The sequence below is a fragment of the Pistacia vera genome, unplaced genomic scaffold (genome assembly GCF_008641045.1).
Source record: "Pistacia vera cultivar Batoury unplaced genomic scaffold, PisVer_v2 Contig1002, whole genome shotgun sequence".
In the NCBI taxonomy this organism is placed as follows: Eukaryota; Viridiplantae; Streptophyta; class Magnoliopsida; order Sapindales; family Anacardiaceae; genus Pistacia; species Pistacia vera.
This window is the reverse complement of record NW_022195031.1, coordinates 46,897-118,985: the sequence shown is the minus strand read 5'-3', so window position 1 is coordinate 118,985 and position 72,089 is coordinate 46,897. Positions and strand designations below refer to the sequence as shown.

General features: G+C 35.9%; 3 long non-coding RNA genes and 1 pseudogene across 5 annotated transcripts; all 4 read left to right on the top strand.

Moving 5' to 3' along the window:
- The first annotated feature begins 12,466 nt into the window (after positions 1-12,466).
- LOC116134258 lies at positions 12,467-64,615 on the top strand (annotated as a pseudogene).
- Positions 39,370-40,907, top strand: LOC116137422. Its single transcript, XR_004129189.1, has 3 exons — positions 39,370-39,393; positions 39,828-39,936; positions 40,422-40,907. It is a non-coding gene; the product is annotated as an uncharacterized LOC116137422 (long non-coding RNA).
- LOC116137480 lies at positions 44,519-49,411 on the top strand. 3 transcript variants are annotated; one of them, XR_004129206.1, is made up of 6 exons: positions 44,519-44,664; positions 44,752-44,817; positions 46,580-46,758; positions 47,087-47,135; positions 47,439-47,506; positions 48,760-49,411. It is a non-coding gene; the product is annotated as an uncharacterized LOC116137480 (long non-coding RNA). The 3 variants fall into 3 exon arrangements; XR_004129195.1 differs by lacking the exon at positions 48,760-49,411 and adding an exon at positions 47,978-48,157; XR_004129201.1 differs by lacking the exons at positions 44,752-44,817; positions 48,760-49,411 and adding an exon at positions 47,978-48,157.
- LOC116137600 lies at positions 59,136-61,367 on the top strand. The gene is made up of 4 exons (XR_004129211.1): positions 59,136-59,433; positions 59,550-59,627; positions 60,985-61,068; positions 61,284-61,367. It is a non-coding gene; the product is annotated as an uncharacterized LOC116137600 (long non-coding RNA).
- Positions 64,616-72,089: the final 7,474 nt, after the last annotated feature.

The window sequence follows — 72,089 nt, the reverse complement described above, 5'->3', positions numbered from 1 at the left end:
GTAGCGACACATAATGTTCTTGAAGACGAAGTCCTTGAGCTTTTTGGTGGTGATTGTAGCTAATGGCTCTACTTCAACCCACTTGGTGATGTAGTCTACCGCGACCACCGCATATTTAACTCCCTCTTTACCAACTGGCATGGGACCAATAAGATCGATTCCCCACATGGAGAACGGCCAGGGGCTGGTCATGGTTATTAGTTGGTGGTAGAGATGGTAATGGGCCCAACATTTTCGGGTACCCGGCCCGGCCCGGCCCGACCCGAAAGGGACGGGCTTTACCCGAGGTTGGCGGGCTTGGGCTTGGGCCTGGGCTTGATTTTAAGGCCCGACCTCGGGTACGGGCCGGGTATGGGTATATCTTTAGGCTCGGCCCGGCTCGGCCCGGCCCGGCCCGTCCCAAAATTTTAGTATTAATTTTACTAATTTACCTTTATACTATATATTTAATTACAATATTATTCTACACATACATATATATCCTTTTTTCCCAAACCCTAACCTCAATTTTCATCCCATATTGAAGGTTTAACATGTTAAAATTGCCTTTAAATGAGTTAGATGGGTTTGGTTCAACTTATAAAAGTGAATTTTACCGTAACATATTATGTACAGTTGAAAAGTTAGTATAATCAAATATTATGGAGTTTTAATTGCTCACTTATTGCTTAAATTATTTGCGGAAATAGCTTCAATTAATATTTAAAAACTATTTCTAAAATTAAAAATATAAAAAAAAATTGAAATTTATTAATATTTAAAAATAAATATTATTAAAAAAGGCGGGCTTGGGCCGGGCCTACGGTTATAAAAAACCCGTCGGGCCGGGCTTGGGCTTTGCCTATCATACCGGTAGCGGGCTCGGGCCGGGCTTGGGCCTGTGTCATGAGGTCGGGCTTGGGCCTGGGCCAAGGGGTACCCGGTCCCGGCCCGGCCCATTGCCATCACTAGTTGGTGGGAAGGAGCTTGCGGTATGTTCGTGAACCGCTGGCACTTGTCACTTTTTGACAAAGTTGTAGGTGTCTTCTTGGATCATGGGCCAATAATACCCTTGACGAATAACTTTGTTGGCGAGAGATCGTGCGGCTGTGTGATTACCGTAGATCCCTTCATGTATCTCCCTCATGATGTAGTCTGCTTCTTCGCTGGTTACACATCGGAGGAGAGGGGCACTAAACCCTCGCCTGTACAGCTGGTCTCCGATGAGTGTATAATGAGTAACTTTTGTTCGTAGGGTCCTTGCCTCGACCTTGTCGTTGGGCAAGGTCCCATCTCAGAGATACTGAATGATGGGGGTCATCCAAGAAACTGATTCTGTAGTATTCACAGCCTATTCGGTTGAGCTTACACTAGGGGCCTCTATGAACAGAACAGGAATGCTTTCCGGATCGTTTGAGTCTAGCGACGAGGCTATCTTTGTCAAGGTATTTGCCACAAAATTGTTCTCTCTAGGGATCTGTGTGATCGTAAAGTGCTTGAACGACTTGAGTGCGACCTTAGCTTTCTTCAGATAGCTGATCATATTTTCTTCCTTGGCCTGGTACTCCCCCAAAATCTGGTTGAGAACCAGCATGGAGTCGCTATAGATGCTGATCGCGGTAGAGCCCATTTCTACGGCCAACCGCAACCCAGTGAGCAGAGCTTCATATTCAGCCTCATTATTGGTCGTTTTGAACCCAAACCGGAGGATGCCATGAATATGAGCCTCTTCAGGACTCAGAAGGAGAAGTCCTGCCCCAGCCCTCTTTCTGTTCGATGATCTATCGATGTAAAGGCTCCAGATCAATAGATTTTGGGTAGTTTTCTGAATGGCTTCGCTAGGCTGTTGCTCTGACTCATTCGTCAGATGATATGAGAATTATGATATGAAGTAGGCAACGGCCTGCCTTTTGATGGTTGTTTTCGGTTTGTACTTCAGATCGAACTGACTTAATTGCATGGTCTATTTAAGCAATTTACCCAATACCTCTGATTTCTGAAGGACCTGCCTGAGCTGGTAATTGGTCATTACATGGATCGTATGGGCGTGGAAGTAAGGTTGCAACTTTCGAGAAGCGATCAGTAGGGCATAAGCAAATCGCTCCATTTCTGGATACCGCATCTCGGCATCCAACAGACACTTGCTCTCGTAATACACTGGCCATTGGACCCTGTTCTCTTCCCAAACTAAAGCTGCACTAATCACGAACTGAGAGACGGATAGATAAAGGAAGAGGATCTCTTGCGGGAGAGGTTTAGACAGAAGAGGTGGCTTTCCGAGGTGCTCTTTAATGCTCTAGAATGCATGTTCGCATTCGGGAGTCCATTCAAACTTCTTGTTGGCCCTTAGCACATTGAAGAATGGCAAGCAACGGTCTGTTGCTCTCAATATGAAGCGACTTAGCACCGTAATTTGCCCTTTGAGGCTCATAACCTGCTTCTTGGAGGTTGGGCTTTCCATATCGAGGAGAGCTTTGATTTTCTGGGGGTTGATCTTTATTCCCCTCTGGTTAACCATGTATCTCAGGAATTTTCCCGAAGACACTCCAAATGAGCATTTGAGAAGGTTTAGCTTCATTCTGTATTTTCGGAGGATATCAAACATCTCAGCGAGATGTGCTATGTGATCTGAAGCGACATGCGACTTGACCAGCATGTCATCTACATAGACCTCCATTGACTTCCTGATCTGCTCGAAGAACATTCGATTAACCAGCCGTTGGTAAGTTGCACCAGCGTTCTTGAGGCCGAAGGGCATAACCTTGTAGCAATACAACCCCTGATCTGTAACAAATAAGGTATGTTCTTCGTCCAGCGCATACATCAGAATTTGATTGTATCCCGAGTACGCGTCCATAAAACTCAACAACTCGTGCCTGGAGATGGCATCCACGAGCTGGTCAATCCTAGGCAGGAGAAAACTATCTTTCGGGCATGCTTTGTTGAGGTCGGTGAAGTCAACACAGGTCCGCCATTTACTGTTGGGCTTCTTTACTAGAACCGAGTTGGCAACCTAGCTCGGATAGAGCGCTTCTCGGATGGATCCATTCCGAATGAGATTATCTACCTCAAGTTTCAAGGCAATATATTACTCTGGATCTATCGCTTTTCTCTTCTGGCGAACCGGCTTGGCTTCACTGTCAATGTTTAAGGCATGGCAAATAACATTCGGGCTGATCCTGACCATATCCGCATGCAACCATACGAACACATTGATATTCTCTCTGAGGAAGTCGGTCAGTTCGGTGGCGAGCTGGAGTTGAGATTGCTTCCAATCCTCAACACTCTGTTTGGCTTGCTCTGGTTAATTGGCACCTTAGATAGATCCTCAATTGGCCCACTGGAAGGGCATTCCTGAATACGAGGATCCATATTATCTTAGGCCAAGCTAGGCTGCGGTTCGATCCAGCTGATCTCCATTGCCTGTCGGGGAATACCACATGAGATTCCCTTCCCTTTGCACGCCATCTACACTGCCCTTACATAACAGTCGTGAGATGCGCATTGAGATCTGCTTACTTCCCCTATCCCCGTCGGGATGGGGAACTTCATCTTGAGATGATATATCGAAGTGACCGCCTTGAAGTTTCTCAGTAGAGGTCGCCCTAGGATTCCATTAAAAGCGGATGGGCAATCCATTACTAAGAATTCAATTATTTTGGTCACCTCGTCAGAGTCACCCAGCGTGACTGGAAGCGAGATCGTTCCTTTGGGGATCAGGTGGTCCCTTGTAAAACCATATAGGGGGATCGAGGCAGGCTTCAGGTCGGCCTCGTCCAAATTCATTCTCTCAAAAGCTGTCTGGAATAGGATGTTCATAACACTTCTGTTGTCCACCAACATTCTATGGACATCGAAGCACCTTATTTGGGCCATGATCACGAGAGTGTCATCGTGGGGATGATGCAATCGGACTGCGTCCTTTTCGAAAAAGGTGATTTTCTCCTCCTTGCGAACCTTTGGTGGTCGTCGCGTTGTGTTTATCACATTGATGGGGTCGTGATGAGCCGCGTGAGCATATCTTTCCTGGGTACCTCGCGAATATCCCGCAAGATGCGACCCTCCAAAGATTACTCCGACGCTGCAGATACCTTTGCGATCACTACGCTTCTTTCCTGGTTCTTCTTAATTTTTCTCCCTTGCGGGAGCAAAGTTATCAACGTACTCTTTGTAATGCCCCTGCTTGATAAGGTTTTCGATTGCCTGTTTGAGAGCTCGACACTCATCGGTGTGATACCTATTGTCCCATTGATAACGATAATATTTTTTGTTGTTTCTGGATGAGGAGGGACATTTCATGGGCTCGGGCTCTTCGAGTAGCCTGGCCTCTTCTGACTTGTCAAGAATGGCCGAGACAGATGCATTTAAAGGGGTATACTGACTCCTATCGCGATCACAACGAGGAACCGGAGCATAAGACTTCTTGGGCTCGAATCGCGGTTTCTTTCCTTTTCGTTGATCGTCATTAGCCCATTTGCGATCAACCCTTCTATTTTCCCCCCAACCAGGTGTACTACTTGAAGTGCCGGGGTCGTGGCGGTGGAGCACCGCCACGGAGTTTTCAATACGAAGGTATTTCTCCGCAAGACTATAGAAGCGGGTGACGGAAACATCATCCTTAGCCTGTAGTTCTTTCCATAGATCAGTTTATGGGCGAACTCCCGCTATGATGAGAGTCCGAACAGACTCTTCGGGAGTGTGAGCTACCTTGTGAAGCTCTTTGTGGAATCGGTCGATGTAAGACTGGAGGGATTCATCCCTCTCTTACCTTATGTTGCTGAGGTAGCTCAAAGGCATTAAGAACTTCCTGTTTGCTTGGAAGTGTCTTAGGAACGTTGTGCTCATCTGAGGCCACAAGCTGATCGATCCCACTAGGAGCGACCTGAACCATCATTTGGCATGAGAGGTTAGAGTTACTGTCAAACAACGACACTTCGCCAAGTCTGAAACCTAGTAAAGCTCCATCAGGTCGTTGAATTCATACAAGTAATCCTGCAGATCAGAATTTCCATCGAACTCCTGCACATCGGGCATTTTGAATCTGGACAGGAGAGGGGTGGCTAACACAGCCGGAGAAAAAGGGAATGCTATTGCGACCTGCCCTTGCTCATTTTGCTGAGCTTTTAGCTGATCTAGAGCTCATTGTAGCTCCTCAATCTGAGGCAGCAGAGCTCTTTGGGGATTGTTTTCCCCATGCCGGTTCGACCCTTGCATTGCAGTTGAGGAAAGTCTGGAGGTCGGATTCCTCTTAGCCTCGACGGGCAGTTCCGACCGCTTTTGACACACGCTGGCTAGAGCCGTGTGATGGTAATGAATAGTGCGAGGAATTTTCATGACCTCCGCGGTGGTACGAATCACCCCGCAGAGTGTGGGAACCTCCCGCACAATGACGACCGAGATTGTCATTCTGGCGGTGATAAGAATCACCCCGCGCAACACTTTTGTGGGAGTGCTCTGCGATGTGGCATGGGACAGCTAGGGATGTGATCTATCACCGAGCCTTAAGCCATGGGTATTCTACCTGGGACGTGGTTGGTGTTTGCCAGCCTTTTGAAACCCTTAGGCCCGTTGTTCGCCACTTGCTTACCCTTCCTTTGATGCGCCGCAGTGCGCGCAACATGGGCTATCTCTTTTTTTCGCTCCTTCATGTGACCTACAAGCGTTTTAGGCGGTGGCATCGCCTCATTTGATTCGGGTGGAGTAGCCCGATTTTGGTTGACCGTTTGGAGAGTATTGTTGAACCTCTCCAAGTAGCTCATGACAGCTGGGTCAAGCTGCGAGCTTGAAAGAATATCCTCCACGACATTTTGTGGAATTGAGGGGACCTTGGGAGAAGTGTCCTCTTGTACTTGGGGATCTCCTCATCACCATGATTGGTTCGCTTAGATTCGAATCGGCGAGCCATTTGTTATTGTAGGACTAATTAGTCAGAAATTCTCCTAATGAAGGACGAATACTAAATCAGACCCTCCTTCTAGCGCCAAACTGTTGATGCGTGATTTTAACACCAACTAAACGCACGTGTGAAATGTTGAGCTGGCCTAGAAGACACACGCGAATGGGGGTAGTGAAAATGAGTAATAGGTAGAGAAACAAAGTTTTAAAGTGGTTCGGATGCTTAAGCAAGCAACTCCTACGTCCACTGATATTGTATTAATATAGAGGGTTAGGTCGCGTTCAGCGAGCTGACTTGCGAGTGATTACAGAAGAGAGAATAAGCTATTACAGAGTAATAATGAGACAATCCCACAAACGGGAGAGGAGCTCTCTATTTATAGTGGGATGAATTAGAGTAATGATTACAGAATCCGTAAAAAGGGGGTAGATAACGTGCAAATCCTTCTTTAGGTCCCGTTGCTTACCCACTCGAGTGATTTCCTCGTTTAGTACAAGGGTTGGACACGTGGACGGCCTCCAGCCTCTCGTCAGTCTGGCGCACACCCACTACACTAGCAAGAGCATGCTGCTCACGCCAGCATGCGACATGGCTGAGTCTAAACGGCTGTAGGATCTGCCTATACTTTGATCATTTACATTGACCGGGCTCTGCGTCAGCCCTACTTTCTCAGGCATAACAGGCATTAAAGCCATGATGGATTGAGACCATTCCGGAAGAAAATAGAGTCCATGTAGATATGCAAAAACTACGCAATTTGTTTTGAGAAGGGGAAATATTAGGTCCTTGGACTTGCAAGGACGGGGTACCTTTCTTCAAAGACCGCATTTATTTATTTTCATCTTCCTCATTGATGATTGAAATTATACAAGGATTCCATTTTGCCACTCATGAAGGGTTACATAAAACCCTTTGACGCATTTGATCATAATTTTACTGGCAAGGAATGAAGAAGCAAGTATTAAAGGCCATCAAAGCTTGTGATATATGTCAAAGAAATAAATGGGAACAAGAAGCACCACCTAGACTACTCCAATTGCTACCCATTCCTAAGATCATAAAGACTGAGATATCAATGGATTTCATTATTGGACTTTTGCCCTTGAAAGAAAAGACCGCTATTATGTGGTAGTGGACCGCCTATAAAAAATGGTGCACGTCGTCGCAATGTCACAACCCATTACTACCAATAGTACCGGTCAAATTTATTATGAGAATGTTCTTAAGCTGTATGGAGTACCAAAGTCAATCATGAGCGACCGCCATCCCTTGTTCACAAGCGCATTTTGGAAAGAGTTATTTTGGCTGCGAGGCACTGAGATTCACTTTTCTTCCTCTTACCATCCACAGACAGACGGACAAATTGAGGAAACTAATTGTATTCTTGAAAGGCATTCACAATTTTTTATCGGGGACAACCTAAAACAATGGACGCTATGGTTACCATTGGCGAAGTGATAGGATCCTACATGGGGAGGGAAAATGGTGGGCATGTGGGTTATAAAAGGCTTAGGCACCCTCCTTGGTAAATTAGTTTTCTAATGGGGAGTTATACCCAAGCCTACAAAAGGCCCCCAGCCTAGCCCAATTCTTATCAAAGGCCCAATGTCCAGCCAATTCATATTAATTTGAGAGTAGGTTCTATCAAATGTTATCAGAGCATGATCTTGCGCCTACATGGCAGGCTGACTTGTGGCAAGCTCACCTCGTGCCAAGGCTGTTACTCCGAGAAAGGGCACGAAGGCCCGAGGGAAAGGGGATCTGTGTAGTCATCGAGGGGTAAAGAGGCCAACAGGGGTAGGCTGACCTTAAGCCCATGTTACTACCCCGAGAAAAGGCATGAAGGTCAGAAGGAAAAGGGATTCGCGTAGTCACCCAAGGGGTAAAGAGGCCGACAAGGGTACAGAGGCCGATGGGGGTAAAGAAGCCGACATGAACATCAGTTGTGAAAGTTGACAGAGGCAGCCCATTGGTATGGGCTTGGACTGCTAGGTCTCGTATAGGGCTGCAAACGAACCGAACAGTTCGCGAACAACTCGATGTTTGTTCGATAATATTTGCGAACAGTTCGAATAATATGTTCGATTGAGTTCGAACAGGGGTTGTTCGTTCGATTATATTTGCGAACATTATACGTTCGACTGATCCATCCGATCGATTGTTCGTTTGTTTATATTCGAAAAACACAGTATGCATTATTATAATTTATATTTTTTTTTTCATTTTTATATTATGTTTGGTTTAGTTTGGATGAATTTTTTTTTAATGGTAATCAATAATAATAAAATGTTATGATACTTTTGTTTTTCTTATATATATAATATGTTTGGATTTTTTTTTTTTCCAAATGTCATCAATAATTAAATATATAAGTATATAACATTTTAATTAAAAAGTAATAAATTATTATGATACATAGCATGATAAATTCAATAACATAATAGACTGTATAATCAAGTGATATATAATATAGTAAATCCAATAACATAATAACTTCATATTTTTCTAAACGTAATCAATAATTAAATATTTTAAGATAGTATTTCAATTAATAAATAATAAATATAGTATGGTAAATTGATAAACATAACATATTGTATAATCAAGTGATGTATAACATTACAAATTTAATAATATAATAGCTTAGTTAAATATAGTATGGTAAATTGATGAACATAATATATTGTATAATTAAGTGATATATAACATGACAAATTTAATAATATAATAGCTTAATTAAATATAATATGACAAATTTATGAATATAACATATTGTATAATCAAATGATGTAAAGCATAACAAATTTAATAACATTGTAGCTTAATTAAACCTAAATTAATCACACATTTGTATTGATCATATATTATGATAAACCCTCATACCACTATGAATTTATAGGTGTTGATACAAAATATATATGTAGATAGTAATGATAATATATATATTATAACCTATAATTTTGATAATTTAATAACATATTTAACCTATGAGTAATATATGTATGATAATAATTTTATATATAGACAGTTACACATTATATATATGACAAATTAATCACACATATGTATTGATCATATATTATAATAGACTTTTATTCAACTATGAATTTATGGGTGTTGATACAAAATATATATGCAAACATTTAAAATATTTATGATAATTTATGTAATGATAATATATATATGATAACCTATAATTTTGGTAATGTCATAACATATTTAACCTATGATTAATATATGTATGATAATAATTTTGTATATACACAATTACATATTATATATAACAAATTAATCACACATATGTATTGATCATATATTATAATAGACCCTTATTCCACTATGAATTTATGGATGTTAATACAAAATATATATATAAACATTTAAGGGTGCGTTTGGCTAAGTATTTTTATTCATATTTTGGACCGGATTCTACATATAGCGTTTGTTTTATTATTTACATAATACTATCCTGATAATTAAATCCTAACAAATTTTTTTTTTTACCATTACAGTTTGCTTTTTCACTTTTCTTCACTGCTTCACCATTTCACTTTCTCATTCTCAGTATCCTACACCAGCTTCGTGCTTCACTTCTCAGTTTGCATTACTGTTTTCAGTGCTTCACTTTCTCAGTATCCGTCACCACCATTTCAGTTTTTGATCATCCATTACCAGGTTTAGTGCTTCACTTCCCAGTTTGAATTACCACCATTTCACTTTCTAGTATCTAGTGGTAGCTTCAGTGCTTCACTTCTCACCGTGAACCCGTAAATCCCTCTGTCACAAACCCACTGTGAACCCACCTCAGATCCCTAACTGTGAACCCGGAAATAGATCTGTTTCAAACAAACCCACCGTGACCCGATCTGTCACACACAAACCCACCATGACTCGATCTGTCACACACAAACCCACAGGGACCTGATCTGTCGCAACCCAACCCACCGTGACCCGATCTTTCGCAACCCAACCCATCGTGACCTGATCTTTCGCAAACCAATCCACCGTCACCAGATCTTTTGCAACCCAACCCACCGTCACCCTATCTATCGTAAACCAACCCACCGTGACCGGATCTATCCAAAACCAACCCACCGTGACCCGATCTATCGCAAACCAATCCACCGTCACCCTATCTATCGCAAACCAACCCACCGTGACCCGATCTATCCAAAACCAACCCACCGTGACGCGATCCTTCACAACCGAACCCACCGTCACCCAATCTTTCGCAACCCAACCCACCGTGACCCGATCTTTCACAAACCCACACCCCCATCTGGATCAAACCCACCTCAGATGTTGTTTTGCATTTTTTATTTGTTTGGCAGGAATTGATTGTGAATGGGTTTATGTTTGATTTGTGTAGAAGGGGATGCTGTTTTGTGTTAATGGATTGTGAATGGGTTTTTGTTTGATCTGTGTAGAAGAGGATGTTGTTTTGCGTTAATGGATTGTTGAATGGGTTTTTGTTTTATTTGGCATTTGGCACACGCATGTGAATGGGTTTTGCCTTTATTTGGCATTTGGCACATGCATGTGAATGGGTTTTTGTTTAATTTGGCATTTGGCACACGCATGATTGTAATTGGTTGTTTGTTTTGTTTGGCACGGGAGTGATTTTTTTTTTTTATTCGTTTTTGTTTTATTTGGCATAGGCATGAATCCTTTTCAATGCGTTTTTGTTTTGTTTGGCATACAAATGAATTGTTTTAATAAGTTTTTTGTTTTGTTTGACAGGTTTTTAATCTCCTGTACACACACCCTTTAATTGTGTTTGATGTTTATCTATCTCAGAGAAGGGAAAGAGACCCGCGAAGTATCCAAATCTAGTTTGTAAGTTTCCGTTACCTATTTGTTTTCAAGTCACCGAGACGCTATTTTTTTCATTTTTTTTATTGGAAATAATTTGTGTTAATACTGTTTTTTTCTTTTAATTAATCCTTTTTAATTTGGACTTTAATAATGCGTTTTGTAATTGGTTGACTCAAATATTTTATTTGGGTTTCACTTATTGATATATTTGTTGTGTAGATTTGACATCGTTTTTTAATCATAATTAGAAATTACGCTCATATGCACAGATGTCAGCATAATTTTCTCGACGTTGCAGGATTGATTATTACTTACAACAGAGCCGAAAGTTTCGACGTTTTTCTAGACTTGGAGTTCGTCATACACCCTGTTGGTCGACATTGTCTGTATCTATATCTGTATCTGTATCTTCCCCTGCATTGACGTCTTCAAGCAGTGTCGGATCGAACGAGGTATAATTTTATATGTGTTTAGTTGATTACGTTAACATGTGAGTATTATATTTTGTAATGTCATTGGTGATTTGTATGGTGCCCCAATGTTGGTTGTCCCTCACCGTACTGTCCTTAGATGGGTGATTCTGTGGCCTGGTCCGCTGAGATGACCCACAAATTTCTGGTCCTGTTATCTGAGCGGGCCAAAACTTCACACAGTGCTGCAATAAAAACAGCTGATTACAAAGAAATGTTGGACGACATATCATCACTGGCTGGCAGGAGACTCAACGTGACCCAATTAACCTCTAAGTTCTTTCGTCTGCAAAAACTTTATCAAGCATGGCAGAAATTGCTGCAACACATGGGGTTCGGGTGGGATCAGGAGTCACAAAGTCCAACGTGTCCCATTGAGGTTTAGCAAGAATATGTCAAGGTAAATTTTCATATTTTTTAACTATTATTATTCAACGCTACTGTAAATGTACGCATTTTTTTCGGACTGCTAAATATTAATATATTATTCTTTTAACTTACCAGCAAAACCCACTGGCGCAACAATTTTACCACAAGGGACTTCCTCATAAGGAGCTTTATGAAATAATATTTGAGAAGCAAACTGCCATTGGAAGATATGCGTACACATCTACATCCCAACCGGTGGAGACCTCCAGTTATTCCAATCCCGACGCGGTTCCCATGGATGATAGCGACTTTGAACTTGATCCTGATCGTTTGACAGGGGAAAAATGGCCAAACACATCTGGCCATGGAAGAGCGAGAAATAGAAGGCATGGAAGGAGGCCGGGACATTCAATTACGGATGCCATTTTTAGCTTGACGGACGAGCTTGTGAAGAAGCGGACAATGGGATCGAGGGCTTCCAATCGCAGTGCAGATGAGAGGGAAGAAGAGAACACCACTGCTCCATCTGATCCTTTCTCCATGAGCAATTGTATTGACATCATGACGGCCATGCAAGTACCGACACAGTTTTATCTGTCGGCTGTCACGTACTTATATGAAAATCCAGGGTGGCGGGAGATATTTGTGAAACTCCCACCGGAGGAAAAGGCTAAATAGATTCATAACAAATTTTCCAATAATTAGTAGATGACACTATATTTCATAATTGTTTGGCAACAATTTTGTATGCGTCAGTGGGTAGTTGTCATTACAATTACAATTTATAACGCTACTGTATGAACTTATTTATGTGATATTGTAATGTGTAAACACTATTTTCAATTGTCATTACAATTAAATATTGACTGTTATATTTTGCTAAGTAGTACAACAACTGTTAATTGTTGATAAATGTTTTGCAAATGTGTAGGTTTAAATGGTGTCGTCTAGCCATATAGGAAGAAGACGACGTGCTACAGATGAGAGGGACGAAGAAGAAATACTGACAGATATAGCCGTTGCACTCTGCGGTGTTACCGCGTTAGAAGCAAGTGGGCGTGAACCACGACATACATCTGTATTAATTGGTCATCAGTACATGTTGGAAGTACTCAATGGTCATCCTGACAGGATCTATGACAAGTGCCGCATAGAGAAAGACTATTTTACATTGTTATGTGAATTTTTGTCCGATTAAGGCAAATTGCAACCAACCAGGAGGAGGAGTTTGGAAGAACAAGTTATGATATTTCTAACAATCGTTGGAAAAAATGAGACAATCAGAATTATGATGGAGGATTTCCAACATTCGGGTGAGACGATCTCTAGACATGTTAACGCAGTTTGTGACGCTATATCTGAGTTGAAGACAAAGTTTATTAGACCACCTGACTTCAATAATGTTCCATGGGAAATATCAGCCAACAGAAAATATTACCCTTTCTTTAAGGTACTGGTTCATTATGTTTGCTATTAGTAGATAGTTAAGTTCATTGTGTTATTAATTTGTTTAGTAGATTAATATTAGTAAAATGCCCCATTTTCATGATAGAACTGTATTGGAGCCATGGATGGCACACATGTATACGCTTCGGTTCCACATGAATTTGCCAATAGGTACCGGAATCGCAAAGGATCGATGTCACAGAATGTAATGGTTGTATGCGACTTTAACATAATGTTCACTTATGTCGTTACTGGAAGGGAAGGATCTGCGCATGATTCAAGAGTTTTAAATTCAATTATTGATGATCCTAATTCTGGATTCTCATATCCTCCACCAGGTAAAAGTATTTTCTTGACGTATTATAGCATATTACCTCCACTGTTGTGGCCCTGTAATTCAAATAAAATGTCTGATATTATTACAGGGAAATACTATTTGGTTGATGCAGGTTATCCAAATAGAGATGGGTTCCTCGCCCCTTATAGGCAAGTGGCTTACCATATTTCTGATCACCGTCGTAACCAAAGGGGGCCACTAGATTTGTTTAACTACAGACATGCTTCACTCTGCAATGTTATCAAGAGAACCTTTGGTATTTTGAAAAGACGGTTCCGTATTCTAAATGGAATGAACAATTACCCGTTGGACAAACAAGGGAAGATTGCTATGGCATGTTGTGTACTTCATAATTTTATTAGAATGTACAATATGGACAACCGTATCTTCGAACAAACTAATAATAGTACGGGTAATGAGCAAGTAAATTGTGATCGTCAAAATGGGACAGACTATGGTCGAAACAGAGAAGGACCGAGTCAACTGCAACAAGGTATTATAGACAACATGACGACTGTACGAGATAACATAACGAATGCACTGTGGGTGGCACAGTGGACCATGTCGTAGTTGTTAATGGAGTATACGTGTAATAATGATTGTAAGGGTTGATAATTAGTACTTTTGTCATATATGTATTAATGTGATGTTTTTAAACAGTTGGATTAGTACTTGAAATTAATATGGGTTTTTGTTTTTTAATATCTACGGGTGACAAAATTACCAATAAAATATTTAGTATTATTAAAATGTAATTTGATAAGTTATATATATATAATAATACATTATTTTAACAAAATGCAACAAAATATTATATCAATAAATCATTTATAAAAAAATATATTAATAAAATATTCAACACAAATATCAAGGTCAAAATACTCTACCAAACACATATCATGCAAATCCTATTCTCGTAATCATAACCATATCCAACTATCCAATACTATCCCCAAAATCCTATCCAAAATAATAAATCAAACGCACCCTAAAATATTTATGATAATTTATGTAATGATAATAAATATATGATAACCTATAATTTTGGTAATTTCATAACATATTAAACATATTTAATTTATAATTAATATATGTATGATAATAATTTTGTACACACACACGTATATATATATTTCCCTTACCAGCCAGCCCAAAATTTTAAACAAAAATCCAAAGTCCAAACCCACATTTTCCCTTACCCAACCCAAAGTCCAAATCCCCGAATGAGTTAGTCGAACGAACGAACTGACCTTTTGTTAATCGAACAAACACGAACAGTCATCCTGTGTTTGTTTGAGTTCGAACATGAACTCGAACAATCAAACATGCTAATCGAACGAATTTCGAACGGGACTATTCATTCGTGTTCGGTTCGATTGTAGGCCTACACCTAGTAAACCAAATGCTTTCGCTCAGTTACCATGTATGGCCACGTAATTGTGAGCATGATCACCTGCTGCATTGCGCGTGGCGCACTCTTCGTTGGACCGACGTGGACTGTTGATCACCACGTGATTTTTTCTCCTTGTAATGCATCGGCAAATTATATTTTTTAACTGTGATTAAAAATTGATCACGTGTTGTTAAATTAGCATAATTAATCTTTAATCAACATATTATCACCAGAAAACACTACGGACACTGAAAAAGTTGCACCGAATTTCTGTAACAGCCTACGTGTAACGCGCATCTCAATTTTTTAATAGTTTTTTTCTAGTGAACGACCGTCCATCACATTTGGACGACTGTTCACTCACATGGACGCCCGTCCATGTAAAAGGGACGGGCGTCCCCATTTAAAGGACGCTCATCCCTTATTAAAATATAATTTAAAAATTTGTAAGACCTTAGGGATGGCCGTCCATCCATTATGGATGGCTGTCCATTAATTTTGGACGGGCGCCCACAAATAATGGACGCCGTCCTTCACCCAAATATGAAAAAAAAAAAATTTCTTTGTAGACGCCCGTCCACTAATTGTGGACGGCCGTCCCTTACTTTAGGACGGGCGTCCGTAATTTTTGGACGCCCGTCCATGCATTTGGCTTTTACAAATCTAAATAAAAAAGATGGATGGACGGCCGTCCTTTTATTGTGGACGGGCGTCCGTAAGTAATGGACGCCTGTCCAAAAGTAATTCGTAAAAAAAAAAAAAAAAAATTAACACTGGACGGTCGTCCCTAACTTGTGGACGGGCGTCCATACCCATCCATTCATTATGGACGGCCGTCCATAAGGGTTGGACGGCCATCCCTTATGTAAAGGACGGTCGTCCATACTTAATAGTAATGGACGCCCGTCCATAATGTTATTAAAATTAAAAAAAAAATTATCGCGTTTTAGGTTAAAAAATTTGGGGAAGTTTCAAAAATTAAAACACCCAGGCAGCCATTACCATCTTCTTCGTCTTCCATCTGCGTTACTGCGTCTTCTTCATCTTCGCGCTGTTGTTCTTCTGGACTCCTGTTCTGCGCTTGTTCTTCCTCTTGGTAACTAAACACTTTCCTTTTTCAAATATTTTTTTCAATTTTTTTTTTTGGTTGGATGAATGTGTTGAATGGAGTTAAGTTGATGAAATAAAATCCAATCAATTTGGTGGGACCGGTTTGTGTGATTGATGAATAGAAGTGTTCTGCCATTGATAAAGATAAATGTAGTTTATTTTACAAGCTGGTTTGTGTGAACTACCGTGAAAGGAAAATTGATTTTAGGCATATTTTAGGAAAATTGGTTGTGGAATTCTGGAATTTGTGTTTTGTTCTTCATTGATCTGTTCATGATGAGATTCCCTTTTCTTTTTTCTCCTACGCACCCACACACACACACATATGCCCCTTTAAGTCCAAAGTCCAGCCAGTATCCTTTTCCCCAATGCATGAAACTTAATGGTCTTGCCCTGTGAAACTTTGGAAGAGTTGATTGAAAATGCATGAAACTTAATGGTCTTGCCCTGTGAAACTTTGGAAGAGTTGATTGAAAATGCATGAAACTTAATGATCTTGCCCTGTGAAACTTTGGAAGAGTTGATTGAAAGCAATGAACTTACTGTGCAGCCCATTCACCCATCTCCCTACGTCAGTGCATTATCATTTATCAAATAGAAAAGGCAATTAGGTTCTCTGCTCAGCTAAAACGCTTGAGGGATACTCAGAATGATGAAAGCTTTACACCTTCTTTGTTTACTTATGATGTCTTTCAGTTGTAAAACTCTCCTGATTTATTTATGATTTTTTACAATCTTGTGTAAATTGAATCCAAATTCACGCATCTCTAGTCCACATCTAACAGGAACTTTTCTTTCATAGTATCTATCAAAAGTCAAGACAGTTACTTTTTACTTTACTATTCTTGTGAGAAGTTGAAGTTTGCCTTGTTAGACCATAATGACACCTTCTGTATGAGCAGATTGTTCACTTTATAGGCTTGCACTCTGGTTTTACAAATAATATGGATAGACTTCTAACAAGTTATTGTATTAATTAACTAGAGATTAAGATTTTATTAATGAAATTGTTGTTTTGTCTATAATCTTAAGCTAGAGTCTGACGAAATATGAATAAAAGAAAGACAAACCATACAGCATTCATTTCATTTACTAGTAAGGAATAAAAGAACATGGCACATACAAAGGGCCCTTCATATGTTTACACAAGATGTGGACAGTTTTGCTTAGTGATAATTGTTAGCTTTAAACTTCTGCAGGTTGTGTTAAACTGGTGTATTGGCTGAATTACTACCAATATTGATATACATATTTGAAGAGTATTTGTTTGATTGTTCTATGTTGGTTATTGTGTTTATATGAAATTGTTATTTGTGTTGGTTGTGGAATTCTGGAATTTTTGCTGAGCATTGAAAGAGAAATTACATTTTCTAATTAAGTTGTGCCTTTTTGTTACAAATATGACAACAAATGTAGTCTAAATGCAAAACAAGTGCCTGAAGAATGAACCATTCTCTTATTGTTTGAGAAATTAGTTGGGTATTCTATTTTTTGCTTGATGATTAGCTCATTAGTTTCTGGTTTAATTTTGGACATTTGTTAACATTACCAGAGTTTTACAGTGCCATGTAGGAATTGATGATGAGCTCAAATGTATATGTTAAGGTAATTGGTCTGTGTTTTGGCCGATTATGATGACAATTTTATGTATACAGTTTTAGAAGAAAGCAGAAAATGGTGAGGGCAAAAAAATAAACCATTCCTCAGGAAGGCACATCCTCATCTGCACTTCAATTTCGAGACTGGAGACATAAAAAACAATACGAGGAAGTGTCGAAAAGAGATATTTGCCTTGAAGAAGTTTGAATTTAGGACTTCTAACAAGTTTAGGTTTAGGTGATGAAATCAATGGTTGGATTAATCATTTGAAATGGGACCGTTTGGTCAGTATGAGATATGATGGTATAGGCATTTATATATGAGTTTTTTGGTAGTTTGGAAGTTGCAGAGACAGACAGTGATGAGTTTCAGGCGTACAAATGTTTTTAAATTAAAGAATCAGAACTTTGTAGTGACACCCCAAGATTTAGCAACCTGGATAGGATTTGATGTAAGGTTTGGAAAACGTACCTAGAAACTGGGATTCCAGACAAGCTTGGATGATGTTCCGGAATAGGGCTTACCATACACATAGGTGTAAATCTACAAGTTACAGAATCCTGCTATAAGAGTATTTCACAGATACTGACTTTCACATTTAATGGTAGGAAAGAGACAAATGGAAATGTGACGTTAAGGATTTATTGTTATGGAAGCGCAGTAGCATGGAGGCAAGTTAATTCAGCAAAGTATTGATTAGAAGTTGGGAGAGATCACCGCAGAAAAGAGAGAAATATATGGGGGATGCTGGTTAGTTAATATGTGAGAAGTTGAATATTGAGATCACCCCTGATGATGCAACAAATAAGATTACATTTTCTACAACTAATGTGTTGGGGATGTGACATTTAATAGAATGGGTTTGATTAAAAGAAGTGGGCAGGACAATGGTATCTGATTAGGGATGAAATAGAGGAGATGCAAGGTTCAAGAAAGTGTCAGTATTCCAGAAGGGGTTACTGAAGGACAAGTCTATGTGCGCAAAAGAGAAGAAACGAAATGAACCTGGACCATCGAGAATGTAGAAGATATGGCTTCTCATACTTTACAGAAATAGAAAGCAGATTTGACGGATGAAAAGTTTAAGAGGAGGTTTTTACATAGTGAGAGGCAAATGCAAGAACTGCAAAGTGATTTCAACATGTTTGCATCAAGAATTGAAGAAACAGTTGACAAACATTGGGAGCCGCATGCAGAGATTTTCAGCATGATGAAGAACTTCTCAACAGCCTCTCATCCTCTAGTCAACCTCCACCCCCTGCACCATGATGAAGAATTTTTCCCTTTGTTTATAAATAGATTGATTTGAGGATGTTGTTAATAAATTGTAGTTTGTTTATAATAAATATTCTTGTTTATAAATAGATTTGTCTTTTGTTTATACATATGTCAACAACTTTTTCAATGTATTGTATATGTAATACTAGACATACCCAAAGACATAAAATTAATCTCAAAAGAAATGCATATCCAAAATGCCATGTACAACCGGAGTCTCAATGTGATGATAATATATACGAAAACATTTAATAAGTACATTAACGTCATTATCATGAATTCACTATCCACACAATCAATGAGAAAATACAAAAAATAAAACAACTTATAAGCATACAACTCAAATGCATTCGGTAGAAATTACCAAAGCATGAAAAATTTTTACCAAATACAATCTATATGCTTCAACCTGGCAAAAATATCAAACATCTCCAAAGAGACATGTTCATCATTTACAAACTCCTGTCCAGTGTAGAAAAAATACTTTGTCCTGCGAGATTTGGAACCGGACCAGTGGACATCTGTCATTGTTTAACAACCACAATTTAGCACGCGTATAGAAAACTAAGGCAATTACAAAACAAGATATATAACACATTCCTGTGTAGTAACAACATATTTGACAACACTTGAGTTTCCGCATCGGCACAGAAGTACATGAAAGAAACTGTTCTGTTGTCGCGTGTACGATGATCCTTTTCCTAAAAAGTATCATAACACATTAATAATCAAGTCGATATTATTCTAAACTTCAAATAAGTAATAATGTTTCAAAAAAATACGAAATAATGTATAAGTCATACCAATTCTTTGTTTTTGTAATTTTTTTTAACCCTACGTACAATTTCTTAATCTTCGACTGCTTTCTTCTACAGGAGACGACCTTTGCTACGAGCTGCCTATGGACTAATGATTAGGGTATTCCCCTCTTTAGGAGACTGTCCCCATCTTGACTAGTCAACCAGTTCTAGAAGAGATGTTCACTGTGTGTACCAAGCCTCCTCACTTTCCTTTTGCTCCAACTGTTTCCTCAGTCAATCATAAACTCCGTCATCATATTATAATCTTCCTCATTTGATGCAGATCCCTACTCAGCATTAAATTAGACAACTTTTCAAAACGTTGTCCTTCAATGTTGGTGCTCCACCTATTATAACTGACTTAATTTTCGTATGACATTTGTTCACATTTCCTCCAACGCCGTAAAATGTACTTTTTGAAATGTGAAACCCTTTTATGAATCAACACCATAATGGCATGTCTGCATAAAATCCACCTGAACTCAAACAAATGACAAGTACAAAGAAATCACACGACTTTCTTCAAAGTATACTCATGAGGAACACCGCGCATATTATCTCAAACCAAACATCTTCCAAACTTGAAACTCCTGCATGAATCACATTTTTCAGAAAAGATAACTCACAATAAATCTTACCCGCAATCTCATCTTGAACTCTTTAAACTTTGCAGTTGTTTATGCACTTGAAATTGTTTCTTCAATGGGTAATTAGTTATGCATGGATCCAAAATTTGAAAGATCTAAATCAGCCTCCTTTCTTTTTTCACTTTAGCTGCAATGCATTATCATATGTTCACAAATGTTTCAAAGTGGTTTTGGATTGACATATCATCAAAAAATGCATGCATACTTTCACTACGTTGGGTAGTAGACATACCTGCCCAGAAAGTATCTTTAAGAAATGCAGGCACCCATCGTACTCTTTCTTTGTACAATCCACATAACCATGCATTATCGTGAAGGTTGTGCACATCAACAAATTGGTTCCACCGCTCTTCGAACTCTTCACGCGTAAAGGAATCATACACAACATTTTGCAACTTAAACTTGATAGTTTCATATTCCTTATACCCCCTTAACTTTTCAGGCAGTTTCTTCATTATATGCCACAAACACCACCTATGTCTTGTACCAGGGAAAACAATCTCAATTGCATTTTGCATGGCCTTATCTTGATCAGTGATTATTCCATTAGGAGCGACATCCATGCATTCAAGCCAAGAACGAAATAGCCATACAAATGTCTTAATGTCCTCATGAGAAATTAACCCACAACCTAACAACGTCGAATGTCCATGATGATCAAGCCCCACAAAAGCAGCAAATGGTATGTCATACTTGTTCGTCAGATATGTTGTGTCAAGGTGATAACATCACCAAATTCTTTATATGCGGCCCTACATCTAGCATCAACCCATAACACATTCTGTAATCGACTCTCTTCATCTACATCAATCATGTACCAGAAATTTGAATTCTCCTTTTGCATTTTCTTAAAATACTCAATTGCTCTGGAAGCATCTCCAACTCCAAGTCGTAACTTTCTCACTTTTTCAATGTAGTTCCTACAATATTTTTCTAGAAACGTCAAATTCTCTACACCTCCTGCCTCAACTGAACATGACTGAAAATTTTTACACGGTCTAATCCCAACCACATCATTAACTTCAAGTCGTATTTTCACATAAGGTTGTATCGTTCAGTTAACCTTGAAATATCTTCTTTTTGTCAGACTTGTAAGATCATGGTTATGTTCAAGTACAACTGATTTAATTTCCCATTTGCATTCACCATTCAAAGCTGCACTAATCCGACTCTTACAATTTGTTTTAGCAACAGGTTGTTTTTTCAAGGTATTTCTAGATTTACATCTTTCCTTTCCAGAACAAGAACATGCCACTGTCACATATCTCATCTCTCCATCTTCGCCTTTGTTTGACGTACATATCATTGCTTCAAATCCTATTTTGTTACCATACCGTTTGTAATACTTCACCAGACTATCAACTGAATCAAACACCATTCCAATATGAGGCTCTACCTCTTCCTCTACACATCCCATATCTTCTAATTCATCATGTTCATTTTCCTGATTTAATAGTTTTATAATACATAAAATTAGAATGTACTAATACAACACATCAAAATAAATAATACTATACAATAAATTTAAAATCATTTTAACGAAGAAGTACATTTCGAGTACAATTTACCTCAACATCATTGAAATGAGGCAAACTGGACTCTTCCATATTCTGTAATTTAATGCAAATCCAATACTAGTGTTCACGAAATCTGATTCATAACTATTCTGTAATTTAATGCAAATCCAATACTAGTGTTCACGAAATCTGATTCATAACAATCACCAACAAATTTTCTCCATCAGTTTTTTTCTATTGTAACATATATTCAATCCAAAATATAATACAAAACTAAATAAATGGATAAGTTATATAAAAACTTCCACTGTAAAAAACTAAATAAATGCATAAATTATATAAAAATCGTTTATTAACCTGCACAAATCTTTATAATCTCCCTTTCCATTGTAAAAAATGGATCTCCCTTTCCACTGTAAAAAATGGCTATGGTTTGATGAAAATATTATAGCTTTCGTTCTTCACATAGTAGCTGGAAAATGAGGAAAAGGTTTGTTGCAGGAAGAAATGGCTGAGGAATGCAGACGCAACACTGAGGCGAAGAACAGACGGCAACAATGAAGCAAAAAGGGACGACGAATTTTGGCGCTGGTTTTCTTTCGCTCGAAGAATTTTAGCGCTTGTCGTTGGAGAAGCGTATTGGAGAAGCTAATGTACACAAAAAAATATTTATTAAAAAAACGCGATAATTTTTTTTTTAAATTTTAATAGCATTGTGGACGGCCGTCCATAATGGTTGGACGGTCGTCCTTTACATAAGGGAAGGCCATCCAACCCTTATAGACGGTTGTCCATAATGAATGGACAGACGTCCATTAGGTATGGACCCCCGTCCACAATGAAGGGACGACCATCCACAATTTAGGGACGGCCGTCCAGTGTTAAATTTTTTTTTTTTTTTTTACGAATTACTTTTGGACGGGCGTCCATTACTTACAGACGGCCGTCCACAATTTGTGGACGGCCGTCCATCATTTTTATTTAGATTTGTAAAAGCCAAATGCATGGACGAGCGTCCATTAATTATGGATGCCCGTCCACAGTGAAAGGACAGCCGTCCATAATTTTTGTATAGCCGTCCAAAGAGTTTCTTTTTTATTTGTAAAAGCAAAATAATGGACGGGCGCCCATTTCTTACGGACGCTCGTCTAGAAGTAAGGGACGGCCGTCCACAATTGGTGGACGGGCGTCCCCAAAGAATTTTTTTTTTTTTTCATATTTGGGTGAAGGACGAGCGTCCATTATTTGTGGGGGCTCGTCCAAAATTAATGGACGGTCGTCCATAATGGATGGACGGTCATCCCTAAGGTTTTACAAAATTTTTAATTGTATTTTAATCAGGGATGGGCGTCCTTTAAATGGGGACGTCTGTCCATGTGAGTTAACGGCCGTCCAAATGTGATGGACGACCGTTCACTAGAAAAAAATTGTAAAAAAATTGAGACGCGCGTTACACGTAGGCCGATACAGAAATTCGGTGCAACTTTTTCGATGTCCGTAGTGTTATTGATTTACAGTTTGTACCTTAAATAATTTCGCTCGCTAGGTTTCACATCACCAACTTAATACACCAACAACCATCTCTCACATATTTTCTCTCACAATCCTTACGTAACAGCTCACAATTGATCGGTTTACAACAGATCCTGCTTGTGTTCTACTAATTAATTGCGAGCTGACCAATTATGAGCTGCCACGTTAAGGTTTTGAGAGAAAGTTTATAAGAAAAGGTTGTTAATGTAGTATTACTCATAATTTTAACACATTCAAAAGCTATTAAAATTTGGCCCTCTCAAGTTTGTCATAATTACAGGTGGGTGATTGTTAGGGCCAAAAATCGTCCTTGGCCCAAATAGGAAAACGGGCCTGACAATGAAGAAGAAGCCAAGCCCAATCCTGATGCGACCCAATCTGAATGAGGCACACTTGGTACAAGATACAGCCGGCCCAAACCACCTAGGCACGAGCCTCTTAATCCCAGTCCATCTCCTAGGTCCATGGGCGAATGCAGAGCCCACAGCCCCCTCAGAATATTTTCCTATTCCTAAACAATCTCCTATTCGAGGTCACCTTCCCGTTCAGAACACTTTCCTACTCGAAATCATTTTCTTGATCGGGATTAGCTTCCTATTCGAACACTAGAAAGACAGCTTACCGCCGCCCTAATTCCTCTAGGGTTGTATCAGAATCACACTAGGACTCCTACTTTTACCAGGATTGGGAGATCAGACAGTCACTATATAAGTAGAGGCCAACCCTCTCACAAAGGACACATTACATTACACCTTCACACCCAAAGCTCTGACTTGAGAGCTTCACATCACCGCCGTAATCATAGTCCCCGACTAGACTTCCGGTAACCTCTCTACTCCCTAGCCCTCAATATACTAGCCTCTTTCAGCCTTGCTGACTTGAGCGTCAGAGTGCCTATGGCAAACACCACCTCGGTGTTTCCCGTTCTTTTCATGCGTTTGTTTCTCTACGTGTGCAGGTGCAGCGGATCGCTAGTGACCTCAATCTCACGGGATCAGACCCCCCTTCCGTAGAGGTAGATTTTTACGTCTACAGTGATAAAGAATGTCTAAATAGACACTTCCCCTCTTAAGCAAAATAAGTTATTATATATATATATATTATATATATATATATAGAGAGAGAGAGAGAGAGAGAGAGAGAATCATTTAAGAAACCCTAAATTCTTTAATATTTAAAATAAAATTTTCAAAGTAATATTTTTTATTTTGTTAGCTTTTTAATATTTTCATTTTCGATTTTGATGGTTTCTGTATTTTTTACTAAAATTTGTTTTTTTTTTTTAAATATGAAATTTATTATAAAAAAAAAAAATTTGTCTTTAAGAGGGAAAGTGTCTATTTAGACATCTTTATCATCCTCCGCCTGTATTTGTGAAAAACCTAAAGGGGTCAAATCTTAATAATTTCTTAACGCCAGTTAAAATTATGGATGTTTTTGTGACTTTCTGAAATCTGTGGGTGCATTTTATTTGAACGAGACCTGATGGATGAATTAAAAATTCCCTTAAAATAAATAAGAAAATTTGCAAGAATAATATTCATAATCACCATTATTGTATATATTACATTCATTTATTTCAACCGAAAATAAAAGACAGAATCTTGACAAAAATAGATTCTTGTCAATGTAGTTAATTTCTTCTTGCATGCTTCAACATAGATTCTTTTCTGTTGACGCTTGATTTTGGACGCCAACGACTCGCATGTGAGAAGCGCTAAGCGGACTTAGGAATCACACGTGATGGATCCATGAGATTTGAATATGGAGCTGAGATTATATATTTTACAAAAAATATAAGTAAAAGATTGGCAAGAGGGCGTTTTTATAGTGGTTCGGATGCTCAACAAGCGACTCCTACATCCACTGTTATTTTATTGATCTCTGACTATTTCTATCATTTTGCCCGTAAAGCATACAAAGATGAAGAAATACAGCGTTTACAGAGAGAGAATGAAATGAAGCTCAAATCTCAGCCCAACCTCCAGCCCCCCTTCTTCGTGAAGAGAAATGCCCATTTATTCACTCAAACACTCAATGTAATGAGTGTTTTGCAAGTTGCCTTGACACATGGAAGACTCTCGTCTATTCATTTCTTGAAAGGAGATATGGTTGGTGAGAATATCTTTGGAGATATGAGCTTCGCAGCTGGTACAAGAAGATATTAAATGAGCTGACATAGGCGTGACTTTTTAGGCATAACATTTTCTTTGCTTGAACATTTAACATGCTTAGTTCCAATACTTTGCTTCATCTCTATTCGTTCTGATAATAGTTAAACACACAATGAGTAATATCATTTTACAACAAATTCTCTGTTTGTTCTCATTTCGCTTTTTACAAAGAATTAATAACTTCTACTTCCAAACATTCTTGTCATTAGGGGTTGATTGTTTTAACAAATACTTGAAGATTAAAGCAACAGCCAATTAATTCAGGTATCATTTGTGCTTCATGTCTTTTTTGATATTTTCCAAATATTAATTCAAAATATATGTTTCCATAGGAATTAATTATAGTATTTTACCCGTAGCTTTCTACATTTTTATTTATTTATTTATTTATTGTCTCTCTTGAAACCTTTATAGGATTATATTTGATTTATCAGATTTTGGAAGGAATGGATATTAGCTTGAAACTAATATCAGATAACATTGTTTTGAATTAATGCGTGGAAATGATATGTGAAATATTAATAAAAGGGTTTGGAATTTAGATACTAGTAACAGAAGAAAAGAAATTTGTCAAATATTTTGCCATAATCCTAGAATTCAGTGTAAAATCTAAAGAATATTTATGTTTTTATCCATTTGTCTTTTAACTCTGAAATCTTAATATTTTTAAAATTATTTGTAATTCATGTTTATCTAAACGGTAAGAAGTATGTACAAGATATCTAACATTTGTTTTGATTAAAAATAAAACAGAGAAGCTGAAAACATCAGATTCCTTTTAACCTCAAGTTTAAACATTCCTTTCTTTTCTTGATTACGAAGCATACTCCATTTGATACCTTTCTTCATCTATTCTTCATTGAATTCTTTTTCTTTTTGTTATTTTTATTTGGTTTTACTTATATTTCCAAATACTGATATCTTTCAACAATAACTTGTGTCTCACTTCTTCCAAAAGAGTAACTTTGTTGCAATCAATCCATTTTTCATAAATATATTTGAAGATTGAAGCTGTAAATCCATTAGTTTAGGTACAATTCCTTTAATTTCTTTCGATCATTCATTTCTTTTTACTTTGAACGTCCATCATATTACATTTTAAAGAGTTGTATTGATCATTTGTCCTTGATCAAATTTCTTTTAATTTGTTATATGCAATTATCATGTTGTTTGCTCTAATTTCACTTCTTAAAAAGAATTTATAACATTTACTTATTTAACTATTTCTTCTTATCTTTAGCAAGTGTCTTGGCGTGTCTATCTTTTACAATATTTGAAGACCAAAGCTGCAGGCAGTTAATTCAGGTACGACATCTTTGTTATTACCTCTAGATAACACTATTGTAAAGAGTTGCATAATATGATCCTTGTTATTATTATTATTTTTTTTAATGTTATTTATAAGCTTCTCATATATAAATATATTATTTGAATTTTATTGTTTGGTTAACTTAATCTCCATATAGTATTTTGTGTCACTTCTTGTTTCGTAACTATTATGCATGTTTAAGTATTAATATTATCCATGAATAATGGTTATTTAGTTTTCAAGTTGAATGACATTTTCCCTCCTTAAGTATCATGAATGAACATTAATAACCCTGGTTTGAGACCCATTTTTTAAATTTCTAAACATTAAACGTTCAAAGGGTATATATATTGTCTCTAAATAAATCTTCTCTATATAGTTTAACCTAAAAACCCCTATTTTCTCTCACATTCGTACTCAACCAAAAATGTAAGAAAAGGACAATTATTTAAAAAAAAAAAAAAAAAAAAAAAAAAGAGACAGAGAGAAAAGTCTCATTGTCAGTAGCCAAACGCTGCCTTCACTACTTGGCCAGTCGACTCGACAGCATCTAACCAGGCAGAGTCAGAGCCTATGCCAGTGGTGTTTTACCTAACTGATTGGTTGCTATCTAGCACCACAACAAATCATCTGCACCTTTAAGTTCATCTATCTTATCAAAATTCAAATTTTTTTTTTTTTGAATTTTTTCATTGAATGTTTGTTTAGATTTTTTATATAAATGTTTAACCTTACTTGGAAACGTAAAATTGTAAGTTCAAATATGATTTATTGGATTTGAATATTTATTCATTGAAAGATTTAAGAAATTTATTAAGTTGGTAAGTGATGAGAAGGGTAAAATGGACTTTTAATTTTAAAATTATACGGAACCTTAACACACTATAGGGGTTTTTTTAATACTTTTGAAATGAAGTGGATGAGTGGGATATTAACCAGTCTCATAGGGAGTAAAAAGATACACCAATTAACGGAAATATGTCAACTAACAGCTATAAGGGGAGGTCAAGGATGATTTCTCATACCTTTGGGGTGTGAGTGACTGAAACTGAAACCTCAAATGAGGTGTAACTGACTGAAACTGAAACCTTAAATGAGGTGTGAGTGACTGAAACTGAAACCTCAAAGGAGGTGAGGAATAATAGTCCAAAAATTTGAAAGCCAGTGATTTAGGAGGGGCATTATTGTCATTGCAATGTCTTTAACGATGTTAGATGCCAAACATCATATTAACAGAGAGTGGAACATTGATAGTTTCCCTTGGGATACTAATTGTCAATTCGTCATACGTAAGGGGAGAAAATGTATTATGGCCATTATAGTACTTAATTAGTGTCGAGGTTAATTAACGATATTTTAAAAGGTTAACATTATAGAAGGAAGAAACATATATATAATAAAAAACTTTATGTTTACATAGGAACATTATAAAAGGTTCATATGGTTTCATATGGTTCATTTCCTCTTCTCTTTCTTCCTCCTTTATTCTCTTCTTTCCTTTCTCATTATTTAAAAAAAAAAAAAAAACCTCATTGTATCTTTCAACACAAAATCTTTTCTCATTAACGTCAAAATCTATCGAGTAAAAAATATTTAAGAAACCCTTTTTAGTGGAATAAATTGAAAAATGACTACAAATTAAGGATTCTTTGGCTTGTACTAATTAACTTTCTAATACTTTTGCTCAATGTTTTGAAACTTGACTTGGGGTGTCACTCAACCAAGGGGTCGGGTCTTGGGTTGATCGGTCCGACCGGTGATCCAATGAGTTTGAAATCTTACAAACACACCCTGATAAATACATATCAGTCCATGTAGGTTTGAAATCCAGCAAACAAACCCCTATGATCTTACCACACAATTAGGGTCTTAATATTTCTGACCAAATTTCGACTGATTCTGGCTGCCAAAATTCATTCAACACCACCACCTGAAGCACTAACCTCCATTGTACAAAACCCTTCAAATCTCGGTACTTGGTAGCCCTCTGTTCGCCGGTCATGACTCACGTATACTACCATGATTGGGTTGATTTTTTTGGTCAAACTCTAGCCAATTCTAGTAGCCAAAATTCATTCCAGCACCACTACGTGAACCATTGGCCTTTACTCCACAAAACCCCTCTAACCCTAGCACTTGGTAGCCCCTTGTTCATCGGCCATGATTAACATATACCATCGTGATTGGGTTGATTTTTCCAGCCAAATTCCAGCTGATTTTGGGGTCCAAAATTTAATCCTGCACTACCTCTTGAACCAACGGCCTCCACTCTATAAAACCCCTTTAACTTGACATTCGGTAGCCCCTCATTCGTTAACGATTTTAGGAACAGTTGAAAGTGGTAACTCGGCCCAGAAAGGGGCCTTATGTCCTAGTCTGACCGGTTAAACTGGTCAGGCCGATCCAAGTTTCAGAACACTGCTTTTGCTTGTAATGTTATGTTTTTGTTATGGACATAATTATGCTTATCATTGACTCACAAAACTCCCCTAATTAGATCTATATTAGGCTCTTTAGTCCTCCACATCTTTCTTCAATGGGTCTAGCCTCTCAATAGCATTTGTCATGGAAGGTTCTACCTTAACAAGCCTAATCTCCAAAGTTCTTACTATGTCACAAGACTTTCTCTTGATTGTGTTTCTTCTTCCTTGGATTTAGGGCGAACTCTCGTTCCCTATTCTCTTCGCCCACATTGCTTTCATTTGACACAATTTCTTCCTTCTCAAGTTCTTGAACGCACTCTGATACAATTGCTACAACCCTCATAAAAGCTTGTGACCTTAATGCTCAACTCAAGAGAGATTGGTTTCAGTATGCCTTAAAACACATATGCATACTTGGGAAAGTAAACACAAAAATAAAGATTAAGATAAACTTTCTTTTGTATTACTAATCTAAAAAGAATACTAATACTTGGTCCTAAATACTGAATGATAAAGTCCTTATTTATACTACTTTACTTACACAATCAATAACTAAGATATGTACAAAGTATTATTTCAATCAAACATTTATATTGGTCTAGTGACATACATTGCATGATTTTTCTACCATTCCATGGTATATTCCTTATCCCATCTCCGACCATTTCCAAAAATATGTGGTAGGTGGAAGATAAGGATGAGGATAAAATAGTTAGAATGATGCTCCAATAAGATTTAGCAAAAACACCACAACTTAAAATTTTAATTTATAACAAAATCACCCCCACCGTCCGAAGCCACTACTCACCATCGCCATCCGCCATCGGAAGTCACTGAAAGTCGCCAAAAATTGTTGGGAGTCGCCAAGAGTCACCGAGAGGCTCAGCTATGGCTGTTTCAAGTCATATTGATGGCCAAAAATGGTCATATCAAAATAGATCTAACTGAAATGGCCAGAATAGATTTGACCATTTTTTACCAGATCTACTGCGATATAATTGTTTTCGCCAACAATATGGTAAAAAACGACCATATTGGAGCCTCCCGACAACTCTTAGAGACTTTTGATGACTTTCGGTGGCAATCGACGGTGGTTGGCCAGTTGCTGGCAGTGGTGGTCTGTAATTTATTTTGAATTTAAGGGTAATTTTGTCCAAAAAATTAATCAAACATGGGTAAAATTGTAAAAGCTAGATTAGTGTAAATTGATTTTAAAACAGGGGCATTACTATTCAAAAATTATATTAATAAGAAATAAAATTGTAGCAAAAATAAGATGACCAAGTAATCTTAAAATACCTAAGAAATTAGAGGTTACCAGATTATCTCTAATATTACCAATAGTAACTACTATTGGTGTAAGATTATCGAAATCTTATATTACTTGACAACCAAACATAATAATTAAGTAATATAAGATGACATAATCTTAATAATCCTATATAACCGCCGACCAAATATCCTCTTATTATCTTGCAAGATTGTAAAATGTTTGTAAAGCAATCAGCCATGGGGACAAACACAAGGCTCAAGAATTTGTTAGAATCAAGTAATCAAATATATGGAAGAGAGAGAACAAAAATAAAAAAAAATACGCACTGGTCCAGTACATTAACATATTGCCCATGAGATATTAAATAATTATGAAATGTCCTCTGTATATATAATCACTTTTCCACACACCCAACCCTAATTACATTTTCCGCTGATTCTTTCCGCATCATCATCATCTTCTTCTTCTTTTCTCTCTTTTTCCCCACTTTCTTTTATTTTTTCTTCCCTTTCCTCTTTCCTCTTTTCACTTTCTCTTTATTTTTACGAGTAGTGTTGAGTGTTTTGTTGGCTAGTAGTGTTGGGTGTTTGATGTTGTAGTGGCGAGTGTTTGTGGTGGTTGTCGTTGGGGCTGCAATGGTGGTGTTGGTGGTGGCGGTAGCAACTAGTTGCAATGGTAAACTGAGATGGAGTTTTGGGGTTGAGAATGTGTTGGTGGTGACGTTGTCCTTCCTCTCCAATCTCTAGTCACCAAAGACGCAGTCTAGGGATTTTTCCCCCAAAAAATCCTCGTAGTCCGAGGACGAGAATTCCCTGTCATCCTTATGGGCAAGGACAATGCTGGAATCCCTGTAGAGGGTGGGGACCGTATCTCTGGTCCACCCTATGCCCATCTAGCAAAGCTGTTAGGGCTGAAGAAGAGTGGTGGAATTCATTGGAGTGGGACAATCCCAATGCAAAAAAGGCCCTACAGCCTTACATCAAATATTGGTGGTGAATGAAGCTGTGGAAGAAAGGTAATTAATTCATAATGTTGAGTGTGTTTGGTGGTTATTTATTGTTTGTGATCTGATCCATATTTTATATTCATTCCACTATCACTATTTGGTTCCGTTGACGCCACTCAGCAAAAGTTTATTAATTAAAGCTTATTGCTCGTTTATTTAATATTAAATAATGTGTTTTCCTACTATGAGTAATATTTCTTTTATATTAATGCTTTTAATTAGAATGATCAATTATCCATACAATAAGAATAATTATTTGTTCTTTTTCATTTTTAATTTCTTTTTCATAACTTTTTTATTTCTTTTTTGCTTTTTCAAAATTTCAAAGTTATTATATTCTTTTTTAGCATTTTATTTTTCAATTTTCTCATAATTTTTATCGTTATTTCAAGTTTTCAGATTTTTTTATTTTAATTTTTCAGATTTTTCTTTTCTTTTTCAATTTTTTTACATGCTTGTTCAAGTGTTTTATTTTTTCACTCTTGTTTAAAGGAAGTAAAAATGATGGTTTCAATAAAATAATAGTTTGACTTGACGTATGCCCCACAACACTGCCAGGTCATGGACAAATAAATTTCAGTGCTCGTTTCTCTTCACAAGAGTGGCGGTGAGATTAGAGTCCCGACCTTCAATTTCATCTTTTTGTTTCTGGTAAAGCTCTTCTTTTTCTTTTTATTTCAATTTAATTATGACTCTTTTATATTTATTTATCTTTAAATCTTTCAACATTGAGTGGTTTTAATCACATTCTTGTACCAACATTCTCAACCCTTTTGAATCTTTTTTGAACTGGGATTCCTTACTTTTTGCTACTTTATAATGATTAAAAAGAAAATGATGAAATGAAATAGTATTCTGGATTGTGGTTAATTTGTTTGGAAGGATTTGATTCTCCCTTGGATGATGAAATGGGTTTTGAGAAATGTTTTGGTTAAATGAATTTCTTGTTCGCTTTTGTGTAGTTAGAATTTGAATTTGATCACCATTGTTGTTAATCATGCTTCCTTTATTCTTTAGCAATTTTTGAATTTGATGCTATCAATTCATTCTCTGTTTCTTGATTCTATTGTTTGATAGAATTTACATCTTAGAAATCTGTTTTATGGTAGAAACAATGATTTTGAGTGGACCTTTTTGCCTTTAGGGTATACATAATGGAAAGTAAGTTACGATTATTGAGTGTGTGCTTTGACAGCAATGCGTTCAGTCACATGGGTTCAGATCAGGTCAGGCTTTAATGTTGTGGAAGCACCTCTATGGGAACATGTGGGCACATTGTATTGACGAGATGGAAGGTCCTATCATTTGGTGGATAGAGTCTGTCATAGATTTACTACATATATGCGGCATTTTAATTTATTATGGGGAGATTGTATCGGGTTCCTTCTTGTATGTCTGTTGGGTTCTAAGAATTGTATATTGTGTGGGCTTCAACAAGGATTTCAAGAAAATGTTGAATGAACATGCTGAATTCAAGGCATTATCTTTGAAAGACATTTACACAGCATCTGACGGAACTAAGAAGGTAGAAAAATCTGTTTTGTTTGCTTCATTTTTTTAGTTACTGTCTCTTATAATTGTCTATGTACCAAATATTTGACATGGATGTTACATATTTAGATTAGAACGTTGCATTACATTGAGAATCTTCTCATTGATTTTGAAACAGTCGTCATTCCATGTGATAGAGGTAGAACGACTGTCTGTGTTTCAAGTCAGGTGGGTTGTGCCATGAATTGTCAGTTCTGCTACCTTGGCAGGCAAGTATAATATTTTGCATAGCTTCACATTGTGTTATTCATGGTTTTGTTCTCTAATATAAGGTTCATACCATATAATGTCTTTTTTTTTACAGGACGGGTTTGAAGTGACACCTGACCACAGCTGAGATAGTAGAGCAGGCTGTATTTTCACGGCGCCTGCTGTCAAGTGAAGTTGGTTTCATTTCAAATGTTGTGTTTGTGGTAAGTGCACATTTGTTTTATAGGGCTACGTAAGTTCACATATGGAAACAAACTTTCAGTTTAGTGAGGTTTTTTCAGCAGAGTGATATTTTGTTCCAAGACCTGCGCTGTACTGTCAGTATACGCTATTAATATTCTCAATATGGTTTCACAAGGTTTTTTTTCTTCTTTTTATATCAGAAACAAAAAGTTGTGTATTATTTTTCGTGTACAGATGTCCAAACTTTGATTGGCAATACCCTGTATATATTTGAATTGTATAGAAACAATAATCTATTTTAGCCCCAATGTTTTGTAAAGGACCCCCTACCTTCTCTGATGTGGTGATTTTCTCCTCAAACTGTTGTGTAGGGAATAGAATCAATTTTGTATTTATGACATAGATTTAGTTTACAATGATCAAAGGAGTTATTATTCTTTTGGCATGGTTTTCTAAAAGGAGTATAAACTAGGGTTGCTTCTTGAGACCCTTCAAGAGGAACTTCGTTTCAAACATAATTACAGAGTTTTGTTTGAATATATTTTGCTTGCAGGAATCAACGACAGGTTAGATAAATCTTTTTTTATCCGTACATTGATAATGGAAACAACAGTCATGTTGCTATCCTGAATTTTGCTAGTTTATGTATGTGATCCCAAAATTAGGGCAAAACTATTATAATGTGCAACTTTGTCTGCCTGCGTCAAGTTATTTAGCTCATCAGTGATTTATTGGAGGGGGGGCTTTTGCAATAGAAATGTTGAATGCTTGTGTGATTGTCTTATCAGACAGATGTGTATAACTCCTTAGGAGTGTTGACTTTCACCATTTACAGGTCAAGTAAGACCGGTTGTAAGGGGAAGGGGAACTGCTCAGTCTTCCAACAATCCTACTGGAGCATATCCAGCGCTATTCTCTCCAGTTTTTTGCCCCTCTTTTACTGCTAATCCCTATCTAGTCGCTCACCCAGTTCAGCATACAACAAAACCACAGACTGATTCTTCTATTTCAGAATCAATTCAAGCTGCTCCCTCTCCCTCTCCTGCACCACCGGTCCAGAAAGCTCCTTTCCCACCCAAAACATAGATTTTCTGTCCCCTATCCCAAACTGCTGTGGCTTGGACTGTTCATCCTCTTTCACCTTTGGCCAAGGAATTTATACCTTCTCATGTGGTGCAAGGTATGTCTTCTTCTTCGAATCTATTTTAAGTGACTTTAATCCAGGTTGAATGAGAGCTCTAAATCTGCGTATGTCATCCATTTTTTTTTTTTATAGGTATATTTGTAATATTTTTTGCTGGACTTTACTTAAATAAATTTTCATAATAATTATCAAATTCCAAAAGTTAGATATGTAACGAGTCCTACAAGTTGAGACAAGTGATCTTACCTGGTGGTGAAGCCATGTGTTGGCTTGGCGTTGCTATGGCCACCCTGGCCTCCCAACAAAAAAATTCAAATTTCACATAGAAATTTATTTTTTCTAACCTTGAATATTCATTTTAACTTTTAGGCCACCCCATTCATTGAACCTGACACTTCAACCTCCATTAGTGAAGCTTTTTAAATTAATTTTTATAAACTTTATTTACTTGAACATTGGAGGGATCACATCAACAAGTAACCCTATAGGCTTCTATTGACGTTTGTTTGCTCATTTTATAAGTTGTCTTAAGTTTCTGTTGGATAAACCATTTCCAAGCCCATCAATCTTCTAAACTAGATGAAAGAAAATAATTATCAATCAAACTTGAAGTTAAAAAAAAAGGTTGTTGAAAAATGAAAAGAAAACTTGACATATTACAATATTATAGTAGCATTATTGTTCAAAAAATCTATGCCTTTGGTATATATTGCTTCAATAAGACTATAAAAAAAACTATGTATTGATAAACTATACATTTTCGAAACAGAGTAATGCTACAGCTACCGACGATAGTGCACCGAATTTGTGCACCGAATGACGTGGCAAAATCCTGACCGTTTATTAATATTAAGTTAAAATTCATCAACGGTCAGGATTTTGTCATGTCATTCGGTGCACAAATTCGGTGCACTACCGTCGGTGGCTGTATTATTTTCCTTCGAAACAAATCTTTTAAATACTTATCTCAATTCTAAAATTAATGGAGGCCTTGCAGTAGCTATCCATAGTATTTCCTTTTGTATGAGCCCTTTAATATTAGCAGGCCAATCTTGCACCAATTTAAGCCCAAAATGCATGACGAAATTCGAGTCATGCTGAGCCCGACTTAGCCCAATATATAAAACCTTACAACTTCATTCTGAAATCCCAAAAAAAACGCAACAATGGTGAAACCTTCAACCACTGAAACTCCTTCTTCTTCTTCTTCATCCCATTCGGTGTCTCCTCTTCAAACATTTTTAGTCCACTTGATTTGTGGAATAGGCTTAGGCGTCGGATTCTAGGTGGCCCACAACGTCTATTCCATCAATCTCGTCTCTCGTCCTTCGGACGCTCTCCGTCTGATCTGGCTACTGTACATTTGTTTTCTTTCTCTTTTTGTCATCAAATTCAAATTTATAATCTTGGTTATTCATTAATTTTGTTTCAACACTGTAATTTAGGTTATCGAGAGCCCAATTGTTTTTCTTCTTTACAGCTATTTTTGGAAAAATCGTGACAGAGCCTCGGTAATTCACATTATTTTTTGTTAGTCCATAAAATAAATTTGCTCGTTTTTGGGATTTTTTTTATGTGAAAAATGCTACAATTTATTTGTGCACTATCTAATGTGTAGCGAAGAGTACAAGGAAAAAAAAATTAAATTTATTTTATGAGCGCAAATACTGTGCAATAAAAGAGCAATGCTTGTTTATGCTTTTATATACTCCCTTTTTTTTTTTTTTTTTTTTTTTTTTTTTTCTACACAACTTTTAATTTTTTTTAAAAGAATCTCAGCCCTTGGATCAAGAATCCAAGAGCTTAGCCGCACAAGTAAAGTTACCGCCGTAAGAAACTACTCCCTCCGTTTTTTTTTAATAGTTATTTTAAGGGTTTTTAATTTTTTCAAAATAAAAGTCGTTCATGTCTTGTCTTTTCAAAAAAAGTATATAGATGAAAGAGAAATAAGTAATAAATGAAATGCAATAAGACAAAAATGTTAATTATTTAAATAAGCGGGAAAGTTTCCCACTTGCAAAGTCTTCACCCACCTGTAAAATCAGGGGAAAAAGTTGGTGGGAGAGAGAAATTTTTTTTTTATTAAAACTTGTGCTCAAACTTAAAACGGTTATTTAAAAAAAACGGAGGGACTATTAAGGTTACCAGCAAACATTAGCAAGCATTTCATTTTACAAGTTGCTTAAAAGTTGCAAATTACAGTCTCATGAATATACCAGGCCATATTAAGTTGTTAACCTATAGTTTCTTTAATTGGAATTATGCACTTATATAAAAAAGAATCCAATGGTCAATATCATCCCAGTAACATTACAAGGCACGTACTCTAGCAAACTGTATTTCAGTAACATTACCACAAACTTCCATGTGTATATATACTCCCTCCGTTTTTTTTTAATAGTCGTTTTAAGTTTGGGCACGGGTTTTAATAAAAAAAATTTCTCTCTTCCACCAACTTTTTCCCTTGATTTTGCAGATGGGAGAGACTTTGCAAGTGGGAAACTTTCCCGCTTATTTAAATAATTAACATTTTTGTCTTATTGCATTTCATTTATTCTGCATTTCTCCTTCATCTGTATACTTTTTATGAAAAGACAAGACAGGAACAACTTTTATTTTGAAAAAATTAAAAACCCTTAAAATGACTATTAAAAAAAAACGGAGGGAGTAGTTTCTTACGGCGGTAACTTTACTTGTGCGGCTAAGCTCTTGGATTCTTGATCCAAGGGCTGAGATTCTTTTAAAAAAAATTAAAAGTTGTGTAGAAAAGCCGGCTATTTAACAGAGCTATGTGGTCTAGCAACTCTATTTCTTACTAATAAGATGTTCCATGTAACAAGTGTATGTCATATGTTATCTGAAAAATATTATTACAGTAACTTCACTGTGATTTTGATTTAGCATTAGAGCTATTTATGGAACATTTTATACTTGTAATATTTACAAGACATATTTCACTGTAAATTTGGCAATAATGTTACAAGTATGATGTTTCATGCAATTTGTGATGATTTACATAAAATATCCATCCCATCCACTCACTGATATTGTTGAAGACCTAAGTTTGTTTTATATCGGTTTTTTATGTGATTTTTTATTTCTTTCCTTTATATTTTTTTAACAGTATTTCAAAGCTGTGGTACGAGGCCTACTGGGGCTCCCTGTTGGTTAGTCTGATATTTGTGTTTCACCTTTTTGTTCTGTTGTTGTTCTTTTTTTTTTAACTTTTCTAAATACTTTTTCACTGGTTTTATTTAGTATAGTTTCTATTGTTGATTTTGTATCTATACAGATACAAATGTTTAGCATGGTTGTATGTTTTCTTCCATTTAGTTTGAAGATAAAGCAGAACTTATGTTGCAACATACTATGAGTGATGTTGTTCATTCTGCACTAGATTTTGAATGAAACGGTATCTTTTTCCAATCTTAATGGTAGTTTTATTTCCTTGATGTGTATTTGATTTTGAATAATGTTGGATTAGTTTGTTATACTGCCTAAATAAGAAATTTTTGTGGAGCATTTAAATGTGGCTTGATGAAGATTCATAGTCTTTGTAGGTTCAATGTACTTGTATTGGAAATGTTCCTGTTATATGCTTTAATTTTGGTAGCTTCAATAATTTTGTTATTGTGGTTAATTGAACAAGTTTTTACCTGCTTATAAGCAAATTTATGTGTGTATCATTTTTTCTGTTCAATTTGAAGATGGAAGGCAATGGTTATAAATGGGTCCTTAAAGAAATGTTTTCCAGTTACAATGAGTGATCTCCAAGTCATGTGTCTAGCTTTGGATTATAATGTAACAGTCTTGTGTCAGTGTTTAGAGAAATATAGTTTGGTTTAGAGTAGCACTACCTTGTAACCACACTTGGTAAAACAAAAGGATCATATATGTTTGTTTAACATCTCATTTATGTCTTTATTTTTAGGCGAGGATTTATGTTCCCTTTGTTTTTTCTGCATAACATAAAATAACTGATCCATCTTCTACTTTGTAAGGGCTCTTGTAAATGCTTTAGGAGCTATTGCTTTGGGTGCACCTGTGGGCATTCAGTATGTGGAATAAGGTAGATAAAAATTTGTGCCTTTTACAGTTATTATGGAAACAGAAGTCACAGTTGAGGTCAAAATGGGGTCACTCATAGTTCCTTAAACAACACCTTTCTTCACTGTCAGGTACACAAAGCCCCTACATTTTTTACAAGTGGCTTTCCTGTTTCCTTTTAAAACCTTTTAAAACTTTCTGAATTTTGCTCTTCTCCAAGAATAGAAAGTAAAACTTTAATATAATAGATAAAGTTGGGTGGGGAATTCATTTCAAAAATTTGTTCTAACTGTCCAAATCTCAACTGTGACTTTGTTTCAAAATTGTGGAGACAGAATGTGTCAAGATAATTTTGGATTAAATGTATTTAACCGTAAATAACTTGTAGATGTAATTGTTTATTGGTTTTAATAAATTAAGTTTTCTTACAAAATGAGCATTGATCATGTCTATTTCTTATTGGATACAGTTATATGAAAAATACCTTTGATTGGGTTGCTTTTAATGTCACTGTTCACTGTAAGTACATGACTTCTTTCAGTTTTTCCTGCTGTACTATAACTAAGAAATTGTATTTGGAAGTCTGTTGAATTAAACTTCATGTCCTGTATATAATGCTGCACATACATTGCAGATATAAAATGTCACAAATGTTATATGAAAGAAGTTTTCGTTCAATTTCTTTTATATTATTATTACTCTCCAATATATATATATATTAAATATGTGCACAGTGGCAACAAGTTAGGTGCATTTGAATTTTGTCAGACTTCATTTGTGTTATCCTATTATATATTACTGATTTTTTATCTTGCGTACTGGCAGTTTGTTCCTGCTGCTTCGGTATATGGTTCATCATAGCGACATATATTTGCACATACGAAGTAAGCCTTCTCTCATTTAGGCATTAATTCATGCAGTATATGTTTCATTTATTGACAAGGATATATAATTGCACAATAATTTCTAGATTTAGGATTCATGCAAGGTTGTGATGTGTTTGCGCCAAATCTTGGGGTGAAATCATAATTGAGTTTCCCTCAATTTTGTTCATGGAGTCTGCATGTTGGCCTCAACTGTTATTTGGAGTGTGTTTCCATATACGTCCATCAAACTGACGAGAAGTAAACATTGACAGTAATAGGATTTTTGTTTTGTTTCTGTTTTCTCTCATGCTTTATTGGATCAGGAACTTTATTGTATTTTTCTTAAACTTAATAGAGCTCAATAAAAGAATGTAATGAATGAAATAAGTGAATTGAAGTTGTTCTACAACTTTTACTCGCTGTTGTGAAATTTGAATCTATTTACTCTTTAGGCCAAATGGATCTGTAGACTATATGATTTGTCTACCAGCACATGGAGCTGTTATTGGAGCTTGGTTTGGCGCTTGGCCAATGCCGCTTGATTGGGAGAGGCCATGGCAGGTAAGTTGTCATTTCCCCCGTTTACTTCATATAACAGGCTACAACTGAAAGCAGTTTGTAAGTTTCTTATCTTATTTCTTTATAATTTATTATTAACTTGGTGGCATTTCATTGGTTATACAGTCATTAATATTGATTAATTGCATCTTTAACATTTTAGGGCTTATGTGAACCCCAAACTTAGCCTGCTGACTTCATGTCTAGGCATGGTGTTTTATCAGTTTGTTACCAACCCTTATTAATTAATGAATAATTGGTTGTGCTTCTTCTGGATTGTGTATAATATAGGGATAAGCATTTCAGAAATTTTAACTTATATTGTATCTTATCAGCTTATGATATATCTTATGATGTTTGTATCTGTCAAGCATTTGCTCAACTTTGCTGGTTTTAAAGCTGGATTGTGGTCCCTTTCCTGGATGAATGTGTTGTTTGGGCTGCTTGTTTTCTATTTAGGCTTGATTGATCTCATTTCCAATTCACAGGAATGGCCGATTTGTGTGAGTTATGGAGCCATGGCAGGGTATCTGATCGGAATGGTGGCATCTTTTGGCTTTGTACTAATTCGTGGAAGGCAACAGCATCAAAAAGGAGATTAGCTGTCAAGTTATTATCCATTACTGGTCGAGTCAAGTATGTATTCTTGGATTTTTCTCAGAAATAGAGCTGCTTTTGGTTTTCACTCTTAAAGTATGATTTGTTTTAGTACATTCTTGTTGGGTGTTATAGTTAGTCCAATGCAAAGATAAAAATTGGAAAATCTGTTTATTCTTGTTTGTGATATGCAAAATAACCTTTCATTTACATGAAGTGCTTCTTGTTTTGCCACACATGTTCTTAACTAGCAATTGAAAATTGAGAAATTGAGCGAAAGCTTAGAATCCAGAATTCCCTTGCATTGTAAGTTGAATGTGTATTATTTGAGCAGTTAAGATTTTTCATTCGTTTGTTTATTTACACCCATGTGAGATCAATTAGTATAGAACTCATCCACTTCGTTTAGAAAGAATTTATAAGCTTCTCATTTATAAATATATTCCTTGACTTTTATTGTTTGTTTCTTGCTAATTTTATTGTTTCTCCATATAATATTTATATAGGTGTGAAAGGAAGTAGAAGACAACTAATGAAAAGCACAGTTCAGGAGAAGAGGAGTTAAGGATGATCAGCTAAACATAAGATCTCCTATCACATGTCAAATGACATCTAAGCAGATTATATAGAAAAAGAAAAATGTTAAATCCAGGGCAGAATTTGTAAGCATGATTAAGGAAAGACAGGATAAACAAGATTTTGTTTCGATTTATTTATAAGCATGAAATCTTATAAATTTTCTGCAAATGATAAATTACAAGCTTTTAAGAGAAGTCAATTTGTTATATGGACTTGATTATGGACCTCTATTGTGGCCCTTAAAAGCTTTTTTTTATGGGCCTGAGAAATCAATCTTCATGGGCTAGAGTAAAATCAAACTCACTTGAACAGAGTTAACGATTTTTTCCCATCCAAAAAATGGCTTAACAACACTTCCCATCCTCAGACTTTTAAAATATTATTTTAGTACTCAAAGCACAAATTTGTTAGTAATTTTTGTTGTTAGAAGGGATAGGATGGCCAAAGGTCAGTTATAAGTGAGAGCAGGATGATCAATTAACATTTTGCATTTGAAATCAAAATTTAAAATTCCAAAAATAATGTATGGTTGTTATAAAAACTAGTCACATAGGAGGAAGTGCATGGGAAACTAATGCGTTTTGATACTTCTTTCAAAATAGCCAATGATTGATTTGAATGACTAAAACACCCTTATCTGCCCTCACAAAAACAAAAACAAGGATATGCTTTTTTTATTTTAATTCTGACCATCTGGTTGTGCTTCTTCTAGACTGTGTATTAATTGAAATGGTTTATAGGTTTATTATTATTGGTTAATATTTAAAAACAAAAGTATATATCTTTTAATAACAAACATGCGATGTTATCAAGTATAAGAGAAATAATTTGTGTAATAAAATGTTATCAATTTGAAATTTAATTAGCATCTTAAATTGGAGGAATCCAAGAAGTATTGTATTATAATAAAATTTGAAAATTTGAAAAGATATTGAATATTTATAGTAAATGTTAATATTCCAACATCAAGACAACTCCATTATATATTTCATTATGGCAAATCTTAATATTATCCTTTGGAACTTACTTATCAATTGTGTGGTATATAATTCTTCTTTTCAAGCAACATAAATTCAAATTAATGATTTTGGAATAATTTATAAATATTAAATGATTTTTATTTTTACTATCAAATGATTTTGGAGATAATTTATAAATATTAAGGTTGTTGAGTTATGTTTTGAGTTATTATGTTACGTAGATATATGTATTTTATAAATTAACATGTGATAAATGCTTCAATTTCTATTTTTTAACTCATTTCTTCGGTTGCTTGTCATTGCCGCTCAAGAAAGAATCTTATGTTCAGGTAATTACAAACATTTTCTTATAATATGTAATCATTCGTAACCTCAAAATTATTTGTTTTGTCTTTGATGTTATACTCAAGTTCTTGATGCTGAATTTTACTTGCATAGGTCTAGGAAGAGCCGTAATTTATATTTACTAATTTTAAATTTTGATTTTTGATTTTTTAAATATATGATCATCTCTAATATGCGATCAACGATTTCATTCAGTACCATGAGATGTTACGTTAATAATTTTTCATAACAAGTATCAAATTTCAAAAGTTATACATGGAATGAGTCCTACAAGGTGAGACAACTGATCCTACCTAGTGGTGAAGCCATGTGTTGGCTTAGGTTTGCTATGGCCACCCTGGCCCCCACCAAAAAAAAAAAAAAAAAAAAAAATTTGACATAAAAATTCATTTTTAACTTTCAGGCCACCACATTAATTGAACTTGACACTTCAACCTCCATTAGTCAAACTTTCTAAATTCATTTTTATAAACTTTATTTACTTGAACATTGCAGGGATCACGCCGACAAGTAACCCTATAGGCTTCTATTTACGTTTGTTTGTTTATTTATAAATTGTCTTAAGTTTCTATTTTAGCAAAAGAAAGAAGTTATTGATTTTAAGGACAAACCTTTTCTGAGCCCATCAATCTTCTAAACTAGATGAAAGAAAAGAATCATCATTCAAACTTGAAGTAAAAAGTGTTGCAGAAAGAACTAAAAGAAATCTAAGATTTTTCCGATTTATTGAATAATGACACGAATAGAATCAATATCAATAAGTTATATTATGAAAATTGGACATATAATAGTAGCGTTATTGTTCAGGAAAAATTATGACTTTGGTATATATTGCTCTAATAATTCTATCAAACAAAACTATGCATTGATAAAACTATCGATTTTCAAAACAATTCTTTCAAATTAATACTTGATCTCAATTCTGAAATTAGTGGGAGGTCTTGAATTAGCTATCAACAGTATTCTCTTTTTCTGGTAAAAGTTGTATTCATCCCATTTTGAAAAACTCACTAGAAAGAGATATAAATTTGAAAATACATTAAAAAGGATAAAACATTGTTAGTTAACATTAAATTTAACAAAAAAATATTGAAAAAAATAAATTAATTTTTAGAAGGAATTATTTTTTAAAAGAAATCACTTGAAAATAACTCCCTTGGGTTTTAATATTAGCAGAGCTAGGGCTGGTTAACGAATCGAGCCGCTCGCGAGCTGGCTCGGCTCGGCTCGAGTCCGGCTCGTTAACGGCTTGGTTCGTCATCTTCGTCATCTCGTCGGATCTTCATCATCTTCGTCAGATCTTCGTCATCTCCGTTGGATTTTAGGGGTAAGGTGTTTGTTTTGGCTTTGTTCTTCGGTTTGGTAGCTTGTGAAACCCATCTACGATTGAATGAGGCTGGCTCTTCTTGTTCCTCCATTTTCTCATCTGGGTTTATGGAGAACAAATAGAGTTACAGCATGAACAAACACTAGGGCTTAAGAAGTGCGTTAAGTCATTTTATGGGTACCAAAACGCAGCGTCCAGGGCACCAATTTTAATTGTTTCATTATAATTAAAATATCAAAAAGTAAAACTTTATATATAAAAATATTAATTTTTTTCATATAAATTAACGTGTCAAAAAATGAACATGTAATAAATACAAAAAGTTAATTAACAGATAACAGCCTTTAATTCTGCCCAGCAAATTAAAAAAAAAAAAAAAAACTAAATTATTTGGAGTTAGCTCGCGAGCCGGCTCAAACTCGGCTCGCGAGCTGACTCCAAATGTGTGAAACCCCTTCACGAGCCGAGCCGAGTCATATAATATATGACTCGGCTCGGCTCGTACTCAGCTCGAATATTCTTCTTCTTTCACGAGCCGAGCTTGTTAAGCCGAAAAATCTGCTCGGCTCGGCTCGTTAACACCCCTAAGCAGAGCGATCTTGTACCCATTTAAGCCCAAAATGCATGATGAAATTCGAGTCATGCTGAGCCCGAATTAGCCCAATATATATAAACCTTACAACTTCTTTCTGAAGTTCCGAAAACACAAAAACGGTGAAACCTTTAACCACTGAAATTCCTTCTCCTTCTTCTTCTTCTTCATCCCATTCGGTGTCTCCTCTACAAACATTTTTAGTCCACCTGATTTGTGTAGTAGGCTTAGGCGCCGGTTTCTGCGTGGCCCACAACGTCTATTCCATCAATCTCATCTTTCATCCTTCGGACAATCTCCGTCTGATCTGGGTACTGTACAAGTGCTTTCTTTCACTTTTTGTCATCAAATTTACAATCTTGGTTACTCATTAATTTTGTTTCAACACTGTAATTTAGGTTATCGAGAGCCCAATTGTTATTCTTCTTTACAGCTATTTTCGGAAAAATCCCGACAAATCCTCGGTAATTCACATTATTTTTGTTAATTCTTTTATTTGCTTGTTTTTGGGATTTTTTTATGTGAAAAATGTTACACTTCAACTTTTTTATTAGTGCACTACCTAATGTGTAGGGAAGAGTACAAGAAAAAAAATTTTAAATTTATTTTACAAGCGCAAATAATGTGGCAATAAAAGAGCAATGCTTGTTTATGCTTATATGTATATGGAAGTTTATGGTAATGTTACTGAAATACAGTTTGCTAGAGTACTTGCCTTGTAATGTTACTGGCATGATATTGACCATAGGATTTGTTTTTATAAAAATGCATAATTCCAATTAAAGAAACTTTATGGTTAATATGGCCTGGTATATTTGCAACTTGTAAGCAACTTGTAAAATGAAATGCTTGCTAATGTTCGCTGGTAACCTTATAGTTTCTTAGGGCGGCAACTTTATTAGTGCGGCTAAGCTCTTGGATTCTTGATCCAAGGGCTGAGATTCTTTTAAAAGAATTAAAAGTTGTGTGGAAAAGCCGGCTATTTAACAGAGCTCTGTGGTCTAGCAACTCTATTTCTTACTGATAAGATGTTCCATGTAACAAGTGTATGTCATATGTTATCTGAAAAAAATTATTTCAGTAACTTCACTGTGATTTTGATCTAGCATTAGAGCTATTTATGGAACATTTTATACTGGTAATATTTACAAGCCATATTTCACTACAAATTTGGCAATAATGTGAAAAATATGATGTTTCATGCAATGTGTGATGATTTACATAAAAATTCATCCCATCCACTCACTGATATTGTTGAAGACATAAGGTTATTTGATATTGGTTTTTTTATGTGATTTTTTATTTCTTTCCTTTATATTTTTGCAACAGTATTTCAAAGCTATGGTAAGAGGCCTACTGGGACTCCCTGTTGGTTAGTCTGATACTCGTGTTGCTCCTCTTTATTCTGTCTTGTTCATTTTTTTTTTTTTTTTTTTACTTTTCTAAATACTGTTTACTAGTTTTATTTTGTATAGTTTCTATTTGTGGATTTTGTATCTGTACAGATACAAATGTTTAGCACGGTTGTATGTTTTCTTCCATTTAGTTTGAAGATAAAGCAGAACTTATGTTGCAACATACAATGAGTGATGTTGTTCATTCTGCTTTAGATTTTGAATGAAATAATATCTTTTTTCCATATTAATATTAGTTTTATTTCCTTGGTTTGTAATGATGTGTATTTGATTTTGAAGATTGTTGGATTAGTTTGTTATACAGTCTAAATAATCAATTTTTGTGGAGCATTTAAACGTGGCTTGATGAAGATTCATAGTCTTTGTAGGTTCAATGTACTTCTATTGGAAATGTTTTTGTTATATGCTTTACTTTTGTTAGCTTCAATAATTTTGTTTTTGTAGTTAATTGATGAAGTTTTTACCTGCTTGTAAGCAAATTTGTGGCATGTGTGTGTCATTTTTTCCATCCAACTTGAAGATGGAAGGCAGTGGTTATAAATGGTTCCTTAAAGAAACGTTTCCAGTTAAAATGAGTGATCTCCAAGTCATGTTTCTAGCTTTGGATTATATTGTAACTGTCTTGTGTCAGCATTTATAGAAATATAGCTTGGTTTAGAGTAGCACTACCTTGTAACAATGCTTGGTAAAACAAAAGGATCATGTATGTTTTGTTTAAAATCTCGTGTGTGTCTTTATTTTTAGGCAAGGGTCTGTTCCCTTTGTTTTTTCTGCATAACATAAAATAACTGATCCATCTTCTTCTTTGTAGGGGCTCTTGTAAATGCTTTAGGAGCTATTGCTTTTTGTGCACCTGTGGGCATTTAGTATGTGAAACAAGGGCAGATAAAAATTTGTGCCTTTTACTGTTATTATGAAAACAGAAGCCACAGTTGAGGTCAAAATGGGTTCACTCATAGTTCCTTAAACAACAACTTTCTTCACTGTCAGGTACACAAAGCCCCTACATGTTCTACAAGCGGCTTTCCTGTTTCCTTTTAAAACTTTCTGAATTTTGCTTTTCTCCCAAAATAGAAAGTAAAACTTTAATATAATGGATAAGTTGGGTGGGGAATTCATTTCAAAAATTTGTTTTCAACTGTGACTTTGTTTTCAAAATTGTGGAGACAAAATGTGTCAAGATAATTTTGGATTAAATGTATTTAACCATAAATAACTTGTAGATTAATTGTTTATTGGTTTTAATAAAATAAGGTTTTTTTTTTTTTTTTTTTTAACAAAATGTGCATTGATCATGTCTCTTTCTTATTGGATATAGGTATATGACAAATACCTTTAATTGGTCTCTTTTAATGTCACTGTTCACTGTAAGTACATGACTCCTTTTGGTTTTTCCTGCTATACTATAACTAGGAAATTGTAGTTGGAAGTCTGTTGAATTAAACCTTATGTCCTTTATATAATGCTGCACATACATTGTAGATATAAAATGTCACAAATGTTATGTGAAAGAAGTTTTCGTTCAATATCTTTTATATTATTAGTACTCTCCAAAATATATATATTAAATATGTGCACAGTGGCAACAAGTTAGCTGCTTTGAGTTTTGCCAGACTTCATTTGTGTTATCCTATTATATATTACTGATTTTTTATCTTGTGTATTGGCAGTTTGTGCCTGCTACTTCGGTATATGGTTCATCGTGGGAAGATTGGCTACATATATTCGCACATACGAAGTAAGCCTTTGCACATATCTTGGTGGTTTATTCTCTGTATTTAGGCATTAATTCGTGCAATATATGTTTCATTTATTGAAAAGGATATATAATTGCACAATAATTACTAGGTTTAGGATGCATACAAGGTTGTGATGTGTTTGTACCAAATCTTGGGGTGAAATCATAATTGAGCTTCCCTCAATATTTTTCATGAAGTCTGCATGTTGGCCTCAACCATTAATTGGAGTGTGTTTCCATAGACGTCCATTAAACTGACAAGAGAAGTCCACATTGACAGTAATAGGATTTGTGTCTTGTTTTAGCTTTGTTTCTGTTTTCTCTCATGCTTCATTGGACGAGGAACTTTATTGTATTTTTCTTAAACTTAATGAAGCTCAATAAAAGAAAATACTGAATGAAATCAGTTAGTTGAAGTTGTGCTACAATTTTTACTCGCTGATGTGAAATTTGAATCTATTTACTCTTTAGGCCAAATGGATCTGTAGACTGTATGATTTGTCTACCAGCTCATGGAGCTGTTATTGGAGCTTGGTTTGGCGCTTGGCCAATGCCGCTTGATTGGGAGAGGCCATGGCAGGTTAGTTGTTATTTCCCCCGTTTACTTCATATAACAGGCTAAAGCTGAAAGCGTTGTAAGTTTCTTATCTTATTTCTNAAATTTGAATCTATTTACTCTTTAGGCCAAATGGATCTGTAGACTGTATGATTTGTCTACCAGCTCATGGAGCTGTTATTGGAGCTTGGTTTGGAGCTGCTATTTACTAGTCGAGTCAAGTATGTGTTCTTGGATTTTTCTCAGAAATAGAGCTGCTTTTGGTTTTCACTCTTAAAATATGATTTGTTTTGGTGGGTAGGGCTTGTCTTTTGGTACATTCTTGTTGGGGGTTATAGTTGGTCCAATGCAAAGATAAAAATTGGAAAATCTGTTTATTCTTGTTTGTGCTATGCAAAATGAGCTTTCATTTACATGAAGTGCTTCTCGTGTTCTTAACAAGCAATTGAAAATTGATAAATTGAGCGAAAGCTTAGAATCCAGAATTCCCTTGCATTGTAGGTTGAAGGTTTATTATTTGAGCAGTTAAGATTTTTCATTCGTTTGTTTATTTACACCCTTGTGAGATCAATTAGTATAGAACTCATCCATTTTGCTTAGAAAGTATTTATAAGCTTCTCATTTATAAATATATTACTTGAATTTTATTGTTTGTTTCTTGCTAATTTTATTGTTTCCCCATATAATATTTATATAGGTGTGATCAAGCTGTACCTTGTTTTTGTCTTTTGCAAAAAGCATACGCAAATCTCCCATATATGAAAGGCAAACAGATCTTCCTGCACAATCAAAGACCTAATCATAACTCTAGCAACTCTAAAATGAATGAGCAGTAACATGGAAGCAAACCTGTGTGAATTTGGAGGGCAAGAGAATAAGACAATGCAGCCCTCAAATTAACAGAGTTTTTATTTGCAATATCCAGATTATCCACAAGTATCTGTACCTGCACAAGCAACACTAGGCTCCCTGAGATTGGTAAATAGTACTAATATATGAGACGACAAACTCAATTTTCAGATCTCAGGTCATGATTAAGAACCAAAATCAGTGCAAAGAAAGTAGAAGATAACTAATGAAAAGCACAGTTTAGGAGAAGAGGAATTAAGGATGATCAGCTAAACATAAGATCTCCTATCACTCGTCAAATGACATCTAAGCAGATTATATAGAAAAAGAAAAATGTTAAATCCACGGCTGAATTTGTTAGGGACTGAGCACTACATGATTAATGAAAGACAGGATAAACAAGATTTTTTTTTCGATTTATTTATAAGCATGAAATCTTATAAATTTTCTGCAAATGATAAATTACAGCCTTTTAAGAGAAGTCAATTTCTTATATGGACTTGATTATGGACCTCTATTGTGGCCCTTAAAAGCTTTCTTTTATGGGCCTGCGAAATCAATCTTCATGGGCTAGAGTAAAATTAAACTCACTCGAACCGAGTTAACGCCTTTGTCCCACCCAAAAAAATGGCTTAACAATATTTCTCATCCGCATACTTTTAAAATATCACTTTACTATCTAAAGTACAAATCTTTTTGTAATTTTTGTTGTGAGAAAGGGTGGGATGGTCAAAGGTCAATTATATGTGAGAGCAAGAAGGTCAATTAACATTTTGCATCTAAAATCAAAATCTAAAATTCCGGAAGACAACGAATGGTGAAGGGCGGTGATTCACAAGCGACGAATGGTGAGTAACCAAGTACCAGAGTTTGAGGGGTTTTGAAGAGAGGATATTAGAGGTTGAAATGGTGGTAGAAGATTGGATTTTGGCTGCTAGAATCAAGCAGAAACCCTAGGTGGTGGAGAGTGGCGAACGACATGCAATTGGCATCAAGAAGGTTGTGGGTTTTGGAGATGGAAGGCCAGTGAGTTGATTGGTCGTCTCAAAAGGGATTTTCGAAGCCTGAAGTGGCCGAAAAAGGGCAAGAATTACATGAAACAACCGTATGCTTTTCCGGTTGATTTCGTTATCAGAAATCCTCTCTATCACCATCAATTGGCTCACCGGCTCTTTCTCTCCAAAATCCCCAACATTTTCGATCCTGTTTACTCACCTATCGCTGGCAATTGAAGCTTCCCCACCTTATTGTTTGTGGTTTGTTTGTTAATTTTCCGATCGTCAGCACTCTCAACGCTTATGGCAATTATCGGCAGTGGAAGAGGCTAAGAAGAGAAGAGAAGAAAAAGAGGGTTTCTTGTTCAAGCCCACTTGGTGGAGTGTGTTTTGGTTGGTTGGTTGGGGCCTTCTATCAAATAGTTGGCAGATGGGTGTTTGGTTGCTATTCTAGGTTAATTGAGGGTTGGAAAAGTGGGTAGGGATGGAGTAAAGGCTACTGGAGTTGTGGTTGTGGCCGTTGGAAGGGATGGGAAGTGGTGGGAGGTGGTTTACAAGCAACCTGCAAGGGTAAGCTGCATGCCCGCACGTGCTCATAGGCAAGAGAGGGTTAGGTTGGTTGGGGAATTTTTAAGAGTAGGTAGTGGGCACCCAAAAAAAGATTGTGGACAATAAACGAGGAGTGAGGAAAGTTGATTGGATGGTGGGAAAGTGTCATTAGATCATTATTTCGGTAGAAAAATATTTTACCGAAAAATATTATTTCGGTAAAATTGGATGTTTATGATATAAAGAGGGGGTGAAGTGATCCTTTTACAATAGATTGGGGTAAAAAGTGATTGAACCTAAACAAAAATAATGAAAACATCATAACAAATAATTCTGAATCTAACTACTTATTACTTATTAGGTTTACATTTCTACTTGCTTTTAAAAGATAATATTAATTATACTTTTCTTTTAGAGCAAATAATATTTTCCTTAGTACTGCTCAATGCTAATCACTCTTTTCAACACCGCGTGGTCTTTGTAAAGCCAAACCGTCGGCAGCAAATTAACGAATAGACCACCTAATTAATTAATTAATTAATTTTACATAATTGAATACACAATTTGTCACAAACTTTTGACAAGTTCCAACGACAACATCATTATTGAAAGGATTTTTTGTGTACATCCACAGACAAGCATCTTCTGGGCGGCAAAAAAATATGTATTTAGTATGCTCGTCTTGTAGGGAGCTTTATTTTGGTGCTCTCTTTCTCTCTCTCTTTCTACAGACATTAACATCTATTATAATAACATTGAATGATTAGTGAATAGTAAGTCCAAATGTCACAATGTAATTGGTTATAGTGGTTAGTTATTTAAAGAGAAAGACATTAGTTGTAAACAAGAAGACTTGACTGGATGAAAAACTTCTGCTTTATTCTCTCTGAAACCTCTATACAGTTTCTAACATATACAATTCAGCTATCAAAGAGCTCTCTTTTTCACTGCAAAAGCAATTAAATTGAAAAAAGCAAGGCTCTTGCAGTTTTGATCCTTAAAACCAGGTACCAGTTTTTTTTTTTTTTTTTTTTTTTAAGTTTTGTTGTGTTTTTCTTGATGGGTTCTCACTCTTTTACCCTGTGATCTTGTTTTACATATATAGATATATATAACATTAAGCACTTGATGATATGATGTATAATATAAATCAAGAAATAATAATAAAGAAGATGATATTATTTGAAAACCATTCAAAACCGGTCAACGGCTCTTTTGAACTGGTTTTTAGGTTATGTTTAAAAATAGTTCAAGCAGTCAACCTTTTTGGTTTCTGTTTGGATTTTTGAATCAAACCAGTTTTCTGGTTCGATTCAAAAAATGAACCGGTTTGGTCCAGTTAACCCCGGTTTTGAGCACCTTTGAATTTCACTTCTAAAAAAGAATTAATAACATTTACTTAATTAATTATTTTTTCTTGCCTTCAACAAGCTTCTTATCACGTCTATATTTTACAGTATTTGAAGATCAAAGTTACAGCCAGTTAATTCAAGTACGATATCTTTGATTAGATAACACTATTGTAAAAAGTTCCATAATATGATCCTTGCATGTTATTATTATTATTATTTTTAATGTTATTTATAAGCTGCTCATATATAAGTACATTACTTAAATTTTATTGTTTGTTTCTTGTTAACTTAATCTTCATGTAATATTTTCTGTCACTTCTTGTTTCTTAACTATTAATATTATCCATGTCAAGTGTAAATAATGGTTATATAATTTTTTAGCTGAATTACATTTTCCCACCCTAGGTATCATGAATGAACATTGATACTCCTGGTTTGTATTCTTGGTAAATTGGGTGGGTGGGCTGGGTACTGGCCGGGTCTCACGGGTACGGGTCTTACGGGTACGGGCTCAAAACGGGTCGATTTAAACGGGCCCAATATTTTGGACCCATACCCTACCCTATACGGGTATGGGTGGACCCGCGGGTGTCCGTACTGTTCACACCAGTTTTAAATTTTTGCAGTTACACCCCCAAATCTTCCTAAAATATTCATTTTTGAGCAAAATTTGTCACCAACCAAACAGAAAAAAGAAACCCACGTTTTCTCCCAAGTTTCTTAACTATTAATATTATCCATGTCAAGTGTAAATAATGGTTATATAATTTTTAAGCTGAATTACATTTTCCCACCCTAGGTATCATGAATGAACATTGATACTCCTGGTTTGAGACCCTTTTTAAACTTCTAAATGGTTTATTTTATTTACACCCTTGTGAGATCAATTAGTATAAAACTCATCCGCTTTATTATGAAAGTATTTAAAAACTTCTATGTTGTTAGTGATACGCTAGGGTTTCATCCAATTTTAAATTCAAAAGTTTGTGTTGCCCCTCTGGTCACTTTACCAACTTAAAACAATATTTCTTTTTTATTCCTCAATATATTTATAAATCATCTAAAAATTATTAAAATGCTAGAATAGTTACCACACAATTTATGAGTCATTTAAAAAATTTAATCTTAATTATTTTGGAGGAAAGATTAGTATCAAAAAATCATTATTTTGATTTGGTCTTAATTTAAATTATTTTAAGAGTTATTTTTATTTTCCAGCCTTTGTCTATCTCATAATATAAATTTCAAAACATTTGCTTCAGTTTTTTTAAATAAACATTTATCTTTACATATTTTGTTAAATTCATTTATCTTAACCAAATTCATTTTTTATTTGAATTTTTTATTATTTAATTAAATGTTTGTTTATATTTATTATGTAAATGTGTAACTTTGAAAAGTATAATTGTAAATTCAAGGTTGATTTGTGGATTGGATATTTGAGTGAAGGATAAGTTGGTAAGTGATGAGCGGGGTAAGACAGACTTTTGATTTTTAAAATTGGATGTATATTACTAACAACAAGGGGTTTTTAATATTAGTAAACAACTTTTTACCCAAATAATAGTTTAATGACACTTTCTCACCCAAAAGGTTTCAAAATACAACTTTACTAACCAAACGTTATATTCCGTTAATAATTTCCGTTAAATACAGTGATATTTTGTGAAGACGAAAATATCGTTCTTTCTTTTTTTTGCTCTTCTCTTCTCAGCCTCCATCATGGCCAGAACCATTACCAACTCCACCTAAAGTCAATAAGTTTTAGTTTCACACTATCTATTAAATTACTAACATGCTAATCTTATGGATTCCCAACTCTTTGGTAAAATGGTCATAAGAATTGAGGCACAAACATCATTATCAAATTCAATTTTAACATATGACAATTGATTAATAATCGTATTAAAATCATTTAGATGTCTGAAGCACCTTTTTAGATTAAGTAATATTTTCATAAGAGGTACCTTGTTATTCTCTAATCTTAAAGCTATGAAATTCAATTTTTGTTTCGTTTTTCATTTTCTTTTATTTTTAGAAAACAAATTCACATATTCTTTACAATAAATGGTTAAGCACTGTATTACACAATCATGCTTCTTGCATTTTAAATTATCTTGCATTATGTATGATTGATTGTCTAGAGATTTAGCCAACAAACCACTTATAGCAATAAAATTATTCCTTCATGCTCATATTCCAACTAATTTTATACGAGATTAATACATATTTAAATTCTATATTATTATTATTTTTTTTTCAAATTTGATGTAATTAATATGTTATATTGCAAATTTAGTTTTTTGTTTTCGTAATTATTAAACAATGTAATTAAATTTGAGCTTTTCTTTCAACTTAAAATCATCCTAATTCTACCATATTCAATTGAAACGTTTTTCTATAAATTTACTTGTCTAATTAGTTATGGCGGTGTGTTTGAATGGAATAGCAGAGTAGTTAATTTAATAAAGCTGTAATAAAATTATATTATTGTTGTATGTAACATCCTTTTTTGTTTGTGACACAACCATTAGCTCTTGTAACAATTTTCCTTGCATTTATATTTAATATATTAAAACCTACCTAACTTTAACTATTGCTAGTTTAGTTTAATCCATTACAATTTCTTGTAGCAAATGGTAACTTCAAACAAAAATATTGTGGCAACCCTAACTATTTGTGTACAGGGACCAAACTATGGAGGCTATTATAGGGGCAGTCATTCAAATTCTAACATGCACAGGGCCGCCATTATGCCAATATGTTCGATATTATAGGAAGCTTCATGGGAATATGGAAATTCTGAACAGAAGATTGGAAGAGTTAAATAAGCGAAAGGAAGATGTTGATGCAAGGTTGTGCACCGAGTGTAATATGGGGAAATTACCTAAAGCTGAAGTCACTAATTGGTTGCAAAATACTGCAAGGATCAATAAGGAAGTAGAAGACATTGAGAGACAAGTTAATAGGGTGAAATATTTCTCACGTGCACGTCTAGGAAAGCTTGTTGAGGAGAAGATTGAAGAAGTGACAGTACATCACCAGAATGGTGCATTTGAGAGTTTGGTTATTGATGCACCTCCAACTGCTGGAGTGGTACTACCAACAACAACATTCGTAGGTGAAACAACGGCGGAGAAAAACATGAACGAAATTTGGGAACATTTGATGGGTGATGAGGTGATGAAGATAGGAGTTTGTGGGATGGGGGGAATCGGTAAAACAACTATAATAACTCATATCAATAACAAACTCCTCGAGGAGACGAATAAGTTCGAAAAGGTGATTTGGGTCACTGTATCTCAACCACTTGATCTTATGAAATTGCAAGATCAAATTGCAGCTGCGTTGAAAGAAGATCTTCCCATAAATGAAGATAAAAGGATACGGGCCGGAAACTTATTGAAAATGTTGGAAGGAAGAAAGATTGTGTTGTTATTGGATGATATGTGGGAGGCATTTAAGCTTGAGGAAGTGGGAATTCCTGAACCTACAAAAGACAGTGGATGCAAATTAGTGGTAACAACTCGTTCACAAGATGTATGTCTTTCCATGGGTTGTAAAATAGTCAAAATGAGGTGTCTCTCAGATGATGAGGCATTGACGTTATTCATTGATAAAGTGGAACTTAATATTTTTGAAGTTCCAACTTTAAAAGACATTGTGAAACTTGTGGTAGAACACTGTACTTGTTTACCCCTTGCAATTGTCACAGTAGCTGGTTGCATGAGGGGAGAATATGACATTTGTGAATGGAGGAATGCACTCGAAGAATTGTCTCAAAGCATACAAAGTGTCAAAGGCATGGAAACAAATGTACCGAGGCAATTACAGTTTAGTTATGATCGCTTGAAGAGTAAAAAGGTGCAACATTGTTTCTTATACTGTGCACTATATCCCGAAGACTTCAAAATCCCGAAAGAGGAGCTAATAGTTTATTGGATTGCAGAAGGACTGGTAGATGAAAGGGCTAGTATGCAAGCAACATATGACTTAGGTTATTCCATATTAAATAGACTTGTTAACAATTGCTTGTTGGAGACTGCTGATAATGGAAGGTGCGTAAAGATGCATGATCTTATAAGAGAAATGGCATTGTACATTACAAGCACGAGTCCTTTATTCATGGTAAAAGCTGGGGAGAATTTGCTAAGATTACCAAGGGAACAAGAATGGAAACAGAATCTTGAAAAGGCTTCATTAATGAGGAATAACATTTCAGAAATTCCTCCAAATATGTCACCAGATTGTCAAGCTCTTTCAACTTTTCTTCTACAAGGAAACGTTTATTTAGAAAATATTCCTGAATCTTTTTTTGTAAGGATGCAAGGGTTGAAGATTCTCAATCTTTCCTACACCAGTATCGAGGAGTTGCCAGATTCTACCTCTCACTTGACGAATCTCACAGCATTGTTGCTTCAATATTGCACGGAATTAAAGCATGTTCCTTGTTTAGCAAAGCTAGTGTGTCTTCGGAGTTTGGACCTTGAAGGAACTATAATAACAGAAGTCCCTGAAGGTATGGAGATGCTGCAAAAGCTTAGATACCTTAATCTTTTTTCGGTGTATCTAGAAAAGTTACCAGCTGGGATGTTGTCTAAACTAAGTCGTGTCCAAAAATTGAGAGTGTATTTGGGATCCAAAACTTCAGAAGAAACGGTTGAGGAGGTATCAAAATTGAGTGAATTAGATACTTTAGAAGCGTGCTTTAAAAAAATAGAAGACTTTAAGATATATGTCAAATCTTTAGGAAGTGGAGGTCCAAGACTTAGAAAATACAGTCTTACGGTAGGATTACCATTAAAGGAATTGCAAGGAATACAAGGCAAGTATTTTGAATGTTATTCATTTTGGCTCCCTATCAAAGAAGTTGAAGTTAATAGAAATGTAGTGTTTAATGGAGTGTCTAACTTCGTCGCGCCCCCAAAAGACTTACAGTGTCTGTTTCTACATGATTGCGATAATGTAAGAAGCTTAAGTGATGTTCTGTCTAACGAAGGAGGAGAGTATTCAGATCTTAAAGTTGTCCGCATACGTGCTTGTTACAAGTTAGAGAAGTTGTTATCTGCTAAGTTGTTGCGGGCCTTACCAAACCTGGAAGTGATTGATTTTTGGCGTTGTGATGAAATTGAGGAGATAATAACATTAGATGTCGGTGAAGAAAAAAGTGAGGAAGATGGAAGGAGTAATACCACGCTAGCTCTTCCTAAATTGAAATTATTGAGATTGTTGGATCTTCCAGAATTGAAGAGGATATGTAGTAGTAATGGAGTAATGGTTTGTGATTCTCTCCAACAAATTGAAGTATATGGGTGCCCAAAACTGAAGAGGCTGCCTCTGTCTCTTCCCCTGCCTGCAATTAAAGAAATCAACGTAAGAGAAGACTGGTGGGATTCATTGGAGTGGGACAATCCCAATGCAAAAAACGCCCTACAGCCTTACATCAAAGATTTGTGGTGAATGAAGCTGTGGAAGAAAGGTAATTAATTGATAACGTTGAGTGTGTTTGGTGGTTATTTATTGTTTGTATTCATTCCACTATCACTATTTGATTCCGTTGACGCCACTTAGCAAAAGTTTATTAATTAAAGCTTATTGCTCATTTATTTAATATTAAATCATTTGTTTTCCTACTATGACTAATTTTTCTTTTCAGATTTTTTTTCTTTTTTGCTTTTTCAAAATTTCAAAGTTATTATATTCTTTTACATTTTTTTTAACATTTTTTTTTCACAAAAAATTATCATAACGTATGAAGTTCATGAATTTTAAAAATAAACATTATTAATCAAATTTATGAATATTCCTAAATAGTAAAATACATATACACACCGGTAGTTTCAAAAATTTCAAAGTTATTATATTCTTTTGCATTTTTTTAACATTTTAGTTTTCAATTTTCTCATAATTTTGATCGTTATTTCAAGTTTTCAGATTTTTTTATTTTAATTTTTCAGATTTTTCTTTTTCAATTTTTTTAAATAATTGTTCAAGTTATTTTAATTTTGGTTGTGTATTTGTAGTTTAGGTGTTCAAGGGGTACCAACTCTTTATCTTTTTTATTTCACTAAATTTGTCATAACATTATTAATCAAATTTATGAAATTCCTAAATAATCTTAAAAGAGTTTTTATTCAAAATACATATATAGTGTAGTTTCAATAAAATTACAAAAACGCCACTTCTATTCCATCCTTTCAATTAAATAATAGTTTGACTTAACGTATGCCCCACAAGACTGCCAGGTCAGCGATAAATAAATTTCAGTGGTGAGATTAGAGTTTTGACCTTCAATTTCATCTGTTTGTTTCTGGTAAAGCTCTTCTTTTTCTTCTTATTTCAATTTAATTATCACTGTTTTCTATTTATTTATCTTTAAATCTTTCAACATTGGGTGGTTTTAATCACATCCTTGTACCAGCATTCTCAACCCTTTTGAATTTTTTTAAACTGGGATTCCTTTCTTTTTGTTTCTTTATAGGAAGAATTTGACTCTCTCTTAGATGATGAAGTGGGTTCTGTGAAATATTTTGGTTAACTTGATTTCTTGTTCGCTTTTGTGTCGTTTGAATTTGAATTTGATCACCATTGTTGTTAATCATGCCTCCTTTATTCTTTAACCATTTTTGAATTTGATGCTATCAATTCATTCTCTGTTTCTTGGGTTCTTTTGTTTGATAGAATTTACTTCTTATCAATCTGTTCCATGGTAGAACCAATGATTTTGAGTGGCCTTTTTCGCCTTTAGGGTATACATAATGGAGAGTAAGGAGACAAACAATGGGGATGACATACCGACTTCTGCTTCCCCACCTCCGACGAATGAAGAGGTTAGGTCCAATAGTTCGCCGAATGAACAGGGTAACTTTGACTGGATTGTTGATGAAGGAGCAGTTCATGTGAACAATCCTATGCTGCAGCCGCATCCTGCAGATCATCAGGATTATCACATCTATAGGAAAGGTGATTCTGCTTAGTCCAAGCCAATTTCAGATTTTCCATAACTGTTGAACCGTGTATGGTGAAGTTATTTATTTGGTATTGATACAGAAGTTTGCTAGATTTAAGGCATGTCATGTGCAGCATAGGTTCTCTCTTGTTATCCAAGAAGAAGCAACATTACCACTGAGCTGGTTTCACGTTACATGCGCTGATGATAACAAAGTCACAAGGCTGTATGTATATTCCACCTTTCATTAGTTTATTTAAAGATTATTGAGTTTAGATTTGGCTGTTTGAGAACTCAATTTTTCTAACTTGAACGTGGAATATTTCAATTTGCTTCTTGAAGGGATCTTGGCAATTATGGATTGCAGGGATCTCTTGTCCCTCAGCTTAGATCTTTGCCTAATCTTCAATATCGGTAACAACATTTTGTTTTTCCTTTTGTCTGTTTGTTTTGTGAACTCAATGAATTTATGCTTATGGTAAATAAATTAGACACGTACGGTTTTATCAAATGAGTTGACATTTTACTGGCAGGGAGATATATAGCAATCAAATCAATGGGTCGATTCCAGCCGAGTTCGGAAATTTAACAAAATTGCTCAGCTTTGACCTGTACGAAAATCAACTCTCAGGTCCAATTCCAGATTCGCTTGGCAACTTGAAAGCTCTACTGTTTATGTAAGTGCATATATCTCCTGTATCCTTGAATTATCCAAGATTATATAAAAAAAATATATATATATATATATATCACAATGCATTTGTATTCAATTAATGTTTGGTTCCTCGAACAGGAGATTTAACGATAACAAGCTAGCGGGCACAGTACCCCAGAGTGTCAAAGCCCTTACAAATGAAATTTTGAGGATCCTGTGAGTTTCCCATTCTTTATTTTGTTTCATGTTTAGTCTTCTTACTTCTTTCTTATTATTTTTCTGCTGCTATGACTTGTGGCTTCTTTTGTTGGACTTGGATTCCTGGAGATCATCTTGATGATTGTTATTCAATGGTTTATCAGGAATGTTACAAATAATCAATTGTGAGGGCCCGTTTGACTCCACAGGCTAAGCAAAGTTACCCACTTATCACTATGTTATAAAATTAGTAAGAAAGACAAATTGAGAGTGTTTCTACTTGGTTCAAACATTTAAGCTATGGCCATTCCAATGATTTACAAGTTATCAACTCTCCTTGTTTTTGTAGGATATGTTGTTACAAGCATTAAACAAGAAGCTGGATCCCAGAAGTAAAATGATGTGAAATGAGAAACATCATTGTTGTATTACTTTAAATAAACCAAGAAGCTGGCCTGACTTTGTAATTTATATGAGAGAATAATGATCAAGATTAGATGCTTTGTGTTATCCAAGTTTGTCTCTAAATTTGCAGATAAGCTTGGTATATCTCCCTCCGTTTGTTGGATTGACAAGACAACTCACTTTGCCTCTTTAATTTAATATCACATTAACTCTTATAAATTAAACATAAAAACATAAAATATTCATATATAGTATACTCCATGGGCTAGACTGACAAAAGAATCATAATCAGCCTAATTCAAATATGTGACTCAGTGGTTTAATTTTTTGTTTGTTTGTTTGTTAGAATGAAGCCAAAAGAAAGTCATAGATTTAACATTTTGTAGGGAATCGTTTGTATATACAGTGAAGTTATTAGTGTAGGTGAGCTAGTTAAAAGTTTATGGTGAGCACAGTGACATCATACATTGTTTATGGGGATGCTTTCGATTGAAAGGCCTTCTTTGTGTGTGTGTGTGTGTGTGTGTGTAAATTCCTGCAAGTTGTAAATATAGTATATATTCTGAGGCTGGTTAAGTGGTGATTAAAGATTAGAAGACATTGTAATTACAGGAATTGGACATCTGAAAAGGAAATTTGAAAGAAGTTTCATTATGTCATTTAATGCTTGTGCAAGAGCCTTGGACCACCCAAAAAAAAAAAAAAATCTTAAGACCTGATAGCTTTTTAAGTACAGTTTGATTTATGAAGTTTCATGTCGAGTTACCACAATTTCATGGTTGAGCTCAACTCTTCATGGTAATAGTTGCTGAAGTATTCATTATGAGCTCAAAATGTCTTTTTTTTTCCTTTTTTCTTTTTTCTGTGTATAATTTTGTTAAACATATCTCTCGGTAATGTTTCAATGCGTGAGGACTTAATATATTGTATTCACTTCTCCCTTTCTGAAGTAACATTATTTTGATTATAGCTGCAGGGCAACAATATCCAGATAATCAAAATATTGGTGTTCAAAATCACATGTTTCCCTAGAGAATACCGCTTCAACTGGCTGGTAAGGCAGTCACTCCATTCTCACAGCTCTATCCTATAAAGCTGTATCTGCCATCTTTTTAACAGCATCTGACTCTTTTTGGCAAGATGGTAATCTAGATCTTGCCAAGTCAATTTTTCTTTGCCCCAAACTAAAGTATGATAAAGTAACTATCTATACTACGTTTTTTTGGTGGTCATCGATTCCTTTCTGAAATAACATTATTTTGATTTTAGCTGCAGGGCAACAAGTTCCAGCTAATCAAAATTCTGGTGTTCAGGATTACATTTTTCCCCAGGGAATACCATTTCAATTGGCTGGTAAGGCATTCACTCCATTCTTACAGCTCTAGGACCTATCCAGCTGTAACTTTGATTGGTAACACCCTGTATATATTGAATTGTATAGAAACAATAATCTATTTTAGCCCTAATGTTTTGTAAAGGACCCCCTACCTTCTCTGATGCAGTGATTTTCTCCTCAAACTGTTGTGGAAGGAACATAATCAATTTTGTATTTATGACATAGATATGGTTTGCAATGATCAAAGGAGTTATTATTCTTTTGGCATGGTTTTCTGAAAGGAGTTTATTTGTATCTTTTTACTAGATATCAGTAACTTTTTCTCTTGTGTGTTGGTTTGTTCAAAAATGAACTTTGTTAATCCTTTTGGAGGACTGCAAGCACTCACACGGACAGGCACACCACTTATGTACACACAGAGATAAGAAAAATATACTTGTAATTCAATAGACCTTTCATGTATTTTTTCCAATGCCTTTTGCCTCAACTTCTTAGCATTTTGAAATCATTAAATGTTGTCTAGCAATTTCATCTTCTCTCTTGCTAAACACAGAGCTTTTAGATTATCTAGTCTATCCTAATTATTGTCATAACAATACTTATGTAGGGAATGGGAGAGCCACTTCACAATGTAGAGATGTCATAAAAGCTTCCGACATTATGGTGCATGAGCAAGGCCTTCACTTCAGTCCTCACAAGGTCACTGTTTCTACTATGGGTTTGTCCCCCAGTTAAAACGATTTCTCCATGAGTCCAATTGTGCTTTAGCTGTTAGTTTGAATGCTACAACTGATGAGGTATTATATTTCTAGCTTTATTTTAATGGAACAAAGAAATAATGCGCCTCGATTGGTAGAGAGAGAGGATTGACCTCCTTTTGATGAATTATGTAGGTTAGAAACTGGATCATGCCAATTAATCGGAAGTATAAACTAGGGTTACTTCTTGAGACCCTTCGAGAGGAACTTCGTTTCAAACATAACTGCAAAGTTCTGTTTGAATATGTTATGCTTGCAGTAATCAACGACAGGTTAGATAAACCTTTTTTTTTATCTATACATTCATAGTGGAAACAAGAGTCATGTTGCTATCCTGAATTTTGCTAGTTTATGTTTGTGATCCCATAATTAGTGCAAAACTATTATAATGTCAGCTTTGTCCACCTGGGTCAAGTTCTTTAGCTCATCATTGATTTATCGGAGGGGGGGCTTTTGCAATAGAAATGCTGAATGCTTGTATGATTGTCTTATCAGACAAATGTGTATAACTCCTTAGGAGTGTTGACTTTCACCATTTACAGGTCAAGTAAGACTGGCTGTAAGGGGTAGGGGAACTGCTCAATCTTCCAACAATCCTACTGGACCATCTCAATGGAGATATCCAGCCCTAGTCTCTCCAGTTTTTTGCCCCTCTTTTACTACTAATCCCTATCTAGTCGCTCATCCAGTTCAGAATACAACAAAACCAGACTGATTCTTCTATTTCAGAATCAATTCAAGCCGCTGCCCCTCCCGCACCACTGGTCCAGACAGTTCCTTTCCCACCCAAAACACAGATTTTCTGTCCCTTATCCCAGACTGCTGCGGCTTGGACTGTTCATCCTCTTTCACCCTTGGCCAAGGAATTTATACCTTGTCATGTGGTGCAAGGTATGTCTTCTTCTTCGAATCTATTTTAAAAAGGTCCTTTCCCTGCATAAAGTTTTAAGTCATGGTACCCTGTGAGAAAATGTATTCCTGATTAATATTTTACTCGACCTCTTCTGGCCTTTTTAGTGATTGCTGTGCTATTTTCAATCCATTATGGAACACTATAATAAACATGAATAAATCGATTGAATTGGACTATTACCAATTATAATGATTTTAATCCAGGTTGAATCAGGGCTCTAAATCTGCGCAAGTCATCCATTTTCTTATAGGTATATTTGTAATATTTTTTGCTGGATGCTTGTAGGTAACTTTGGTCAATCTCAAACCATTGCTCCTATTCAGCCTGCCAGTAGACTGACTTCATCTGCTTATACCTTTGGTAATTAACATTTATCTCCATGATCACCTATAAATTTAATTCAAAATTACTGTTTGTAATCATGATTTTTAAGTTTTACAATCATAGGTCCAGTAATTCCAATTGGTTGACTTGCTCAGGCTTCCAATGCTTCAGTTCGACCATCTTCTAATAGATCTACAAACCAAGCCCGTCAATTTCGACCATCTTCCAATAGATCCGCATACAAAACCCATCCAGTTCGGCCATCTTCTAATAGATCTACATACAAAACCCGTCCAATTCGACCATCTCATACACCACAGTCCCAGACTGATTTGTCAGACCTGCATGCTCTTGCACAAGCAACTAAGGATTTTCCAACCGATCACATAGATCTATTTTTGCTGTTGACTTCCCTGAACTTTGTAAGTTTGCTTCCTTCCATATACAACATTTCTTCAATTTTAAGCAATGATACCCTTCTAATATACCCATATTTTATAGTGGCTGGCTATTTCTATTTCACACTGAAAAATTATAATCGACTTGCACAAATAGGTTGGATGAGAATGGGATCAGGTGTTGATCATGACTTCAATCTGGGGCAAGTAAGGTCCCTTAGATTATTTGTTGATGTTATTTTGTCTAAAGATTGTTCACCACTGTCCATTATTGAGAACTCTCATGGCAGCAAAAGGATCTGTTTTGGCTTATGTACCTTGGTTTATCCATCTCCAAGCTAAGCTAAACATCAAAATGCTTATTTAAGTTTGCCATGGCCAAATTTCCCATGCATGTAGATTTTGGAAATAGACGGTAAACCCTTTATTGTTGCAGAAAATCCAGCTAAACCTCATACGTCAGTGTGCCTCTAATGTTGGTAATGTTAAGGATGATATGAATGCTTGTCATTACAATAGCAATGACTAATTACACTTCTCTATGCAGATTTGGACAAACCTCCTCAACCAAGTGGAAGAGGGTGTTTCTTTTGCAAGAGGGATCTTTCATTCACACCAGAAGCCGATGGCCCCATTTCCCAGCCAAGTATTCCTCCATCTGTTGTAGTTTTGCCATGCGGCCACTACTTCCACAGTCGCTGCCTGGAGATTGTCACTCCTCCAGAGAAGTCTACAGATCCTCCATGCATTCTTTGTGACCTTGATGAGAATGCATCCAGAAGACCAATCTTTTCTCAGGTTTTCTCTGTTCCATTTTCTATCTCTAATCTCAGTGGCATCAGTCAAAGTATAGGAGGGATTGAAGCAGATAAGAATTGAATTTCACTGTACATAGCAAGTCATTAGATTCATATGATGAATAGGCTTCAAAGCAATTAGAAAATAGCAAGTGTACTTAATAATTTCACATTTTGAAGTGGGATTTAGCCATTAATTCGAATTCAGAAATTTATATCAGATTTCTTCACCTTGTATTGGTTACACAAATGATATTATATTTTTGAATCAATATCAACCCTTAAATCATCAATCTAACAACATTTATTACTTAATTAATATAATGATATTATAATTTAGACTTAAGCTTAAAAATTTAGGAATATTTTTTATTATACTATTGGGAGTCAAGCTTATTGATATAGACTCTAAATAATAATAATTAAGTAGGATGTTATTACCAAATTTTAATATTTATGTGGTTTCTATTATAAATATATGTATTAAATTGACCCATTAAGGATAAAATGACAAATTACCAATCATATTATTATTTTCTACAATAAGGTATGAATATATATATATTATATATATATATATAATATATATATATATATATATATATATATATATATATAATATATATATATTATATAATATAAGAAAAGAAAATACTGATTTGGACATAAGGATATGTTTCGTGGACTCTGCCTACGTAATAAAATTAATAATAATATTTGGACAAATAAAAGAACAAAAAAATAATTAAATAATTGAATAATAAGAAAGATAAAGTAAAGTTGTTAAGAAAATAGTCATGTAGAAGGAAGTGCATGGATACTAATTGAAAATACATAACGGATCAAGGAATTAACATGAGAAGAGACAATTAGATTCAGTCGACTGGATACTTTTGAAGCGCGTTTTGTTACATTTATGACTTCAACATGTATGTCCAATCCTTAGATGGTTAAGCACCAAAAAGTAACCGTGTCCTGGTCTCTGATGTCCTTCTATACAAGAATATGATAATCACTTACTAGATGTAGAAGGCGTTAATAAATTTGGCTGTGCTCCCAATAGACGTTCAGTGTCTAATGACTAATGGTAAGTGTGACGCCAAGCAAGTACTCAGATCTTAAATTTCTCTATTTGAGGGATTGTTGGTATTTAAAGAAGTTGGTCTCACCAAAGTTGTTGCCGGCTCTACAAAACCTGCAAGTGATTGAAGTTTACGGCTGTGGTCAAATGGAGGAGATAATAGCATTAGATGATGAAGAAAACGAAGAAGAAAGTAAGACTGAAGGAACCAGTGGTATCACCATATTCGCTTTTCCTAAATTGTGAAAACCGGGTCTGATATACTCCATGTGTTAAAGTTAATCATGTAAATGTTTGAGTCTTTCATATTCCATGTGTTTTGATAAAGTGTATTCATTCATTTCACTGTTTAATTCCATTAATATCCAGAGTTTATTGATTAATTTGACATCCAGTTGAGCTCTCTTATATTATTCTATTTTACTACGTTTTACAAGAATCCATCTGCTCTTAAAGTTGGAAAGTTTTAACTAATTACATGAGATGAGATTCCACCTATAGTTTAATGATCAATTTTTATACAATGAGTACATACGGTAGTATTGATTGCGTTTATTCGTTTGAAGATCAAAAGAATCTTCAAATTAATAGATTTTCTAGAGATTTAGGATGAATCCGTTTGGTTTGAGATAAAGTGAGATATCTATCATATTTGTGCAATTACGTCTACAAGAAAAACTATATTTTGTAACTAATTTTTTAGTAACCGGCTAAAATTAGTGACAGAAAGCCTACATTTATCAACTAAATTGCTATTGATCGGCTAAAGAGGAATAAAATTTTGGAATCACATGTTCCCACATTTGGTGTCTAAACTAAATTTGTTGTGACTAAGCTTGAACATATGTGTGCAACCATGTATTAACATGGGTGTGAGGCGCTCACGGGTAGGTTAAGTAGAGGCACACGAACTGGGACGTGTGTGCAAACAGACAAGGCAGACGAACAAGTGGCTGAGTACACGCATAAGGCAGAGAACAATGTGCGTGGGGTGCATGTGGTCATGCACTAGATGATGGGATGATCAGACAAGGCTGCATGGTTGCTGGACAAAGGCTATGGGACGGTTATACTTGTCTAGATAGACTTGAATGTAAGCCAACTGCTTTGTAATTGCTAGATAGAGTTGTAACTGTTGTTGTAAACTCTATGTAACCGCTATGCCAACATGTATATAAGGCAAGCTGGTTGTAAATTCGTGAGAGGGTGAGAGAGGGCAAGGGATATGTGTGTGTATACATTTGTTGTAACTTGGGTGCTGAATCTGTGATTGGGATCAGATTGTAATCAGTGGGAAACACTGTGTGGATGCTTAAGTTTCCTTGTATTCAGAATCTATAATATAAGGTTGGGTTTTCCCTTATATTCTGTGCATTATACTTTCATTAGCCTCTCTTGTGTATTGTGTTTGCAATTTGTAACAGGGATACGCACACTTGAGCAAGGCTGACAAGTGCTTGGTGTGCTTGTGCCTTGCAGTGCCTAGAAGGGAGTTTCGGCCCTGTGACAGTGGTATCAGAGCTAAGAGAGGGGCAATAGTGGGGTTGGACAGAATCATGTTCTGAGGCTTTCGAAAAGTTGAAGGAAGCCATGGCCTTAGAATCGATGTTGAGATTGCCAAATTTTGAGTTACCTTTCGAAGTGCATACGGATGCTTCGGAGAAAGCCATTGTTGGGATGTTAGTACAGGAGGGACATCCCATAGCTTTTGAGAGTCGAAAGTTAACTGGGGCAGAGCAGTGGTATTCTGCACATGAGAAGGAAATGGTGGCTGTTGTGCATTGTTTGCAGGTGTGGAGAGTGTACTTGTTAGGCACGAATTTTGTAGTGTTAACAGACAATGTGGTCAATACTTTCTTCAAAACACAAAAGAAGTTGTCCCCAAAACAGGCCTGGTGGCAAGAACTTTTGGCTGAGTATGATTTTGCATGGCAACACAAGCCAGGAAGGCACAATCAAGTTGCTGATGCTTTGAGCAAGAAACAGGTGGTTGCTGCTCTATATGCAATAACTTGGGTGGAATCTGACATGTTGGATAGGTTGCGAGTGGTTGCCGATCAAGATGTTGAGTAGAGGGACTTGCTGACATAAGTTCGGGTTGGAACTATACGGCGTTACTAGTTAGAGGATGGGTTGTTGTATGCCAAAGGAGACAGGTTGTATGTCCCAAATAAGGGTGGATTGAGATGATTGTTGCTGAAAGAAGTTCACGATTCACCTTGAGCAGGACATCCTGGTAGAGAGAGAACTTTGGCTTTGTTGACGAGGGATTATTATTGGCCTAAAATGGAAGCTGATATCGAATCCTATGTGAAAACTTTTCTGGTTTGTCAATTAGACAATATAGAAAGAAGAAAGGTAGTAGGGTTGTTACAACCCCTGCCCATTTCGAAGAGGCCTTGGGTGTCAGCCTCTCTTGACTTCATTAACGGGTTCCCAAAGGTGGAAGGTATGCCTTTAGTCCTTGTTGTGGTTGACAGATTTTCAAAATATGATGTTTTTATGGCAGCACCTGTTGCTTGTTCAGTTGAGACAACTGCTTCCTTATTTTATAAAAACATGGTGCAATATTTTGGAGTACTAGTAGACTTAGTTAGTGATCGAGATGCACGGTTTACTAGGCGGTTTTGGATTACTCTTTTCAATATGATGGAAACTGAACTGAAGTTTTCTACAGCCAATCACCCATAGACGGATGGTCAGATTGAACGAGTGAATGCATTGCTGGAGGAGTATCTTCAACATTATCTTACTGCTAGCTAATGAAATTGGCTAGAGTTGTTGGATTCTGCACAGTTTTGCTACAATCTACACAAATCGTCTTCAACAAAGCTGAGTCTTTTTGAGTTGGTGTTGGGGCAACAACCCTTGACCCCAATAGAGATTGCTAGACTGCCAGCAAAAGGAAATTTCCTGCTGCTAACAAGGTGACTAGGGACAGACAAGAGATTATTGACCAAGCTCAAGATAGCTTGCGGAAGACAAGTAAAAGGATGAAAAAGTATGTTGATGCTAAGAGGAGATCGTTAGAGTTTGATGTGGGTGACCAGGTACTACTCAAACTCACTCCTCAAATTTGGAAGAAGATCAATAGCAAACGGGTCCATAAGGCATTGGTTCCAAAGTATGATGGACCATTTGAGGTTGTAAGCAAAGTGGGTGTTGTTGCTTATAGGTTGAAACTGCCAGAACAGATTAAGGTATATCCCACATTTCATGTGAGCTTCTTGAAACCTTTTTATGCAGACAAAGAGAGCTCTTCAAGGACTTAAGCTAAGAGAGCTCCTCCCATGATCAGAAAACAGTTTGATGATGAGATGGAGAAGATTTTAGATCATCGGAGGATGAGACAGTATAAGAAGAATCATCGAATTAAGTATTTGGTGAAGTGGAAAATGGGGAAAGACAGTGAGGTTTCGTGGGAAAGAGATATAGATTTGTGGCAGTTTGAGAACATTGTACAGGAGTACATTTCCACCATTCCGACGAGGACGTCAGGCTCTTCTGGTGGGGGTGGTTTGTGAGACTTTAAGGATGCCAAGGGCATGGATAGACGTGTGGCTTTCATCCTTAGCCATAACCTTGCCAAGACAATACACGAGTGTATGCTAAACAAGGATAGATGAGATCAGGTATAGGGTGCTTGAGCGTTCGGATGCCAAGTACTCACTGATGAGATGGTTAGCGGGTGTGGACACTTGCAAGCTTGAACATGCGTGTGCAGACATGTATTAACATGGGAGTGGGGCGCTTATGGGTAGGTTAAATAGAGGCATACGAGCTGGGACGTGTGCAAACAGAAAGGGCAAACATCAAGTGGCTAAGTACACACATAAGACAAAGAACAATGAGCGTGGGGTGCATGTGGTCATGCACTGGTTGATAGGATGATCAGACAAGGCTACATGATTTCTGGACAAAGGCTGTGGGACGGTTATATTTGTCTAAATAGACTTGAATGTAAGCAACCGCTAGATAGGGTGGTAACTGTTGTTGTAACCTCTATGTAACTGCTATGCCAACATGTATATAAGACAAGCAGGTTGTAAATTTGGGAGAGAGTGAGAGAGGGTAAGAGATATGTGTGTGTATACATTTGTTGTAACTTGGGTGCTGAATCTATGATTGGGATCAGATTGTAATCAGTGGGAAACACTGTATAGGTGCTTAAGTTTCCTTGTATTTGAAATCTATAATATAAGGTTAGATTTTCCCATATATTCTGTGCATTATACTTTCATTAGCCTCTCTTGTGTATTGTGTTTGCAATTTGTAACAGGAATACACACATTTGAGGAAGGCTAACAAGTGCTTGGTGTGCTTGTGTCGTGCAGTGCCTAGAAAGGAGTTTAGGCCATATGATAGTAGCGGCACCCTTGCTCATAACTCCAAGGTAAGTATCACCCTTGTTCTTTTTTGAATCTGTTTATTCCCTCATAGCATTCATCAATTGCATCAGATTCATAGTGATCTGCTCACCACTAGACTCTCCCTCTTCACCCATCAAAGCATTAAGCTTTTCTCTCTTTGGGCAATCCCTTGCCCTATGTGGTCCTCCACAAATGAAACAATCGGACATCATTTTACCCTCTTTGTTTTCCTTAGAGAAATTACTACCAACAGCTGCCTTCCCCTTTTTGCTAGTAGAATTTCTTTTCTGAAATTGGAAGTCCTTCTTCTTGCTTCCCTGGATTTCCCTCTTTTCCTTCTTCTTTGCTTTTACTGCAATAATAGGCTCCCTCTCCTTGCTATTTTTGAAGTCTACCAACCCATCAACCACAGCAATAGCACTAGGCAAAGCCTGCACTTTTTGCCTTCTCAATTCAACTTGCGCCCAACCTTGCAAACCTGACATAAAGTTAAACAACTTGTCCTCCTCAGACATATTTTGAATGTCTAACAACAAGGAACTAAACTCCTTTACATACTCCCTCATAGTACCCTTTTGCTGGAGCTTTTTCATCAAATCCCTAACATTCCATGATGTATTTCCTGCAAGAATTGATCCTTCAATTCCTTCTTAAGTTTCTCCCAAGTATCAACCCTGGGTCTATCCGCACTCACATCATCTACCAGTCTTATGCGCCACCACAATTTAGCATCACCAACCAAATACATACTAGTTATCGAGACCTTCTCCACATCAGGGACTTTTGCGGCCTTAAAATTGTTAGAGTAGATGCCCTAGAGCCAATCAATTATTGTAGAATTGACTCTTTGTAATAATGTTCATTAATCAATAATAAAAGGCATTTTATTCTATATCGCGTAAATCATTATTATTGCAATATGTATTGATATATGTCCTTAGAATGGTAGAATCGTGACGAGGGTATCAAGTGTTTCAAATCTTGATAGTGAGAACTCTATGAGCACATATGATGGCCATTCTAGAAACGTCCGTAGCCCTAGTATTATTCTAAAGTAAGGGCACAGATAATACGGTAAGGCTATCATAGTGTTGAACGACCCTGTCGAAAGGCAGTGACTGATCTCACTTGTCAAGGTTGTTTGGTGACAACCTGGTGCAACACATGGGTGTTTGCTGTAGGCGATTATACCGCAGCAAGTTCATTGGACTGACCCACCAGAGGATTCCATATGGATGGTAACCCCAGTGTTTATGGAACAAATCCTCTAACGAATGGTGGTGCATGTGATCCTTAGACTTAAGATCACCGGAGTGCCTTATGCACCGATTGGTGCAGTTTGACACTAGCCTAACGCAGTTCTTTTCAGAGCTGTCAATACGGTGGTGATTGGCTGCATCGAGGAGTGTATCAAGACTATGGTGGATTGACAGAGGATTCATCACTCCCGGGTACGGGAGAAGTTATCTCACGGCGCAATTCAGTATATGGCAATGACACTAAAACTGTGGCCACAGTGGGATTGAGTTGTTGCTCTATCCGGATTATAATAAAGGTCATTGATCCAAAAACTGAATATATAATATCAAGAGTAACCGAAGGTTGACACTATTTCTATGCCTTCGTCTCGTCGAGATAACGTATGATGAAAGGATCGAATTGTATAGTAACTATATCGTTGACAGGTAGTTACTCTGCTGAATCCGAATCTATCGGGTGGCCATGATGCCTTACTAGGGGCCAATCTTGGTCTGTGTATAAGTGAGACGATTAATTGGTGTTAATCGCGATACTATACACTACTGGTAAGATGAGGAGCCTATGGGTCACACACATAGAAGACAATTTAAGATCCAAGAAGAAAGAAGGGCATTTTCGTCTTTTTGGGTGAAAGGGTATTTTGGTAATTTCGCAGTGCAATTAAATTTGCTGAGGTCGTAGCCTTTTATTTAATTTGTTAGAAAAATTAAATAAGTGAGATTACGGTTAAATGTGTGTTCGCACATATTTAATTAAATCATCATTCTTGTTAAATGTTAATATATATTAAATATATATATTAATTGATTTTTAATTGAAATAATGATGAAATAAATAA